This window comes from Gossypium hirsutum, chromosome D07 (assembly GCF_007990345.1).
Source record: "Gossypium hirsutum isolate 1008001.06 chromosome D07, Gossypium_hirsutum_v2.1, whole genome shotgun sequence".
In the NCBI taxonomy this organism is placed as follows: domain Eukaryota; kingdom Viridiplantae; phylum Streptophyta; class Magnoliopsida; order Malvales; family Malvaceae; genus Gossypium; species Gossypium hirsutum.
The window spans coordinates 58,967,225-59,039,313 of record NC_053443.1 but is presented as its reverse complement, the minus strand read 5'-3'; the positions used below and the strand labels follow the sequence as shown (position 1 = coordinate 59,039,313).

Genomic DNA, 72,089 nt, shown 5'->3' with positions numbered 1-72,089 from the left:
AACAACATATTAAGCTCATATTTCGGGTCGGGCCGGGCCCGGGCCTAGTAAGCGGGCTAAAAAATTTTTTGGGCCCGGCCTGGCCCATGCACACCTCTAATGTACACCGAACATCAAACCAATTCATTTTTTGAGAGGCACATGGGTTACAGGAGAATCGATGACCTACTCCTTTTGACGGAAACCGGCGAAGGTACGTCTAACCCCCTGCTTGAAGATGACAATAAAGGAATAAAAGAGGAAGAAGATGTAGTCGAGGAAAAAGATACAGGTGAAGAAGAAGGGGCAGCGAATGCAATTGACGAGGATGAGTCAGACCCTAAGCCAATCTAGCAGTGCGGTCCGCATGGTTCAGAAGTGGCATTATTTTTCAAACCGGAGCCGGTTTCAACGAATTAAGAACAACATTGATATTCGAGAGAGGGACAATCAATAAAGATTATGCGGGTACTATAAAAACCACTGCATACGAAGACAACATGTTCTCTACACAGGGATACATTGGAGCCTCAGCGTCGATAGGATTATTTTCTTCCAAATAATATTATAGATACAGTGCTTCCTTCATTCAGGCGATCCAAATTTGTTGTGTATTGTCAACTTAAGCATAACTTACGTTACACAAAAATGAAAACAAATGTAATGTTCAAATGAAAAGCCTCAGTTTATTTATTATTTACATCGCAATATTAAGAACAACAAAAATACATCAATCGAGTCGTCAGGGAGAATGTGTGCAGTAAGATGGTAGATAATAGTCGCATAGAAGATTTCTGCGTACAATAGAATGTGCAACTAGATGTACATCTGGAGGTGCAACCAGAGGTACGTCCAGAGGTGCAGGTTTGCTAATGCCCATTGGCCTTCATCTTCGGGTTTGCCAGCGCTATCCTCGTCCTTCGTGGTCAATTGTTGCATCGTCCTAGCCTCCTATCATGTATCCGACACTCTAGCGAGCGATGGTTGTGGCAATGACCCACCTCGATAAAACAGTGATGCGGGCAATGTTTGGGTCACTATTGGCAAGTAACCATAATGTGCCCCAAATCCTAGGTATGTCGGTATTGCCCTGGGCATTGTCATTGGTGGTGGTACATGCCTCGGTATTTAGGTGGACATCAATGTCAGAATGGGGGTAAAGTATACGGAGGACATTAGTGCAGGGAAATATGCACCCGCAATAACAAAAGAACCGACCACTTGCAGTGATGGTCAGTAGTGTGGTAGTGCTTGTGAAAAAAAACATGGGGTTAGTAAAATAAACCAAAATAAATAGAGTGAATTGTCTCGTATATTGCGTAGACATAAGTGACGCTTCTTCTACCGGGGCCAATGACAATGTCATCGTGCGACTGTGTCCCATCCTATGTTGTTGCTGAGGCGGTCATCGTAGCCTCTTGCGTCGAATTTGTATTCTCCTCTCCTCCGGCAATAGCAGATATGGCTTGCCGGTGAGTTTAAACCACGGCTGGTACTCGACAGCTGCCACCGTGTCTGCTAAGAAAAATTGTTCACAGACGGGTAAATATTGCATTATACGATCCTAATCCTCGATGTGCTCCTCATGTCACTGCGCCCAGTCTTTGTCATTCTTCCCCCACATGTTCACCTTGTGCAGCTCCTTCACGTCTCATGGTGGCGGTAGAATTTGTTGTCTCCACTCGAACTGCCACATCACCCGGTCTGATTCATGCATTTCCATCATCGCGTACTCTACCAACGATACCTTCACATCTCCGGTTGGCCAACACTTCTGGCGGGATGCAAGATATGATATTGGTGTCGGCATATGGCATCCATTCAAATTAAAAATGAAAATTGTAAATATCGTTATGTACGATTTTTTTTTACGAATCATTACGCAATTAATATAGGTTTGAAAGATTAAGTAACTAACATTGGCTTCTGAGCATTGATCTAACAACCGCCTAAAATCTTTCAGCTCCTTAGGCAGTACTAACATTGGCTTCTGAGCATTGATCTAACAACCGCCTAAAATCTTTCAGCTCCTCAGGTAGTCCCACATAACTTGGCTCATGGTTCCACCTATACAAGCTATATGTTAGTTGAAACGTATAATAAATAAATAAAATTTATTGTACAAACTACGTATTTATTAATAAATTATGTTTACCTCGTCACCAACAAGAATATGTATGGGCCATTCACTCTAGGACGTAGAAACGGTAATCGTCACTAGGCCCACGACTGCAATAGGAGCAGGCAACCACCGATCGACATCATATGCGGTACCGTGGCCCGACACATCTCCTGGTATAACGTGGACAAGACGGTAGATCCTCAACTTAGTTTTCTGCATTCATTGAAGTCCACTAGCTGAAGCAGTCACCTTACATGTACCAAATTTCGTGATTTTTCGGGCATTAAAATTCCCCTGATTAACCTCATGATGAATGCTTAGACGTATTGTTCTATGACCTCCTCCGTTGGGTCTTTAGGGAGCTCGTCGAAATTATCATCCAACTAGTTAATCGATATCCGACCACCTTTAAACTTGTCTGGGACCTTCCCCAATAGTGCTCTGTAGAGGTCCACTTTACCCGGAACGACCGTTGATCTCGTGATGACTGGCCCATCCACTGGCAGACCGAGTTGTAGTGCTACATCTTTAAATGTGATTGTACACTCGCCGCATGGAAGGTGAAAAGTGTGTTTCGGGCCTCCATCCTTCCACCAATGCATTAATTAGTGTAAGATTGAGTTTGTAACCCTCGGTCATGTGAGACGCATGCAAGAATCCAACCTCTTGCAAATTGCCATGAATTTCAAGGATCGTAGGTCTTCCCATATTATGAATGAAGCCCTCAAGAACACAATCATCCGTCTATTTACACAACAACAAAAAATTCAAATTAAAAAAATAATTAAATTTAACATAATTGAAAATAACGAAATTTAAAATTTCGTCCATTACTGCTTGGGTGGCGAAAATATGCTTGTCGTCAAAGTGGATTAGAGATGCGGTCATTCATGAAGAATTGATTTGAATGAATAAAAACAAGATAATAAAAAATAATAATATTTTTAAATGAAAATGTAGAAAATTTTAAAACGAGAGAGTTCAAAGAGTTTGAGAGAAGGATGTGAATGAAAAAAATTAAATTTGGGGGTATTTATAGTGTAAAAAAAATTATCGTTGGAGGGGTTTAATTTTTTTTACCGTTGGCGTGACAACATTTAAAAAGATGTTGCTTTGTTATCGTAATTGATTTAGTGAATAAGGATTGTTCATTCTAAAACTCACTCAGAATTTAAATCTTCAAAAAAGAATGGTAGACTTTTATTTAAATAGTTCCCATTAAACACAATATATGCGTGTGTGATGTGAATACATGAGTACATAAATACTACGTCTTTAATTTTACAATAAAAAAAACACCCAATCAAATCACTAACAACATACATCCAACAACTATCAACAGTTTCATTCATGAATCCAGCTACATATAAGATATTTAAGGTCAATCAATACATCACCCCATCATTTACCACAATCAAGGATTGTTGAAGAAATGCTTACAAACATCTTTTCAATCCTTAGATTCACCTTATCATCCAATGTTTAACTTCTAACCCTTCACTAATGATTTGTACTAACAAAATTATGTTTTATTTATACTACAATTAGAAGTAAAAAAATTTGTCCTAAAAACATGCAAAATACGAAATCATGGTTTTAAAAGTAGAATCATACAAAAACTAAAGCTTTTTTCATGGAATAACGGGAAACAAAATGTAGTTTTTGATGATGATCTCTTAGTTCTGTAAATTAATTCCTTTCAACAGGTACCCTTCATTCGAATTTATGTTGTCCAACACCATCTCTACACTTCACATTATAGATAGACAGCTATTAATTTAAAGTAATCAAAATGTGAAGTAGGGGTGTGCAAATTTCATGTAAAACCGAATTAATTTGGTTAACTAACCGAATTCGGTTAATCGGTCGGCTAACTGAATTAATTCGATCGGGGGTCGGTTAATAATTTTTTGGAAACCAGGTTAACAGTTAATTCGATTCAAAATCGGTCAGTTAATCGAATTAACCGAATTTAATAAATAATATTATAATATATAAGTATTCAGTCGGTTCGGTTAATTTTTTGGAAATATAAATTAATCGGTCGGTTAAGTTGGTTAATTTTTTATTTTTTTATACTTGTTTTAACCAAAAATAAAAAAATATATAAATTTCAGTTAATTCGATTAACCGATTGGATTAACCGAAAAAGTTCGATTCGATTAATTTTTTCTAAAAAATTTTAATTCAATTAACTATTAAAAGGATCAATTAATTCAATTAAGTCAAGATGGAGAAAAAAGTATTCAAACATGTAGGCATAGGTTAGCTGACGTACAAGTTTGAGTGACACGCATTTCCAAGTTGAAGATGATTTTGCTCAGCTTTCAAAGAGCTGACCACTATTTGAAATGATTGGAGTGTAGAGATGATGAAATCATCCATCCTTACAATTTCAACATGTCCTAATCATGATTCGGGCTTAGCTCAATTATGAACTTCACCTCTTCAAGAAGGGCGGGCCCGGCCGCCACTTCTCTACCAACTGCCCTTGTACACTGATTTTTCATTAGTCAACCCACTGCCTACACTATTAATTTCTGCTTAATCCAAAAACTTCATTGCATTGCTCGATAGGATGCCAACTTTAAATAACAAGGATTACAAATACCAAATCTCTTGTAAATTAAACAAAGGTAGCATACATCTCTAGATCACCGACCAGCTAAGAAGGATCCATGAAAATAAAATTGTCCCTAACAAAGTAGTACTCTAGTTTTAATAAAGCAGAAATGAAAACGGCTGAGCCAAAATAATGCACCTACAAAAGCAACACATACTCCGGCTTATCTTTCCTATGCCCCACCAATGTCCGATACAAATACATCTTGTCTACCAGAAGCCTATCATCAAGGCTAAATTCCAGCTGTTCACTTTCGTTTATGATCTCCAGATTCAGGCTTGGCATCTTCTTTGCGAGGATCTTGCAGGCTCCGAGGGTAACTTCGCAGGAGGACATCCAAAGGGATCGCATTGTTTCATACTTTCCCATGTCCTCTAAAAGTGCTACGTCACCAAAGGGGCAGTCCCTAATCTCTAGCTTGCGGAGTTTTTTGCAACCGTTCAACACGTAGAGCATTCCTTTGTTACTGTCGCCGGCAAAAGCAATGGACAGCATTTCGAGCTTCTTAGCATACATTCCTATGTAAAGAAAAACCTGATCAGTCAGAAGGCCAGAGAGTGATAACCGCTTCAGACTCTTGTTAGACCGGACAATTGCCCCAAAACCTTCATCCAATGGCTGATTGGTTACAGGGTCAGCTTTTACGGGGTCAAGGATGCACAACCTGAAACGGATAAAATTTGTGCAATTCTTGGCTACAGTGATGAGGGCAGCATTCGTCATCTGATGACAGAAATACAGCAATGAGTTGAGCTTAGGACATCCTGATGATATAAGGACCAAACCTTCCTCTGTCACTGCAGCATTTCCGGCATCAAATGGATCCGATGGGAAAACCCTCAATTCCTGCAATTCTTTACAAGTTGAAGCTACAACTCCGAGTCCTTTGTCTCCAATACAATCCAGTATCTGCAACATTTAAAGTTTAAACTGATTATTGCCATTCAGTTAATCGGGACGCCTACAACTGGATATCAAATAACTAAAAGATCATACCCAGAGACGCTGAAGTTTCCTGCAGTGCTGAACCAGCTTCGTGAGATCATTACCTTGAAGACCCGGAGCATAGCTCAAGTTCAAGAATGTCAGGTTTTCGCAAATAGGATAAATAGCTGACATGCAACAAGGAGCAACCTCCAAAAACCCAGATAAACTCCTGATTGAATTGCACAATTGAATGACAGTTTTCAGTTTGCTGAAGACCTCAGAAGATGGATCATCCACATAAGACCCAATACCCAAGTCCACCAGTTGGGGTGCTCGCATCAACAGTTTTTGGAGCGTATCAAGCGGCACCATGCGGTTTAACCTCAAACTCTTGAGGTTAGGCGACCTTGCCACAAGTCTTTCGAGAGATGCTAAGTTTATTTCTCCTTTGAGGCATGCGAAATTGAGGGAGACAAGAGATGTGCAGCTTTCAGGAAAGCAACTAAGCCAATGGCCTCTATGATCCTCAACTTCATTTTCTTGTAAATCCAGCTCCCTAAGAAATCTAGAATCAAATAATACCAAACACAGAAAACAAATTAAAAGCCGCACCATCCTAAACACTTCACTATCGTATTATGGAAACACATAGCAACAGAATCCCACGTACACAAGTTAATGAACCATCAAAATTCAGAACTAGGGTTTATATTAGATATATTATTGCAGCTAATAAGTTGCATAGTACAAGGAAAGCATTGGCACTTAGGCTGTAGCCAGACAATCCAAGCAAACAATTAAGTAAACAGGCTGCTGCATCATACCACATCCAACACCACAAAACCAATACATGTGACTCGTCAATGTAACATAAAACGTGGTTCTCATATAAATCCACTTTCATGAGCACTTGCATATTGCTACTAAGAATCTCATGAATATCAAATTACGGCACAACCCAAGTAGGGAATAAAGATTGTTACCTGCAATTGGCAGCAATAGCAGCAACACCATCAGTGGTGAAACCTTCACAGCTGACGAGAACCAAAGACTTAAAATTGGGAAAAGATTTAGAGAGTAGCTCAAGGCTGTCATCAGACACAACCATCCTCTTAAGTCTAAGCTCTTCTAATCCGATTCTACTCTTAGCCAAGGCTTTGATCCATGGGTCAACAAAACCTCCCCAATCATGTGGCACCAAATTGAAGTCAGCGAAATGCGGCTTCCCTTTCAAAGTCAGCGATTTCAAACCTGGAAATCGGGCTATTAACCTCTGTGGTGTGATAGAATAACAGTTGCCAATGAAAACCCTTTGCCTGCTGTATCTTTCGATCTTGTACCATGATTTGCAAACTAAGGACACTGAGTTCCGGTCTTTGTGGGATGTAATGAAATCGAACACGTGCTCTACGACTTCATCTGGGAAATAATTCATGTTTATTGTTTTTTCTCAAGGTAACTCCCCCAGAGAAAAAGGAAGACAACTTGATAAGAAAAAACTAGAAGAATGAAGACCAGATCTAAAGATTTTAACTAAGACCCATAGTGGGGTGAGGAGATTCAAAAAAAAAAAAGGAAGCTTTTTTTCTTTAAAATGTTTCGAAATCTCTCTCAAGAACCCAAGTGAAAGAGAGTGAAAAGGAACTCGTATTCTCTCGAGAAAAACAGAGATATTTTTGGAGTGAAAATGAAGGAGAAAAATGGATTCTTTTCAAGGATCATCTTCAAAAACCCAAAGAAATATAACTTACGCTACAGTTTAACAGAGCAAAGAAAATAAAGGAAGAAAATCAGTGGGAATTTTCTTCATAGATCTGAAGAAGCTTTAACTTCTATAAGTGGAAAAAACTGTCATCTGAATCTAAGTTTTAATAATTACAAACAAATACAGGAAAATCATAAATAAAAAGAAAACTCTTCTTCCTTTCCTTCTCTCTTACTTACAAAACCGAACCAGTTGAAAAGTGTTAAACTTGAAAGAGAGAGAGAGAGGGAAGGAGAGTAACCAAGGTTGGGTTTTGGGGGTAGTAAAAGAGGGTTAAGGTAATGATCAGAGGGTGGGTATTGAATGGACGAGAAAATTAAGAGAATCCGGAGCGTCGAAAAGTGGAGCATGCATGTGTCTTTATCTCTGGTTTCGAGTCATACTAAAAAGTAAAGCGACCAATAAGCAATGCAATGCAATGGGAGATGTCAGGGAAAGAAAACAACCTTTGTTTTTGGGTGTAATGACAAGAATGCCACACACAGGACACAGCAGAGCAGATAAGGGTTCTATTGTTTCACTCGCGCCAGTATAGGTAGTCGCTGTCTCAGTCCACGACACCTCCATGTGAGTGGGGCATACTCCAATCAAAGCCTGCCAAATTCATATCCCCTTTTTCTTATTATATTTTATTCTAGGTATAGTGTTTTTTTTTTCATCAGCGGCACCTGAACTATAACTGTTATTCATTTTACCTCTCAACCGTTAGTTACCTCTGATCACTCCTAACTTACCACGTAAATGTTTATTTTTCTCCAAAATCGTACTAAAACTTATTGACATTGCAATGATGGTTGATAGTAGCCTCGTAGGTTATCAAATTTATCATCCATGTGCGTCGACGAGAATGCCTCTAAGCTTAGTACGTCGGGGAATGGTACATCCGAGAGATGGTGGTTGGGTTTTGAACATTGAATCATGAGCCGGGACAATACAAAATCAAACTCAAAATTGGGTCTCGACCCTGTTATTATTCGACTATTTTGACCTTGACACAATTGATGAGCAAGACCTTTTCATTTGGAAGTAATATCATGTCATAATAACTCTAGCTAGAGTCACGAAAATACTTTTTAAAGATTGAAGGGCAATCTGCATGTATACCACGTCAGTAAAGTTAGCGTTTATAAACATTAACTTTTTCATCTGTTTTTTAATGAACTAAACTTGTTAACTAGTGACAATTTAGTAACATGTGATTTTAGGTAATCTTACATTACATTAATCAACCCTAAAAAACTTACATTACATCTAAATGAGGAAATATAACGTGCTCAATAATGCGCTATATAATCTCAGATTCCGATAATCTTATTATTAAAAAGCAATATTTCATTCTTTAAACCACAACGCACCTTAAATGTTTGAATATTAACTCATCCATTTTATAACGATAAGTCTTAGTTTGACATATAAAATTTGATTAATTTAAATAGCTGGGAAAGTATAAGTTAATTTCATGAATGTTTTTTTAATATAGTAAAAGTAGATATTATTCAAATATGATAAATAATAAAGAGTATTGCAATAGAAGCAGTTGACTTGGAGGTTTTAAGAGATTGAAGGGGTGGAATTTTTACGAAGGTTGGATGATACATTAGTCATCTGGTGAGATATTGATGGTGGCACATGTGGGTTGAGTTTAGGTATGAAGTAGTGTGAGAAATTTTAATTTACTTTTACCCAACTAAGTTTTTACTTTTTACTTTTTCTGTGAATGTGGATAAACTGAAATCTTTAATGATTAGGAAATTCAGTGCTCTAAATGCATTTGCGTTTCAATCCCTTCCTTCGTTTTGCTAATCATTGTAATTAGTAATTAACTTAGTGCTCTAAATGCACCTTTCTAGATAAAGTTAAGGAATATTAGATTTTGTAGGGTAAACTACTAAAATACTCACCTTTGTTTACTTCTGGTTACATTTTAGTCACTGATCCGTTAATTGCCATTAACGGTGTAATGGTAAGCTGATGTGGCACGTTAAATCATCATTTCAAACTTTTAGGTTAATTTATACAATCGGTTCTCATTTTTTTCGTTTTGAACAATTTAATTTTTTTTCTTTATTTTTCATTCTCTTTTGCTTCTCTCTTTGTTTTTCTCCTTTCTCCGGTCCTTTTAACATAGTTTTTCTCCATTCCTTTTAACCTAAAATTTTGGTTTGAAATAATGATTTAACATGCCACGTCAGCTTACCATTACATTGTTAATGTCAATTAATGGCTCAGTAACTAAAATGTTACAACACGATAACGTAAGTGCCTAAAATGTAATATTTCAAACATAAATAACTAAAATGTAACATGAGGCAAACAAAAGTGACTATTTTGATCGTTTACCCTGCTAATTATGAAAATATTATCTTAAATCTATTTTTAATAATATATTTAAGTGAAGTGGTAATAAATTTATGTTTTAATATTATTGAACACATGTTTAATTTTCTTGAATTTTTAATTTTTAATTAAAGGGTATATAAAAGTATGAAAGAATAAAAATGGCGTCATGGTAATATTAATTATAATTTAAAAGAAAAAATATTTTTGTAATTTCATAACTGAATTGATGACCTAATTAAGAGTGACACCAACTCAGTAAAATTTTCAGAATCTATTTATTTACTATTTTTCATATATATAATGCGTATATTAATGTTAAATCTATAATTACAAATGATAGATCAACTTTTGAATTGATAAAAATATTTTTTATTCTCACTATATTACTAAATTGATGTTAAAGAAATAATATTTTAATGCATGAATAAAAAATAATACCAATTCGAAAGATAATTTAATTAGGTAAATTCATAGTAATGTTGAAATGGACTTTATATTAATATTATTTTATATCGAGTATTTTGGATTATTTGAAATTAAAATTTAATACTATAAATAAATGTATTAGCATTAAATATTTATGCATTTTCATTCAAGTAGTATTTAAAGAAAATTATTGAGAAAAGAAAATTAAAACATTATTATTTTGTGAAAAGACCTCTCTGATCCTTCTCGATTTTAATTTTGAGAAGATTGGTCATTTTAAAAAAATTGAATCAATTTAATCGTGGTCAATTTTGAAAGTGAGCATTTAAGAAAAATTAATCACCACATTAATGTTTTCATCAATTTTACATATTTTTTATTGATATAATAACACATTTAGTCCTTAAAATTTACACATTCTACTTTTATATATATATATACATATATATTGAAGCTCAAGTTTTTTTGTATATTCTTTTTTGAAAATATTAGATTTATTGTAAAATTTTATATATTTTCAGATAATTTTTTTTAAGAATTAGTATCAATCAACAAAATAGGTAAATATTGAGGACTTAATTTATTATTATATCCATCAAAATTATATACAATTGACGAAAAACATTAATTTTCGTGATTAGTTTTCTTGATTTGCTCACTTTCAAAATTAACAATGATTAAACTGCTCTGATTTCTTTAATGAGATCAATTTACTTAATATCAAAATTGAGATAAAATCCGATAAATATCTCTTGTTTATCTTGTAATTTATGTTGTTGTTTTTATAAAGTCGAATTGATAAAATTTGATAAACATTGAATCTTTATATTCATTTTTGAATTATAATTTAAAATGTTAAATAAGAAATAACTTATTATAAAATATTTTAATTATTTTATATTACATGAAATAAAAATACATGATTAAATAAATTAAAACAATTAATCATGTATTTTTAAATAATAATTACTTATATTGATTGTATAAAATAAATATATACTTCAATTCAATTAGTTTTTTTGGAGTATGATAATTTGATTATGAATTTTTTATACCAATTTTGGACTTTAGAGTTGTTGGACAAAATAAATTTTATTTTATGATTTTTAAATATTATAATTTAATTTCAAAGTCTTTTTCATAATTTTTTTCAAGTAAATAAAAATAACCAATAACTTTATTAAATTTTTTTTATTTTTATATAAATGCCTGGATACTATTATTATTATTATTTAAACTCAGTAGGAAAATCATTAAAATTTTATTATTTTTGTAGGTAAGCATAGGTTCGAGTGCATCGTAATGTGTTTATCCTCCTATTTAAGAGTATTCTAGTATTTACTTATCTAGTCTCATCTAGGTTGACATTTAAAACCACGGGCTGGTAGGAGTCCCGGCTCCTTCTAAAATAGAAAATTTTCTATTTAGGCTCTTTTAGAAATTATAAAATTTTAAATTACTAATGGTAAAATTACACTTTACCTCTCAAAATGATAAAAATTTGATTTAATCTTTTAAAAGATATAGGCTATTAAAACGGTAAAATTACATTTATACTATTGTAAAAGTATCGTATTCACCCCGTTTAAAACTAATATTTAGGTGAAATATTTGTAAATATATCCAATATATTTAAGTTTTATTAATGGTTATGAATATATTCAACATCCGTTGTAACGAGAATGGTCAAATAACAAAACGAGTGACATATCATTAGTGCAACAGTGGTGAATTTAACAAGCTTTGCTCCATCAACATCCTTAGAGCCAAACCAGAGGGACACGATAAGGAATAACAGAAATGGTTTCAGTGAGTGTAGCCTGAAAAAGGCTAAGTTTTTATGGGACATTTTCTGTGATACTAGTTTGAGAAAATGTGAAATAAAAACAGGAAGGTGGGTTGCCCTCATCTCCTAACATTAAGGTAGGATTCCAATTTTTGGCTGACAAATGAATTAAATTTTGTCATTTTGTATGATATAATAGTTGAATTATACTATGATGTTGTGTATAGCAGGAGAGTGTCCCAATCCTATTCATTGCTTCCCACATTAGTCCATTTCTTGGCTGATTGCCTACCCACTTGCCAACTTTATATTTCAATTTTTACTACCTTTATTAGTAGTTTCCTTGAGGAATTCACTCGCCACTGTAAAAAATATAAAAAAAATCATGATTGAGACATTAAAATTTGTTCTCATTTGAGTAAATATAAAGCATCCATTGCTCATCATCAGCAAAAAAAAAACAAAGTTGCAGTTCAAACACAAAAATTCCATCAACATAGCAGATACATGGTGTGTATATACGGAAGATGATGATTAGCCTTGTAGAAAAAGGCATCTTACATCATTTTGTAAAGTGATAGGCTAGAAGTAACCTTAGGATTCCTTTTACACATAACATACATATTATTCTAACATGATTTCAACTTCCCTTCCTTTTTTAGCCATTTTTATTTTTGGTGACCTCTAACAAAACCCAAGCACTAATAAGGGCTCATAATCTGTCTTATATCACCAATGGGTGTTCAGTAGGAAAATGTTATTTCATTTGTTCAACCAGCCTGAAGCTAAAAGAAAAAGGGTGTTTGTTTTGTTGGTTTTTAGTGGCATGACATAACATCGCCTTAATAGTGTTGAAAATGTGGAAATTTGAGTCAACATATTGTGTGCCGCCCCCACTTGATGGTGCCACGCGGAAGATGTTCAGTGGAATTGTACCACCTGCTTCTTCAAGTTTTACCTACTACTACTACTTAGCTATAAAGAAAGAAAATAATTCAAAGATTTGGATTCAAAAACCATGTGATGGTGGTAGTAATAGAATTTAGAAGATGATTCTTTTGCCTACTACTTAAGAAACTTAAATTATTCAATGGCCTAACATGGGTCCAACTTAAACCAGAGCTGTACAAGCTATTTATTGTTTTGAAGCTGTGTAATGCCCTTTTCTTTGAACAAAGGGATTATGCCAATATTTTATGATTGTTGGTTACAATTTCATTAGTTTCAGGGAATCGTTTTATAATATGTTATTCCCTTTCAAACTGTTGTTTTCAAGGGGGGGGGTGTAGTTTAATACCAGTTCCATAGGAATGGGGTGGGGTTGATGATGAGTGACCTGTGCTATCAACCATTCCAAAAATAATAAGGTGGGTTTGGTTTGGTGTGACTGATGATATATATTTCAAGAGTCCAGAAAATTGACTCGAGCAATGCTATTGATTTGTTGTGGCAGTAGATAGACTTAATTATGACTTTATGGTTCAAAAAATTCAAGGGTTTTTAACATGGGAAAAGAGATTACTGGGATTTGGCTTTTGGACCAAATGAAAAGGGGTTGTGTGACATCGGAGCAGCTGCGGCTACCCTCAACAATTTAACAAACAAAAAAAGACAATCCAATGAGAGGATTGTAATTTTGTAATTGGAAGAGGGAGTGGTTAGGGCTTTAAAAAGTATCAAGGGTAATGAAAAAATACTATAATTATTGCCCCACTTGCATATAATTACAAGGAGAAGCAACACAAAATGAAAGTGAAAGGCCAAGAAAATAAAGAAGGGATAATGTTTTTAGAAAGTGGTGATGATCATTTCCCATCTTCATATGCAGGGCCGCTCATCATTTGTAAGAATTGCAGACCATGTGAAGTACACACAATGGTTTCAAAGCCCCCCCAAAACAAAAGATTATATCCTACCAATTCAATGACCTGAAAACAATTCCCCAATTATTATCACCTAATAACAGACTTGATTGATTGGCATTGAGGAATTATTGGACGAAATTAGGAGCATGATTTCATGCTACAGGGGAGGTGTTGTTTAGGAAGGGAAAGGTGAAAGGGCATGCGGGCATGATAACGCATGAAGATGGGAGTGTTGTTTGTGGTCCAAATTGTTTTAACCCCAAACTTATCATTGTTAGAAGAGGTGGGTTGAAAGAGAGTTGAAATATAAGATGTCTCTTTACTTGTCTCTCTGATGATAGTGGTCCAATGAGGACAAAGACAAAATTCCCACATTTAATCTGATGGGTCTAATTTGAAATCTGCAACGACAAGAGTCGTGGTCGTCTCTGTAATGTAAAAATACTACCGAGGCAAAAAAGGAGGAGAAGGGTTAAGGACCACAAATATGGTCGGTTGATGTCAACTTCTCTTCTATTGCATAGGCAGGCTGCCGGCTAAACCTAACATATTATGCCCTTGCATGACCCTCATCTCATCTCATGTTAGCTGCTCTAGAGTGGGCTATGAAGCCCAAAGGCATGCCCAAGTGGGCTGCTCGCACACCTTTAGATTTAGTACCCTCCTGCTTCTCTTCTACTATGACAGGTAAGTTGGTGGTGATGCTATTAGTTATATCAAGACATGTGACCCGTGAATTGAAAAGCCAAGATCTCCCCCACATGGGTCTTTGAATATGGCAAAACTGTTTGATAAAACAATCTGAAAACAGCATTTTATCTGCCACATGCAGAGTTTGACATGACAAATACTACTAGTTTTACAGTCATGGTTCACACCAAAATCCAACACTTGTCTCTCCTTTCTGCTGCTCCTATTATACATCTGCCGACTAATCTGAACGTCTGTTTTGACGTCATATGTTATGTTGGACTCGCTTAATATTATTCACAAGGCCATGCGTATGAAATAGTAAACCTCAGCTGAGAACAGATTTTTCATGTTTTCCTGAGAGAACTGATGAGGGAGCATCGTAATTTTCAATCCAAAATAATGGATGTAATAACTTGTGTATCTTGCAGTTGCATTCAGTTTCTAGCAAAAATCTAATATCCAAATGCCATAAGTGATGATGGAATGATTGGATTTGTCACACAACAGCAGTTCAGAGAGTTCATTTGTCATAAGATCAGACAGGGCTAATAATCAACCTTGAGTTGTATGATAGACAGAGTTTCCTTAGTCACCCAGTGGTAAAGCTAAAAATACATGGCAATATTCACAATTCAATTCGTACAGAGTTATTATATGACTATAAACCATGTAGTTTCTGCACTACTATATCTATGAATAATTTGCTTTCTTTTTCCACTAACAATAATGACAAAAAGAAAACAACTTCAACAAGGTCAGTAGGTTCATACTACTAAGGTATCAATCAAAGCCTGATGCCTTGGTGCCTAATCTAGATCAATCAACTTAGCACAAATATGCTAGCCAAATAAGAGTTCGTGCAATTTCTGCCTAAATAATCTTCAGATGGGAGCAATATATTGAAATTAAGAGAAACTTCAACGAGCTGGGATTAATCAATATATGATATAAAGACAAGGGAAAGCACAATCAGAGTAACATACAAAATACACAAGCAAAATGCCGAGCAAGTCGTCAATTCCAAAACAGACGAGCAACAAAGTGTCTAGCATACTAGTTAAACGCATGGGAATCTCAAAAAATATGAACCATTATTGCAACTACCATAAGACATATATCATCTTAGTAATAGCACTTAGTGAAACAACATACCAAGCTAAGACTTACAATTATAAGTGAATCTCTTTAGAATGAAAAACATAAAGCCACATTAGTTTCCCGTTAATTTGTTCACTCTCTTTCTAAAATTTTAAAGGTGTCTTCTTAAGTTCAAAATACATAAGGGGACTAATTCATGCATGCATTCACAGTCAACTGCTACTGCAGAGAGGCTATGATTCCCCTAACAGGTTTCATATGAGTGTTCCTACATAACATCGTGCAAACAAAGCTCTAATTTTGATCAGATTTTACTGAGCCTTAACAGAGAACACCCATTTGTTCAATCCCAAATCTCTTTTTAGCTAATCTTTTAAGGCATTTAAAGAACAATTGAAACAATTAAATGAACCAAAAAGGCAAAAGATAAGCTATGAAATTTCGAACGTAGAAATTCTAGCAGAGTTAAAATTTTGAGTTACAACACAGAGTAGCATATAAACTCATAGTATTAACTAACACTAATCACTGAATTCCACTAACCTCCAAATTAAACCACAAAAAATAATTTCACTGAAATACAATCTTCACCCAAAATTAAGAGTCACTATCATCACCATCATCGGCTTCACCCTTGTTTCTAACATCTTTGGCAATATGAAGCCCAGGATGCACCGACCTCCGCCGTGTCCTCGATGGTAAAATATTATCCAAGTCAACCTCCGCCAACGGATCATCTGATAAATCACTCTCACCCTCCGATTCGTTCTCACCATCACTGGAGTCATCTTCGTCGTCGTCTTCGTCGTCACTGTCATTTTCCTCTATCAAAATCCCTTTTCCTTTCCGGTCGACTGTCGTACTTCCATTTTCCTCCTGCTCTGCATCATCGTCTTCATAGTCATCGTCCTCGTCTTCTTCTTCGGAGTGGATTCCAGAATCTTCATCCTGGGGTCGGGATTCAGGGACGGAGGAATCGTTGTCTGCAGAAGGGTCGAGAGCGTGCTTTTGTTCATTTGTTTGGATGGTTTCATCGGGAGTTTGGAGCTTAGGGGATTTATGGGGGAGGGTTTGTTGGTCATGATCGTGGGAGGTAAGGTCAGGCTTGCGTTTGGAGGTCAATGCAGGTTCGTGAGGATTCTTGGTTTCGGCCATTGAATTCAATTCAAAGCTGGGATTTTCTTTTGGTTTAGGGTTTACGGGATGAGCAGCCCTCTTTTGAGGGTATATTGTAAAGCTCGTAATTTTAGTGGTTTTTTTTTTCTCTCGCTGGCCTATTTTCCTTTTAATAAAATTCTTCCTTAGTGGCTTAGGTAAATTATAGATATAGTCATCTATGTATGGTTTAATTTACGTTTTGATCATCAAATTTTAAAAAAGTTACAATATAATCATTACTATTATTAATTTATTGCATTTTGGTCACTAGGGTTAACTATGTAACCATAAGTTTGACTTGACATGCCATATCATTATTTCATACCCAAATTTTAGATTAAATTGAGCAATTTAATTTTTTTTTCTTCTATTGGTTTCTAATGTCATATGTGTTGCACATGATAAATTTAAAAATAATTACTATAGCATGTTACTCAAATTGTTGAACATAATTAAAATGTATTAACTTATTAAACAATTTAAATATTCTTTATTATATTCAATGTATAATATAGTTTTATTTCATATAATTAATAAATATAATTAACATATAAATTAATTTAATAAAAAATCCTAATTAATTATTAAAGTATTTGTACAAACTATAAAAAAAGGATATATTATAAATTAAACACTCCATTATTCAATTTTATTTTTTATTTTCCTAATATTTAACAAATTTACCCTAATAATTAGTAGATAATATATAATTAATATAATTATAATACATTAGATAAATGTATCATTTATAATATTTAACTTTTTATTTTTTTTATTATATGAATTCGTCTAATATAATCAAAATTCTTATTTATAAAAATTCGCAAAATTTTAAAAACATTTGCACAAGTATAACATAAATTTTGCTATGTATTCTTCCTTAAACATTAAAGTGGCCATTTTTTTTTTCAAAAATTCTTCAGTTAAGTCGAGGTATATTTAGGAGAGAATGTTGACTTTTTTTTCGATTTCTTTGTATTAAATGGGTTGGTTAGGTTAACAGATATATAAATTTTTTGTTCAAACTTCATATCCTTCAACTCGACAATTGTACCTAATGACATGCAAGGCACACACTCTTATGATGATTTAACATTACTCTAAACTCAACACTTACGTGGATCGAGATAGTTATTAAAAAACGTATTTTATAATATAACTTTTAAAAAATTTATTATAAAAATGATAAAATAATCCTAATACTCAATGAATAAAAACCTTATTAATTTATTGTATTTTGTTTTTATATCTTTATTATTTTATTTAATTAAAAATAATAAAGAATTTATTAGTTATAAAAATATTTTAATTATTATGAAATTACATGGGAAGGGATTCACTTACTCCAGTGTAAAACTTAAGTAGTTTTACACCATTCTGTAACTTTTCATACAATTAATAGTTTAACAATTCGACGATTGAATTTATTAATACATTGGTACTTGTCATGCATGTAAAAATTTAAATCGATTTGATATTTCTATTATATTGATATAAAATATTATTTATATTAATATATATTTAACGGTTAAATTTTTTTTTAAATAAATGAATATTTAAAAGTTTTTAATTTATGCTCAGTTTGACATGCATGATTTACATGAAAATAGTATGAAATAAGATGGGTCGGATAGTTAAAATATTAATTGTATAAAAAATAGCGGAAAAGTATAGAATCACTTTAAGTTTTACATTAATGTAAGTGGATCTTTCCGCAAATAAAAGCATATCTTAAACATTTCATTAAAAAAAACATATCTTAAATATAATATATTTTCCTGAATGATTACATTTTTTTTGGATTTACAAATAAATTTGTGGATGTTGATCAGCAATGTTTGAAAGACATTCTAAAATTGGTTGGGATTGTTGAGATTCACTCTCTTTATAAACCATACATTGTGGTGCTGCCTAACCTATAATTGCCTGAATACTCTGGTTTCTCTTTATTTCAACATCATCACAAACCTTCAATTAAGATGGTATGTATTTTTTTTATAGTATTCTTTTTTTTAATATCATACATAGGTTAGTCGATGGATAATTTAGGATTAAATTGTCAGATTTTGTAAATGTTGAGAGTCAAATTTATTGAATTTTTTAGGAATAGAACTAAAATGACAAATTTTGTCAACATTGAGGGCTAAATTTGTTGATTTTTTTTAATAGTTACGATCAACTTGGTAGAATGTGTAAACATTAGAGGGTTCATTGGTACTAAACCAATAAAAAAATCAGCTCAGAGAGACTAAAATATTTAATTTCGAAAAGTTTAGTAACTAAATCAAAAAAATTATTAGGTAGGTGATCAAAATAAAACAAAAATCATAGCTAGGTGACCATGTTTATAGTATACCCATAAAAAATAATTTTTAGCAAGTCCACATCGTCATTTAATAGATAAAATTTAATGGAAGGGTTAATTTGCGAGTGAAAAAGATGATGGAAATAAAAAAAATATAATTATTCGTAAATCCAAAAAGAAATATTCATGTTAGTTTTCTTTTAAAACAAAAAAAAAAACCAACTTCCATTAGTTTAATGCACCAACCCAATAAACCACAAGACAAATAAAGCATCCTTGGGCTTTCTACACATTGCTCGAGATTTGAAATGGCAATCAACAGATAAGGAAAGGTTACCATCTAAAAAAAAAAACACAAAACTCTTTCCTTTCTTTCCGCCTAAATTGATGAAAACCGATCGGAAAATTCTCTCCGATCCAAGCTCCAAAATACTGGTACATGAACAAACCGTTGATATCAAAAGAGAGAGAAGAGCTTTCGAAACAGTTGGAGGTAAATGATTTAAAAATCTCCAAATTTCAAAGCAATCAGGTGCATATTAATTCTGCTGAAACCATTGTTGTAGGTTCCTTATGGCCGCCCGTTCCACCATCAATAACGCTTCCTCAATCCAGTACCGCAGGACCGAGAATCGACAACCTTCTCTAACCAATGTGTGAGCGACGGTGTTGGCTTGTCTTCCAGCAAAACAAAAGGCGACTCTTGCAAATATATTATATTTAAGATACATTTATTTTCTGAATGAAATATTTAAGATATGCTTATATTAATTTATAATGTAATTTAATAATAATTAAAATAATTTTATAACTAATATAAGATAATATCTACTCTTTTTGACATCATGCTTAGAATTAGGCATAATCTCCAACTCATAAATAGGACGATAATGTGCTTCGGCACACTCAAACTCAAGTCCTCCTGTATTGACAATAATGCCCATACTAATCGAGTTAATACTCAATATATTTTCTTAAATGATAATAAAAAGTAAAATTTTGTTTTTAGAAAATAAAAAAACCATAATTTTGAATAAAATTGTTTCGGGACAACCCAAATCAGTTTTTTTTCCCTTTTTGAAACCCAAATTAAATGTTAAATAAACTTTTAAGGCATGAAATAGTTTTAAAAGCCCAATTTCTTTTTTAAATTGAAGGCCCAAATTAACATTGAAATTTTTCGTGGGCCCAAATCTATTTTGAGCCCAATATCTTTTAAATCGACTTGTCTTTCATTGTGAGCCCAATTAATAGTTTGTTTTTTATTTTTTACAAAAAGAGTCCAAGTCTTATTTTGTCAGTCCAGTTGTTGTTAGGCCCAAGCCAATAGCATTTTTACCAATGTGAACACAGTCATAAACCGCTTCCACTAAAACCGATATCGGTTACAACAAGAAGCAATAACAGAATGGCAAACTTTATGATACTATCAATTTAGTAATATAATTAATAATATTCTCGTCAATTCAAAAATTTCGCTTACGTGCGTTGCACTTGGGTCATTTACAATCTAATTTATCTTCAAATAATTATAAAATATAGTAATTAATTTGCTATTTGTCTAAAATAAATATAAGTAAATTAAAAATTATAAAAACATATCCAACATAAAAAGACTATCATTTCAAAGATTAAAAGGTATTATCTGTTCAAATAATTAATTGAATAATTCTGACATTTAGTAATGATACATAAAAATATAACAATTTAATTGATATTTATGATATATATATAAGATTTATTCATAATTTATTGACCAACTAAAATACTAATAAAAATTATTTAATTATGGAAAGATATAATTTCATAATAAATAACAAAGAATAGTCAATTTATATACACAAACCATTAAATTAATCATAAATATAATTATGATAAGTCATAATTCTCATAATGTATACATTACACCAAAACAGGTTTTTAGCGGCGCTTTTTTAGGCCTTTAGTGGCGTTTTTTAGCGCCACAAAAGGTGAAGCGCCGCAAAAAATGCCGCTAACGACAGCGTCGCTAACGTTTGCAGCATTTACAAAAATAAATGCCGCTAAATGTCATGTTCTTTAGCGGCGCTTTAAGAAAAACGCCGCGAAAGAACATGATCTTTAGCGGCGCTTTCTTCACAAACGACGCTATAGAATATGACTTTTAGCGGCGCTTTTGTGAAAAACGCCACTAATTTGGGATTTATGTAAAATAAAATTTTCCATTTTTTCAGCCCTCCTGTAGCAACAACCAGATCTAAACCAGACAAAAGCAATAAATTTATATAATATTTCAAATTAAACGAATAAAATAATATTAATATCAATAAATAAAAGTGAATTCATATTATTTTTACAAAAATGTTAAAAGTTAAAATGATAAAAGTATTTATGCAATACACTATGACAGCAGAAGTTGCGACCGCTGAAACATATTCATCATACTTTGAAGCTGCTGTTGGAGTTCGTCGTACTTTCTGCTTTGCTCTGCTTCTCTCGATGCCGCATCTGCTTTAAGTTGTAGCTGGAGTTCTTCATATTTCTTTTGAGCCTCTGTTTCTCTCACTGCAACCTCTGCTTCTCTCGCTGCAGCCTCTGCTTCCCTCGCTGTCGCCTCTGCTCTAAGTTGTAGTTGGAGTTCTTCATATTTCCTTTGAACCTCAACTGTGGTCGCTTGCATCTGAGCCATCTGGTCTTTTAACCTCTGAACTTCAGCTTGAGCCTGACTCCCCGAAGCCGTGTATTGCTACGAGCTGGATCCAAAATATTGGGTTGAGCTAACAAAAGATCCTCGAAATCGAACCCGACCATACCTTTCAGGACCCAAAACTTCAGTAATAATTCGGTTATCAATGTCTTCAGGATGAACAGAACTATCACTAGAAGCAATCGCTTCGTACTCCGCCTTTTTATCCTTTAGTTTTTCCTAATAAATAAATCACATAGTTAGGAACGCAATATATATTAAAAAAACAAATGCAACATAACAATAGTCGCATTACAAGCAATGAATTAAACCATTAGAAAATAAACACTATAAATAACTAAAACAAGTCAAAGCGTATTAAGTAAACGTATCATAATTTCACCAGCTTCAGGATTCATAGCAGATCCATCTTTCTTCCTATGTGTAATTTCAAAAAGTTGAATGCGTCCAACTTTTTGACCGGACGACAGTTCCTACAATATAGTAGTAAAAATATTATTTAATGGAAAGTTATACATATTTTACAATATTAAAAAATTAAAAATATATCCGCCTCAGCTACACATGTAAAACTTCTCGACCCGGCTGTGTGAGTGAATTTTTGTTTCTGCCTGCTGCTTTTTCCAACTCGTTCACGATCCTTTATGAAATTTTTAGTACATAAATAGTAAATACTATAAACCAAAATAATTACAATAGTTTGGAAGTACATCATACCTCGCCTTTTTTCGAATGCCAAAATCTAACCGCATCCTCCCATTGGTACCTCAGCATACCCGGCGGGACATTTTGCAATTTCTCATCGAGGGTTGTTTTTGTCTTATAATAATATTTCTTCAAAGTACTTTTATGGTCTCTCCATCTTTTTCCCAATGCCTTCTTTACATAAGCATCTGAGACCTCTAAAGCAAACCTCGCCTACAAAAAACACAAGTTAATAAAGTAAATATAAATGAAACTATTTCCCAAGCATTACAGATGACATTAACATTTTGTTACCTTAATATTATCGAGAGCTTGGTTTTTGTTGTTATCGGGCATTTGATGCCATGACTCGTAGTTGATAGGCAACATATTCGCATTTCGTGCTAAAATGCCTATGTATCCTGCTAAAAGTCGAGCTTCTGATCCAACAGGCTGACCAAAACTGTTTCTACATACCTTGACACGCTCGACTGGATCTAACTCGTATAAATCTCTAAGTAGCGTACATCCTCGACCTCTGCGCGTCCCACCATTTTCAGCTGCAAATGGTATATTATAATATAAGAATTTGAAAAATAAATCAATTATAAGTCAACACGCATGTAAATTAAATGTAAAATTACTTTGAACTTCTGTAGGATCCTCAGGTGTAATCGGAACATTCAAAGATCCAATTATTGTCAGTTGTTCAGTACTATTCGTTTCTGTCGAGTTTGGATCATTTTGAACAATGCTTCCCCTTGGAATTTTTCTTCTAGGCATTTTATCTGCAATACACATAAAATAGTTGAAAACTTAATAACTAATTACAACAATAACAGCACATATAAAATAGTTGAAATATACAATAAGACCAAGATTTAAATTATGATATTACATATAATTAAACAATCGTAAAATCTTACTACATCATTATTTGCAAATATCTTCATCCATATCCTGACGAACTCATTAAAATTGTGTACTAGTACTAGGGATATTATCGTATAAGTTTTGTTCTGGAAAGGGCAAAGTTTCTGATCTGTCGTCGATGTTATCTCTACTTCCACTACCCATTTCGATAACCGTCGCTTACCCTTGAAAAATTCATCCAAGACCGGTCCATTTCTTATTTCTTGAAGTCTGATTTTCACCAGAAATTACAAGGGTAAGTTGCTCAGTGGTAAGTATAAATGAGTTATGTAAGTATATCATATGATATATATTTATGTATTAAGTAAATTATGTAAGTTATGTATGTGTATAAGTTATGTAAGTTATGTATTAAGTAAGCTATGTAAGTTGTGTATTATGTAAGTTATGTAAGTTATCAAAGTAATGTATGTTATGTAAGTTGTAAGTTATTATGTATTATGTAAGTTATGTAAGTTATGTAAGTTAAATGTATTATGTAGGTTATGTAAGTTGTGTAAGATATTTAAGTTATGTAAGTTTTGTATTATGTAAGTTATGTAAGTTAAATATATTATGTAGGTTATGTAAGTTGTGTAAGATATTTAAGTTATGTAAGTTATGTATGCTATGTATTATGTAAGTTGTTATGTTATTACGTAAGTTATGCAAGTTTATATATAAGCTTGTAGATAACTTATGTAAGTTAATATGTAAGTAATGTGTTATGTAAGTTTATATAAAAAAAATTATAAGTTATGTATTATGTAAGTTTACATATAAGTTTATGTGATAGTTATGTAAGTTTATATAAATATGAATAAGTTATGTAAGTTCTTGTACGTACAAAATTTAGTTATGTAAGATATGTATGATGTAAGTATATCATTTTTATGTATCTTATTTATAATTATTTTTAAAATTATAATATATTTTAACAAGTTATATGGAAGTAATTTAATATATACTTAAATTTTAGTAAGTAATGTATTTAAGTAACATATTTAAGTAATAAATTTAAACAAATTTTAGTAAGTAATGTATTTAAGTAACATATTTAAGTAATAAATTTAACCAAATTTTAGTAAGTAATGTATTTAAGTAATTTATTTAAGTAATATATTCAAGTAATATATTAAAGTAAATTTTAGTAAAAAATATGTTTTAGTAAGTAATGTAAGTCATGTAAAATATACTTAAAAATATATATTTAAGTAATGTAAGATATAAATTTTAAAAAATTATATATTATCAATATATATATTAGTAATAAGTTAAATTAAATTGTAAAAATATATTAAAAATATAATAAATATTGAAAATATATATTAACTTTAAAATATATATTAATAAGATATTTATATTAAACATGCAATCAAGTAATAATTCATTGACAAGTCATTATATAATCTATTTGTTAAATATTCAATCAATTAACTTACAAAAATTGATAATTCATTGACATTCAATCAATTAATCGATCAATTTATTGAATAATCATAGATTATTAAACATTAACATTCAATCGCATAAATGAGAACTAACGTCGATAATTTATTAATTGACATAAAATTGAAAATCGATAATTTGTTCACTTTAAACCGAATCCACTATTCGCCCATAATTTATTCAATTACTCAAATATATAAAGTGATTTAAGAATTTTAATCATTTGCGTAATTGTTTTTGCTTGGGTAAAAAATACTACAAGAATTACAATCATAATTTATACCTTGCAGTTATGGAAAAATTTTGCAAAGTAACATGCAAATTGAGCTAGCAACATATAAATCAAAAATGGTAATTAAAATCGATACCCACCGCTTAAAAAAAATCTTAATTAAAATTCCCTTTTAAAACTCAAAAATAATAATTAAAGTATAAAGCTAAAATATAACAGAATCCAAAATTTAAATATGTGGAGGTGTTTTTTTAAGAAAACAAAGGTGGGAAACATAGGAATAAATACCTCAATTTCCCCGACTTCGAAGCAAACTACTGCAAAAATAAAATAAAATAAAAAGGAAAACATAAGTAAATTAGTACCAAATAAATAGGAAAAAATAACAGTAAGGCTATGACTCCATTACTGCTTGCAATAACAGTAAATTAGTACCAAATAAATTAGTACCAAATACTTCAACCCTTGTGATAATTGCTTCTCCATTACTGCTAGTCTTTCTTTTCTTTTTCCTATAGATATCAAAATCTAACCCTTATTTTTGACTCCTTATTTTTAAATGCAAAATAACAGTAAGGCTATGACTCCTTATTTGTGATAATTATGATTTTTGGTTTTGCAACAGAAATGCCAACCAGAAAACATGATGTTAGGCACCTATGTGTCATTGCAACTGCAGCAGCAAAAAAGAAAGCAATGAACATTGAACAATAAATTCTACTATAAAATCTTGACCAAAACATGATGTTAGGCACCTATAGCAATTGAATTCAAATTTCAGTTTAGTTATAACAAGTTACAATAAAATCAAACCAAATCAGAAATGATAAAAGGAAGCTTATATATATTCATTATAATCAAACACAAGAATGAGTTTGGTATGTCAAGTTTTATTTATAATTTTGATTAAAAAACTTAAGATAATGTTTGGTATGTCAAGTTTTATTTATTTTTCTTGTAAACTAATTTTCTTTCGGGGAGTTACTTTCCCTTGACAGCTGATTTCTCATGAACATATGAAAAAAAAATAAAAAAAATTATTGCATTTTTTCTCCAACTTGATTTTTTCTATTACTTCAACAGATTTTTCCCAATGAAAAGTTTTTAAAACAAATAAATTAGATATAACAAATGCCAATAACTTTTCCACGCCATATATATATAGCAGACTAAAGGCAAACACCAGTCTACCAGTTCCAAATCCAAAGGAGTAAAGCAGTGTTTCACATAAAAGAAACACATGGTATGGTACCCACTATCAAACTAATCAAAAGCATCGACTAATTTACTCAAAAAGGACCAAATTTTGAGCATGAACGAGTCGAATAAAAGTAACCCATATTAGAACTAAGGACACAAAGCTTGAAATAAAATGATGAAATTAGTACCGAGAGCTTTATACCTTGGAAAGGGTATTGGCCAAAACTGAAGATGGAATCCCAAACTAGTAATTGTAGCGTCTTCTCCTCAGTTTCAGCCTTGGAGCTTCGGGGAAAGTTGGAAGCTTGAAAGTGTGGGTAGCTGAAAGAAAGGAGTCAAAACAACAGTAATGGAGAAGCAACAGAGATACATTAACGCATGAAGAAAAAGAACGAAGTACTCGAACTTACCGATGGTTGCGGCACCGGAGACGGACGGAGAATGTGATGCAGCACAGGAGATGGCAGAGTAGCAGGTGGTCGGGTTTGGGGAGCTGTTAGGGATTAGGGGAAATTTTAGGGATTTGGGGGAGAATGAGTTGGGGGATAAGTAATGGAGGATCGGGTATAAAAAATTAACCATTTGCGGCGTTTATATATAAGCGCCACTAACTATAAGTCAAAACGAAGCCATTTCATCAACAAATAGCTCACACCTGTGGCGTTTTTGAATAAATGCCACTAATAATACAGAAAAACGGCCTCGTATCAATAAATGTTAAAACATTTTTGCGGCGTTTGAACTGAAGCGCCACTAACTATAAATCAAAACGCAGTCGCTTCATCAACACTTACCTCAAACCCATGGCATTTTCGAAAAAAACGCCACTAATAACATTTACAAAATGGCAGCATTTTTATAAAAGTTAGAACAATTTTGCGGCGTTTTGAGTAAAGCGCGACTAACTATAAGCTCAAACGAAGTCGTTTCCCCAACAGTTAACTCAAGCTTGTGGCGTTTTCATAAAAACGCCACTAATACCATAGACAAAACGACAACATTTCAATAAACATAATTACAATTTTGTGGCGTTTGATGGAAAGCACCACTAATAGCAACGTAAAACGGCACCGTTTTATTAACTCCTAATACAACCTTGCGGCGTTTTTTTAAAGCGCCACTAATGGAGAAGAACAAAACGGCTCCATTCCACTTCCCAGTTACCGCCGCTAATGCTGCTGCAAGTCCCACAGGAAATGACACCATTTTACTTAATGTTAAAATACTTTTTCCGGCGTTTTTATATAAACGTCGCTAAAACCTTTCATAACAAAAAAATATTTAAAATTTCAACAAAATTTAAAAATATTTATAATTTATTTTAAATTATATCTACGCTAATAATAGAATACAAATATATTACCACGTGAGTTGTCAAATTAGTGTCATCCAAGATTGAAGTTAAATTGATCCAAAATTAAAACCAAAGTTATAAAATGGAAAAATTAATAATAAAAAAAGGAGAGAATAATACATTTAAAAAAAATAAATTCGCGTTTTAAAAAATAAATCCATCAATCTATTTTTATGTTGAATAAATATAAATATTTATGTATGCAATATATAAATAAAAAATGATGTTAATTATATAAATAATTGTCTTATTATTTTACAAGATTTCGATCAAATTAAAGTTCATGTACGTATACAATTTAACATTAAATCATTCTTAATGTACCATTTTGGGATTTAACCCATTTTCATATATATATATATATTAAAATGATAATTTATATTTATCTTATTTAGATTTATATTCTAAAAAATCCAAAATTAAACCTTAAACCCGTGACCTGTAACCCTAAACCTATTTTGGTGTAGTTAACCCAGAAACTACAAACAACAACAACCAATCCCCAAAATCCAACCCCCACTATACCATAAACCTGCTTAAATCATAAATTCTAAACCATAAACCACAAAACCAAACCATAAACCCCAAACTCTAAACCTCAAATCCCAAACCCTAAAAGTCAAAACCAAAAATCCCAAACCGTAATATTCCTAAACCATATTTTTGGGAAATTGTGTGGCCAATGTTACTGTATACAAAACATATATTTTATATTCATATATTAAATTGCATGAATCTTTAGTAAAATCTAAATGTTCTTCAATTTTTAAACAATATCCTTAAACCCAAAACCCAAACTCTAACACATAAACTATTAACCCAAAATAATAAACATTAAACTGTAATCCCTAAAACTCTAAACCATAGACATTAATTCATATATTCTATAACGTAAACCCTAAAATAAAATAAAAATTTTGCAGCGCCACTAAAGTTCCCAACAGGCCTAACCTGATCTCGAATCTTTAAACCCTAAATCACTAACTCTTAACTTCTAACCCTTAACCCTAAACCACTAACCCCTAACCACTAACCCCTAAATCTTATTTAATATACAAATTAAAAATATTAATTAATCAAAACCTTAAATCCTAACCCAAATCCCTAACCCTAACCCTTAAACCTTATTTCATAAAAATTAAAATACATTAATTAATCTAAACCCTAAATCCTAACCTGACACCAAATCCATAAACCTTAAATCCCTAACTCTTAATCTCTAACCCTTAAATTACAACCCTTAAACCAGAATCCCTAATCCATAATCCCTAATTCCATAATCTATAAACGTTAAAATTGTAACTCTTAAACCAGCCTTAAATCCTAAATTAACCATATACCCTAAACCATATATATTAAACCCTAAATTATAATGATAATTAATTAAATATTTTATGTTTAATACTATCATATCTTTTACAATTATATATGAAATTATTTAATATATAAATTAAAAATCAATCAGTCATGTACCTAAAAATTTTTAAAATTATTTTAAATAATACTATTTTAATTTTTCCATTTTTAACAAATATTCAATTAAAAACAAATTGAATTTTAATTAATATAAATAAACAAATTAAATAGTAAATAACAGATAAAAGGTTTTTGCGGCGCTTTTTTAAAAACGCCGCTAAAGCCCTAAAAGTTTAGAAAACGACGCCGTTGGGCTTAGGTTTTTTTGCAGCGCTTTAACAAAAACGCCGCTAAAGCCCTAAGCATTAGCAGCGCATTCTTAAAACGCCGCTAAAGCCCACGAATTGTCAGAAAATGGTGTCGTTGGGCTTAGTTTTTGTTGTGACGCTTCTTCAAAAACGCCACTAAAGCACTGTACATTAGTGGCGCTCACTTAAAAACGCCACTAAATCCCCGAAAGCTCAAAAAACAGTGTCGTTGGGCTTTGGTTTTTTGTGGCACTTTCTCAAAAACGCCGCTAAAGCCCTGAGCATTAGCGGCGCTTACTTAAAAACGCCACTAAATCCTCGAAAGCTCAGAAAACGGCATCGTTGGGCTTAGTTATTTTTTCGGTGCTTTCCCAAAAACGCCGCTAAAGCCCTGAGCATTAGCAGCGTTTACTTAAAAACGCCACTAAATCCCCGAAAGCTCAGAAAACGACGTCCTGGGCTTTGGTTTTTTTGTGGCGCTTTCTCGAAAACGTCGCGAAAGCCTTGAGCATTAGCGGCGCTTTCTTAAAAACGTCGCTAAATCCCCGAAAGCTCGAAAGACGACGTCGTTGGGCTTAGGTATTTTGCGGCGCTTTATGGAAATCACCGCTAATGCTTATTTTCAGCGGTGTTTTCCATGATGCGCCGCTAATAATTGATCTTTAGCGGCACTTGTTATCCAACCGCCGCTAAAAACGCCGCTAAAAGCCTGTTTTGGTGTAGTGATATAATTTTTTTTACAAAGAAAACTATATATAAAATAATTAAATATTAATTATATAATCAAGTACTATCCCTAGACTCAAGATTAATCAATTCGTTAATAATTCACCTAATCATCACAATTTGACAATAATTTGATGAGCTTGTCGACCTTCCATGCCTATTCTAAGTTTTTATGCAAAATCCTTCTACGGTTTTTAATATTAGAATTGATAAGATACTTATTCGTGTATTTTCCACTTTTGCTAACCAACATTTGCATCCTCAATATCTTTAAGAGTTTTCACTTTCTTTCATTTTAATTATGGACTCTTATCTTCTTCAATTATTCTTTGGGTCAGTTGTCTACTCCATTAGTTTAAGGGTTATTATATCTACTTTCATTCTCTAGGGTTTGATAATAATCGCACTGGTTAAATTGACCTCAAAGAATTTGGGCTTATATTAATTAAAGAATCTCATGGTTTATCAATGACCAATATTGGTATACTAAGCTCTACTTCATTTCCATTGACTGTTATATTTACCATTATTTCTTGACAGTTGCCTCCACATGAATGCTCAATGTCTGCTCCTTTATCAATGCATATGTTTTTATACTCGATAATCTTTTCTTCATTTTTTATGTTACTCATTTAAAATCTCCAAAGCTAGTTCATTGAGTACGCCCCATCTTCTCTTTTATTCTCTCCACTTCTAACATGGCTTTGTTGCTCTGCCTTTCCCAACTTCTTTATCTAATCAACAGAGCCACTTAATTCAACGTCCAATGCCATTGGATATATGGATTATTTAAGATTATTCTATAGACAAAAATAGTGAATCAATGCCAACACATCTCCACATTCAAGAACTTTAACTAGGAATTGGTCACCTCTACAATTGAGTATAAAAACCTCTCTAATATGACTTAATTAATTATTTAAAATCCTCATAGTCATCTTATTGTAATTGTAACTTCCATGAGTGTTTCTTCCAACTATACTACCTCTCATTATAGAGTAATAATGTTTTGAAAAGCTATTATATTCCAAGTATGAAAGGGGACTCTTAACATCAATATTCCAATAAATATGAATTTCATATAGTTTAAATGTGACTATGGTTCCACCTTTTTACACCAACTCAATATCTAATCCCATCCTCACTAAAGAAACCTTCCCTTCATCCATCTATTTGAAACTCAAGAAGGAATTTCTTGCCTAATATTGTCCTTAAATTAACACCTTTCAACTTCTCCCTTTCAAACTTACCTCTTAGGTAGCTAACTTTAAAAAGAATTTTTTGTAGTGACAATAAATCATTTTTTGCAATCATGTATAGCTTCATCAATAAAATCATCAACCAATTTCTTTTATTCTAATAATAAATTGTCTTCAATACACTTATCAAATTCATAGCTTTATCAATCATTTTCTAAAATCTATGCATAACTTCATCAACAAATTTCTTCGATTCCAAGAATAAATTGTCTTCAATACACTTATCACATTCCATAGATGTTGATTTTCTAGTCATGTCTCTGTTTGCTTAGCTCTTAAGAGTTAAGACCCTAGTTTGTATATATGAAAATATTTATTTAATTGAAAGTAAGAAGAGAAATCCTAGAAAGTTTATCCTGAACTATTCCAATAATGTAGTTGCATGCTTCTTGGAATTGTCTAGGCATTTGCATACACTTCCTCTGGTTCCTTTCTTACCATATAATATATAATATAACATTCCATGCTAATACTTCATGACATAAAAAAAGATTTCCTCTCAGCCTTTGTGATAGCCCAATCTAATACTTATGGTCAATAATCCACATTACATAAAACTACAGATAAGTAGAAAATCTTCTATAACATTATTCAATATATCTTCATTTGTTAAAGAAGAAGAAGAAGAAGAAGAAGAAGAAGAAGAAGAAGAAGAAGAAGAAGAAGAAGAAGAAAAAGAAGAAGAAGAAGAAGAAAAAGGCTCCTAGATTCTCATTCCTTACCACAAAAAAGATATTCAAGAGAGTTTGAGATACTGGAAGTGTAAGTTATTCTATAACAACAAGATTTTTTAGTGGTATCGGAAAAGGTGATTATGAAACCCCATTTCCGTAAACCGAGTTCGTAAATATTAAATATGAATATTTACGGAGTTAGCATAAAAGAATATTGATGTTTGGTCCATAAATTTTGTCAATTAAATAGTTAATTAAGGCTTAAAGATTAAATTGTAAAGTTTAATCGCTATAGAGTTTTAATTGGGTAAAGGCTTAGGAATTTAAATTACAATTAACCAAAGGTTCAAAATGACAAATAAACTATTTTTCATTAAGAGATAGTACTTGATGATGGCTTTCTCCGCTATTGGAAATTTAAAAGATTATTATGTTAATTAAAGAATAATCAAAGTATATAAGACAAATGCTAGCGGAGTATTTCATCTTCATTTTTTTAACCGTCCAAAGATAGAAAACCTAAGGAAAAAGCCATTTTTAAAGCTCAAACATTTGACCATCTAATAGGTAAGCAAATTCAAGTCATTTTCTTATAATTTTTATAGATTTGAGGTCATGGGAGCTTGATTTAGCTAGCCAATGTACCAATTTGTAAAATTGTTACAGTTTTTGAAAGTTTCCATTGTTGGTATTTTGAAGAATTAAGCTTGAAATTGATAGATTTTAAGCTTAGATTATGAAAAAGACTAGATTGTAAAGTTTAATTGTTAGTTTCGTACGTAAGGACCAAATTGAATAAAATAAAAAAAATTATTATGAAATTTCGATAGGAATAGGAATTAGAGGGTCCCTAATGAGTATATGTGAAATCTGATTTAAATTGAGGTTCAAATTTAGAAGTTATGGCTATTTCGAATTCAGGGACTAAAGTTAAGAAAATATAAAATTTTAGGGGTATCTAAAATTGAGTTTATATAGGTTCATTCATGTCATGACATAATATGAAAATGTTTATTGTTGATTGATTGTATAAAATAATTGTATAGATCAAGAATCAGATCAAAGTGAAGTTAACTAAGGAAAAGCTAAAATTGTTGATTAGTCCTTAAAGAATCAACTTGTTTTGTGTTTTGAATAGGTAAGTTCCTATGGCATTTATTATTTTAGGTTTTCACATATTTTATTTTATATATGTATGTTTGATTATAGACTGATTATATGTCAATTGGTATGAAAGGCTAGAATTGGACTGAATTGAAATATGACGTTTACATGTGCAAAAGAGACTTGTGTGAACTTAGTAAAGGGTTAGAATACGATTGGCATGCCAATAGGGTCTTGTGCATATTTGTACAAGATTTATTACAAATGTTAACAAGATCCAACACTTGTTACGGATTTTCGGTATTTATGATACCCAGATTTAGCTCGGACGAGTAACCTGATGTGTTGTGATAATGGTTTAGCCTGGACGGGTAACCATATATATATAAATGTACTTAGCTCGGACGAACAACTGGTGCGGTGTAGTTACTTGTGTATTCGAGTTTGTTTATTAGGTAAGGTTCATCGGGCAAAACAGATTAAATGAAATTTGGAATTTGAAATGTGATGAATGAACTTGATATCCAACTTGAAAAGTCATTGAGTGGATCAAATTGTAAATGATACAATTTTTATAATCGAAAATAGTATCGATGATTGATTTGAATTATATATACTTGTTAATACCTTATCATTGTTGGTTAAATGTGTTTTAGAGATAAGTTACATAAAAGTAACATTAATTGGTAAGTGTTTGTAGTATTAAATGATTTTGATTATAAGTAAATACTCACATTGTTGATGTTTTGATTGACATGTCTACTAAAGTTATGCCAAGTTAAGGTAGCTTAAAATGTTTAGGTAAAAATTAGGGTAAGCTTTGAATTTTACATATGGACTTACTAAGCATCCTATATGCTTACCTTTGTTGTGTCCTTTCCCTTGTAGGTCGATACCTTGTGGAACTCATCAAACTGGATCGTCTCGAAGCTCACACTATCACCGAATCGGTAGTCATGTGATCATTTTGAGTCTAGGGTGATGGTATGTATATAAGTGTCTTGATGTGTACATTAGCATGTAAAAGTGTCTACTATGACATAACCATTTTATATTATGTGTTAGATTTGTAATTTGGTACGTATTTGTTATATTTTATGCTAGAGTAAGTGATGATCCATAATCATATGTTAGGCAGGTGAAATTTAATATTTAAATAAGAATTTTAGTTCATATTTTAATTTCATAAAATTAAGGTATAAACACTATTTGAATGATTAATTTAATAGACTATAAAAGATTTGAAGTAAAATTTTAATATTATTGATGTAATTGTCGTTTCTAATAATGATTTCTAGATGATCAGAAACCCTCAGTGTCCTAAATTTGGATGCTTCAACATTGAGGTGAGGGTAATGTGAGACATATTTTCATGATAATTTGAAATTATACACTTATTATTTGATTCACTAACTATATAATAAATATAAAAAAAATAAACCACAAGCCATTAAAATTCACAATTCATTTGGTATCTTGGCAATGTAAAATTTAGATTTTTTTTTATCACGTTGAAGATAAATTCGAATAAGCAACGAACAAGTAAAATAATGAAGAAAATTGAAAAGATTGAACACAAATATTTACGTGAAAAAATTCATCCGAAAAGGATAAAAAACTATGGGTAAAATTAATTTCAATATAACAGTAAAAACGAAGAGTACAAAGATGAGGATAAAACTAAACCCTGATGCCCGAAATAAAAACCCTCAAAATATAAATACAAAATTCTCTGAAAACTTGTAAAAGCTATAATACCTAAATGTGTTATAAGTTATTTTTCTAGGGTGAAAAAAGGCATATTTATAGGTTAAATTCGTAGGTTAAATAATATTAAAATAACCTATACTAATCAGAATTCGACTAGGACAAATAATCAGAATTTGATTGGAAGAAAAAAATCGAGAAAGTTGCATAACACGTTGCCTCGTCAAGACGTCAATAGTCGCATCGTCGAGATTACGCCTCTTTCTCATAAAAAGCTTCAGTTTGAAAAGGAAAAAAAAACGAAAATCATCATAATTTACCCTGATTTTATGAGGTCTCATATATTTTAACACAAAATCCATATAATAGAGATAAATGAAATTATAAACTTTATTGAAACAAATAAATACATTTCTAAAACGTTGGGACTCTAAAGAAAATAAGAACTAGTGGGTAGTATTTTAGAAGTGGCTCAGCACCAATATGACATGTTTAGGTCATATTTGTGTGAATGCAAGTCATCACTCTAGCCTTCTAGATCGCCGGTTACAAACCATATGTGAAATGGAATATTAAAGCATATGCTTTTCATTGAACTTCTCTTTTTGTTGTTTGCATCATCTCGTTGCATTCTCAACCGAAGCTTAAAAAGACACTCAAATTCAGGAAATAAAGTTCTTTTAATTTTAACCATTTTATTTTAACACAAAATAATATAACTTTTACCTCTCTTTACTCTTCATAAATTTGAAATCTAATCCATATACTTTTATTTCTAAAAATTTAACCATTTTACTTTTCAGATTTCAAAATTCAGGTCTAATTGTTAAAACTGTTAAATTTGTGTTCATTACAAGGTCATCTTTTTTAAATTTCATGGCTACCAAGTGAGTATATTCTTTTCTTAATTTTAAAATATCACACAAACAAATTTAACAAAACCTTTTAACAGTATTAACAATTAGGCCTAAATTTTGAAATCCACAAAAAATTAGAGGGACTAAATTTCTAAAAAATAAAAGTATAGGGACTAAATTCCAAATCCTCAAAAAGTATAGAGACTTATAGCATATTTTAATCAAACTTTTATTATATAATGAATTCTTTTATACAATAGTCTAATATTTATATATATACAATTGGTATAATGAAAAATTCAACTTTTAATGTTTATATTTTTTTGTCAATTTGACTTTTACTCTTTTTTTTTAAACTAAATTTGGTCTTCAATCTTTCAAAAAAAATTGAATTTGACCATCAACCTTTTAAAATGAGTCGAATTGATTTTCTTAATGAAAATACCGACTAAAATATTAAATATTTAAACGTAGTAGTCCACATGACAATCTAAGTCTGCTTCATGGTTTTTTTTTGAATTTTTATTTTTAAAATTTTTTTTAACGTGGTATATAATAATGACATTTCTGCATGAAGTGTATGTGGGCAACCACACGGGTTGACACGCTAATATCGTTAAAAAAATAATGTTTTAGTTAACATTTTTGTTTAGTGAAAAAGCAGTTTGACTATTTTTAAAATGTTAATGGCTAAGTTTGGTTTAAAAAAAAAGATAAGGGTCAAATTGATAAAATATGTAAATGTTAAAGTCTAAATTTATCATTATGCCTTTATAATTATAAAGTTAATATTATTTATAAATAAATAAATTTAAAAATAATACAAAAAATCAAAACGTTATTTATTTTTAATTATTAATAAAGTTAATTTTATTATTTTTTAAGTTTATAAAATAAAATAAATAAAAAATTTCATTGTATATGTACACATTTTAATCTTTTTATCCAATGTTAATAAAAATAATTTTTTCTCCTCACAATAACTCAGTTCACTGGTACTGCCACGATTAAATTCAAACACATATTAAACCACTAATTTTGATCTCATCGCTATAATACCCAGTTTCATTGTCACAGCAACTAATCTCAGTGTTACCATTATTTTTAATCTCACTATTTGAATGGAGCCTTAAATTGCGTGATTCAATGAAGTCGGAACCTCATTCAATGCACTTATAGTAATTTTTTTTTCTATTGAGGTTGTCTAATGAAAATTTTAGACATCCATTACAAGATTTTCAGAATGAGATCAGTGGTTGAACCAGTTAAACCACATGTTCTTAATTCGACTAGCGTAACTCATTTGTTCAATTTAATTAAATAAACCATTATAAAATTATAAAAAATAAATAGAAAAAAAAACCAATTTTCTAACCAAATTCAACTAACCCATATTGATTTGTGGTCAATCTATCTAACCCTTCTAATTAAACTAGTACCCCAATTAATTTTTAATCTAATTGATTCGTTTCAAACAACATTAATCCAATATATATACATACATTTGATTTACATCATTACTTCTTTATCGCCAATTCTCTCTCTATCTTTACATTCTTTTTATGTTTTAAATTTAAAATAATAAGCAAATTTTATTATATAATAAACTAATATATTATTATAAAATAAATATATTAAATAATGTATCAATATTTTAAAAATTAATTAAATTTTAATTAAGTTATAAGTTAAATCATATAAAAATTTAAATTAATATCTTTAATGGTGTTATACTTCCACATTCCAAGAGAATACTGAAAAGGTACCTATGGATGGTTTCCCATCCCTCATCTTATGAATTGTCATCACTTGCTTAGTTTCCCAACAAGTTACCTCATGGAGGACCATTTACTGGTAATGGAAACATCCCTTACATCAGGTCACTCGCTTTTTAGTACGAGCACTCCTTTTAAAGAGCACCGCGGTTCATTTAAGTATAACAATCTCATACTGTCTCAAAAAGAATAATAGAATGAGCCCCTCTACGTACGTCCCCTATGCACTCCACGATGACATTCCCTTAGTAACGACTTGCCATATCATTGCTACTAAACAAGGGGACTTTCCCTATAAATACCCTCCACGATGAAGGAAAATGGATCTTCTTCTCAATTAACAACCTTATACACTCACATACTCAACCTTATTAGCTTACTTAGTGTTTTCCTTACCTCTTTTCTTTGACTCTTTGTTTGTTTAGGTGATTCAACCTCCTTTGTACCACCGTCTTCTCTTTCTTATCTTCTCTTGTTGACACTTGCATAAATAAATTGTCATTTTATATTTTAATCTTATTGTCATCAATGCATTCACATCAAAACACACATTCTACCATAAGTTTTAATTTCATCTTCATGATACTCAATTCCACCGTTACAATAATTCTTTTGATAATATCATTGTTGCATTATTTGCTTTCATCCAAAAGCACAAAATTGGTTTCAAATATGAAATTAAATCTGTAGATAATGAATCTTTAAAGCTTCTCTACGATATTACCATAAATTAATCTTGCCTTAGTAATTTGATTGCTGGTATTTTATTCAATTGGTTGTAGTTGGAAAGGTTAAAAATTGCTCTTGAGTCAGTAAAAAGCAGCACCAACCAAACCCAAATCCAACCCATGGGAATATCGTAAAGCCAAAGTGAAATATATTGGTCAATAATAATGACATTGCCAACCATTTACTGCAACAATTATTTTTTTTTCTTTCTTCATCTTCTCTATTAATTAATTCAATTCAACATCATGTTTTGCATGGCGGCAACGTGGCAATTCAAGCCCAGCTGTTGCCTGTTGTTGACAAAAACCAAAAAAGGAAAAAAAGAAAACCACACTTACATCACATTGGTGGACCAATATTGATTCAAATTACTGATTCCTAATGCCAAAACACCAACCCAATCATCTCCAACTGTATGTTATATGATGTATATAAGTATCATCCTTGAAAAAAAATCATATTTCCATCTAAAACTGCCATGAAAATGGAGGAGAAGCTTAATTAAATTATTTAAGAATGGTGGTTTGAGAATCAGAAGAAAACCACTCAAGCTGTGTGTGTGTGTGAGAGAGAGAGGGAGTGGTTTGATTATTTAACATCCAATAAGCCCAAACGCCATTGATTTCTGTTACAAAAAAAAGGATGCAGAACTTTTGCAACACTTGGAAGGTGGTGACCTTCCACTCGTCAAGCATTTCTTGGGTGTGCCCTAACCATTCCTATCCTCCTGCTATACCCAACACCTTCACATTTCTCAACATTAACTCGCCTTCACACACTCAACTCTGGTTACTTTCCCTTTTGGGTTGTTTTAGTGTGAGAGATATAGATACCCAGGAATCCAGCATGCACATTTGTCCTCCAAACCCTAAACCCAGCTTTGTTTGTTTTTGATAAAAAGATTGATATGAAACTCAAAGTGTGAAACCCAGGTTTAACCCCATACCCCCCAGTGTGGTTTAGGATTAGGAGGAGGGGTAGTAGAGATAGGTTTTCTTTTTTTATATTTCGGAATGGGAACAAAAGATCTAAAAGCAAAGCATGAATGTGAGATGAACAAATGTCAATGTATTCACCAAAACCTTGCTAAAAATAGCAAAAACTAAAGCACTGCCTTACCTTTCTCTTTAACCTAAAACTCTCCATTTCGTGATTGCCGAGCGTCCATCACCGGGTAGTTTCGATCTGCACCCACACCCAGAGAGTGAACCACTACTCTCTCTCACTGAAATCTAAAGCCTTTTTTTTTTCTTTCTTTTCTTTTTTTGGTTTTCAGCCAATTGAGCTAATGATGGCAGCAGCTACAGCAGCAGGAGCAGCAACAGCAGCTACTCCTAGTGTTCATGAGAAACCCGAGGCCTTTGCTTTGGTGGCAGGTGTTGAGGGTGTCACTGTGGAAGGGACAACACCCATCAACACCCATCGGGTCCTTCCGGGTTGACCCGTGACCTTGTCGCGGCTGTTCCAAGCTTTGGTTTCAACAGGAAGAAAAGGATGGCTAGACAGAGGAGATCATCTTCCACCATCAAACTTCTCTCTTTTACTAACAACTCATCCTCCTCCTCCTCCTCATCCTCGCACGTGCCTTCCCCCCCTCTCCCCACACGTGTGAGTTCTCTCTTTCTTTCTCTTCCTTCCTAATCCTTTCTTCCTTCCTGTTGTTTTGTTTTTTTTTTTGGTTCTTTTTATAGTTAACAAAGGGTATTTCCTTACAGGGTCGGAGAGTGACTCTTCTCGGCTACTGTCATGTTCTTCTCTTTTTTTTATGCTTCTATCTCTTTTTATTTGCTTAAATTTTGAAGGCTTATATTAATCTGTCAGTTGTTCCTGCTTCATCTACTACCAACCAACGGATATAAATATATAACAATATAATATAATATAATATAATATAATATAATTTTTGTGTGTATGCAAATGTTTGTGATATTGAACATCAGATGGTCCATATGTTGATTAAATTCTCAAGAAATTTCTCTCAAAGATATTTTGATCTTCCCAACTTAATCGGTGTTTGTAAGATTCCAAGTTACTTTTTCAATTATCTTGTGATTAAAATTTTCGGATTTTTATTCTCTCTTCTATGAAGAATTAATGGGGGAAGATCTCAAATAATAAATGGTAATCCCATAGGAAAGTTAGTGTCATAAATACACATAATTATGTATATCGGTGACGAGCATATTTCCCTAAAATTATTTTAATTAGTAGGGAAGGAAGCCGTAGTCTTTCCCCAAATTTGGCAAATGAGTAAAGATCCATTGGAAGTGTGCCCGGGGGAATTCATTTCTAGACTCTATTTTCCTCGTTTTCCGACACAGGTTCTTTTTGTTGTTTCATTTTCATGTTGGTTGTAGGAATGTTGACACGCTGTCTTGTTTCATATCATTGTCTCATAGATATAGCAAGTGGTCCTACATATTTAGTGATCATTGTAAGAAGAAGTAAAACTAAATACTGATTATGGTTGATTAGGTTATTGATCCAAAGAGATTGAGATTCCTTTTCCAGAAGGAACTCAAGAACAGCGACGTAAGCTCCCTCCGAAGAATGATACTCCCTAAGGTTTCGATTGTTACTTCTTCCTAGATTTCATTTTATGCAATTCCGCTCTATCATCGGAATATTCTCAATATATATATATACATATAATCTCATTATTTCAGAGAGCAGCGGAGGCTCACTTACCGGTCCTCGAGTCCAAAGAAGGGATCCTCATCAGCATGGACGACTTAGATGGACTGCATGTATGGAGCTTCAAGTACAGGTATACGATCACCAATAATTCATCTTATCCGAATATATTGCTTCACATGGATGGAATGTCGGTTTGGATATGTATCCGTACAAGCGTGCGCGCGTATGCGTATGCGTATCCGACAGAAGAATGATGACCGTTTTTATCGTTGAATAGCGTTATAAAAACCCTTTTGCTTCCTTTTTTGTAAACAGGTTTTGGCCGAATAACAACAGCCGTATGTACGTGCTCGAAAATACCGGTAAACACGCTTGTAATTCGATGTCCCCTGTTTATGATCGGAACCTTGTTTCATCGATGTTGTATTAAATTCTCAGGGGAATTCGTTAGCACGCACGGATTACAGCTCGGGGATTTCATCATGGTGTATCAAGATAGCCTAAACCAGAATTATGTATGAGCTAGGCTACCAATTACTTGGTTTTTATAGAAATCTTGAGTTGAAACAAAGCATTTCAGTAATTTGGTTGAAAATAAACATGTTACAGGTAATCCAGGCGAAGAAGGCTTCGGACGAAGATGTATATAGTGACATAGCTAGGAACGGAGTGAATGACCTATTTCTCCATGATTATGAGGCAACTAAGTCCAGCAACTATTACTATCCAATGATGGAGGATAATGGGATGTCATTTATATATGACACCACCTTGAGCTTCTCAAATGACTGCCCACTTGATTTTCTGGGTGGATCAATGACCAACTATTCAAGGATGGGGTCTCTGGAAAGCTTTGGGTCTGTTGAAAACTTGTCACTTGATGAGTTTTATCAACTTTAATATCACCATGGATACTGTTTGTTTTATATTTTGTTAAACAACAAAACAAAAAAGGCTTTCATCATGAAATGTCAAAGGATGGGGCCAACTTTATCCCTTATTTTGGTGTTTTTTCAAGTGTTTCTACTTTTTTTGAGCAGCCGTTACAGTGATGTCCAATGTAATAGAAAATCAAATCAAATAAACATAAAGTGAAGCTAGATGTTGTTCTCCTATCTCCTCTGTCTTTTAAACTCACACTTACTATTTCTTATATATTCCCACTCAAATCTGCATTTTCTTGGGCTTAGCTTTAACAATTTGAATTGATTTTAACAATTTATCATCTTTGCATTCTTATTATGATTAATGCAATGTTGGCTTAATGTCTTTACATTTATTACAGGACAGGAATGGAATGATAAAGGGAAGGAAATCGTTTTTTTCTTCTTCTTAATTTGGATATTTAAATTTATTAAATTATTAGAAATGATAGAAATTTTAATATGTGACCAAGTTGTCATTTTTAATAAAACTAACAGAGCTAAAATTTCTAAAGAAAATGGGCTAAAATACAGAAAAATATTGTTTTTTTTTGAAAAATTACTGGATTAGGTCGATTTTTTCAAAATTTACTGAATTAGGTCCAAAAAACAAAAACGCATCTAGCTGGAAGCATTTTCCATAATGGCTACCCCACACCCCAATGGTGAAAATCCAGCTGGAAGCGTTTTCCATAATGACTACCCCACACCCCAGTGGTAAAAATCCCAACGGCTCCCCCACCCCCAACGTCCATTTAACCCCCCCCCCCAAATATCTCTTTTCTCCCCATATAAACCACTAATTCCTTTTCTTTTTCAATTCAATCTCAACTCAACTTTCTCTCACATTCTCAATTCTCTCTCAAAGCTCTTTTAAATTTCTCTCAATTCCCTTTTAATTCTCACTCATTTTTTATTCCTCTCTCAACTCTTTTTTTTATTAAAATTGTATTAAGGTTTTTTAAAATTCGGGAAATGGGTTCTGGATTCGGTTATGTATGAGGAAGGATTAGCACCCTCATAACGCCCAAAATTAATACCTAGTTGATTACTTGATGTTTTAATGTCAAAAGTTAAAAATTCAAAGAGAAATTAAAATACGATCCTTCTTTGCACAATATTCTTTTTAATTAAAACCACTTAACTAAATTAGAACTTATGTAAAAGGCCTTCTTATCTTGAGGTAACCAAAATGAAAATGCCATGTCCCGTAAGTTAGGGCACGACATCTCGAATCCTCGAAAACAAGATTGCTCATTATTTAATTATTACCTAAGTCTTATATATTTTGAATTTTAAAAGGATTTTCGTTTATCTTGGTTCAAGGAGAAAATCATACCCCTTAAGTTAGGACATTATTTCTCGAATCCCTAAACAAAGAACATTGCCTCGATTTTGAAAAAAATTCCCTTTTTATGTATCGGGTAAAACGAATATAACATTTAATGCGATGTACATTTGATTTATTTGGGTGTGGTATTAAAAAGGATAAATATATTTAAACACGATTCGTGGCACGGTTGTAGCAAAATAAAATAAAATGGAGTGTGTAAAAATGAAACAATGATATTAAAATAAATAAAATGTCATGCTAGTAAATGACAATGATATAACTATAATAGTAATAAAACGTCAATTCATAATAACAGTGGCAATAATCATGTCATAATTACTACTCTAATACTAATATAAATAATAAAAGAAAGATAAATAATAATAATAATAAGGGCAAAAATGTACAAATAAAAGGAAATATAAATAATATAAATTTTAAATATAAAAGGGGTAAAGAAATAATAAATAAATAAAACAACAGTTCATAAAAGGTTGAATTTAAATAAATAAAGGACTGAATCAGAATTTAAATGAAATTAAAAGCATAAATTGTGATAAAATAAATAAACAAGTAAATAAATTACTAAAATATGCAACGCGAAGAGGACCAAAATAAAAAAAATAAAATAAAGTGGTATAATTTTAAAAAAGGAAAAAGGCTGGAAGTAGGACCATATCGAAAAGCATCTAAAAGGCAGAAGGACTAAAGCTGCAAATATCCCCCCTAAAAAAACACGCGGATCCTAGGGGTGATTCCAGTAGGGCAATCGGGTCTTGCTTCAAAACTATGCCATTTTGGGGCTTCTAAATTCAGGCCATAACGACGTCGTACCGAGGCCTTATATAAGCTCAAATTTTTCGAAAAAAATTCACTTCCCCTTTGTTTTTTTTAAAAAAAAATCTGCTTTCTCCTTTTTTTCTCTCTCTAACGCGCCTTGGGTCCGGCCATAAGGCCGTCAGAAGCCCGCTGTGGCCATCGGTCATCGACGACAGCGACCGTCGCCTCCGGTGGCCGAAGTTACAAAAAAAACTAGTCTTTTCAGCCCCTTTTCGACCCAGATCTGAAGGCAAAGCCTTCAGTTCAAAAAAATAAAAAAAGGAAACTTTCAGCTCTTTCACCTAGCCGACGCGCCTTTCACACCCTGTTCTGTCGAAGCCTAGGCCAAACCCTAAAAGGTTCTGGGGTTTTCGACGTCGGAGATGACCTCTGACGACGGAGGGAGGTGAAGCGACTCAAGTAAAACAAATTTTATTTTTTTATTTATTATAATTTTCAAAATAAAAAATAAAGATAAAAGAATCACCTTCATTTTTTTCTTTTAACGTTTGTTGTTCTTTGTATTTTCTTCTTCGTAATCAATACATCTCAAATCTCTAGCTTTTATAGCCGATTACACATTTATCTTTTGTTTCTTTTGTTGTTTCTGCTATTTTTATCATTTGTCTTGTTTTCTTTTTTTCTTTGTAGTTGTTTGTGGTCAACGACGATGGGAGTGACACCGTTGCCATTTCGGTGCAACGATGGTGGGGGAGGCAGCCCTTGGGCGACGCATTCGCTGACGTGGCCAGGAGCAGCGGCGCATAGGGGGTCTAGGGTTTTTTAATTTTTTGAAAAAGTTTAGGTTGTGGGCTTTGGGTTATTGGGTATTAGGGTTTTAGGTTAGGTGATATATTTTGGGCTTAGTTTGGGTTTATAAGATTTGTTTATTTTAATTTATCTGTTTTTTTTTTGTTTTTTTCTCTAGGCCGGGTAAAATTGGCCCATTACAAATACATGAAAGCAAAATCGCGCAAGCAGTTCCTACCAACAGATTATGCCATAGAGTTGTATGAGAAGCTACATTCAATAAGGCAAAGAGGATTAATGATGGAGGAGTATACTTCTAAATTCAACAATCTTTCTATTTGAGTTGGGTTGAATGAAAGCAATGAGCAGATGACGTCTCGTTACCTAGTATTAGGGATGAGATGGGAGTGGTTCGATTAATCAACCTTGAAGATGCACGACAACATGCTTTAATGGCTGAAAAACATGTTTGGTGTTATGGTGTAACAAAACTAATTACTGGGAAGATTGATGATGCGGCAGAAAAAGGAACTGGAGCTATTCAAGGCGTTAAAATTGAACAAACAGCCTTAAAAAATACTCGTGAAGCTTCTTTTATGAATCGCGATGGTGGAGCAAATATGGCAAACCTTTAGAGGGGTGAATGGGAAGTATTTAACGAGATTTTGAGCTATCCAAAGCAGGCATTAGCACTCACATTCGTTGTTTTAATTGTGGCGAAAAAGTCCATAGTTTCTTGTCCTGAATAAAGAGTGAACTTAACTATCATTTGTACCACCACCTAACATATAACCATTTTCTACCCTTGACAACCAAACTACCCTAAATCTAAACTCCAAACCCAATTTCCGGCAGTTTATGGAGTTATAGGAGAGCCCTTAGGGACCAAATTGCACAACAACTTAGATACGACCAACAACACCAACACTATTAGGAACAACTCTACCAGAACCCAGAGATTATTAACAAGTTAAGAGCAACCCCCCCCCCCCATATCAGCAACAACATAGACAAATTTGCTTCATCACTTATGTACAAAGAAAAGAACAAATTGAGTATCCAAAACACTAATCGCAAGCAACTTTCCCTGAACTACACCTCAAGCTTGGCATGAGGAAATGGAAGCCCTGGTGAGAGACCTTCAGCCTTGAGGCCAAATGTAGAAGACATGGATTGGGTCTCTTACTCCAAAACCCCCCTGGCCCTTAAGATAACGGTTATTGAATTTCCAAAATAATAATAATAATAATAATAATAAAGCTTCCCATAGAAGTTTATGAAGGCGACAAAGACCCATTTGAGCACCTGCTGCAAAATACAAATTACGTGGTTGTGTCGGGGGGTAATTGATGCTCTTATATGCAAAGCCTTATACATGACTATGAGAAAAAGAGGAAAAGACTAGTATTTATCACTCCCTAAGGCCTTCATCTGCAACTTTCGGCAACTAGTGTTGGAACACCGGAGCATTGTCAGTGCTAGGGAAAATAAAAATCTAGTCTCACACCATGGATCCATGTACAAGTTAAGTAATTTGAGATAGAAAAAGGGTTTGAAATATAGCTTCTCCTATTCTGAGTAGGCATTGTTGATCCGAATGGATGATTCCGTTCGTAGCAGTAGGGTCACAACGCAACTTTTCTGGCTATGACCTCTGCTTAATCCACCCAATATGAATGACGGAAATTTCAAAATTCTCTCTTTTTAGTGCTACCAAAAAGATATTTCTCAAACTAACTCCATCACCTTCCTCCTCAACATATTTCTCAAACCATACTTCAACACTTACCCAGCCATCATCCAATCTTTAAAGACTCTCAACACAACCATGTACTCTCCTCCATACCTAAACCTTGCATCAAGGTATGCCATTTCTGTTTGTGATTTGGTTTTATTTGATGTATGATAGTAAAAATAGGAAACATATTGATATCATATATCTATATATGATTCTTATTTTGTTTACGGCTAGTGAAGAAAAGAAAATCATAAGCATGGTTAGGGCCCTGACCGTATATTTTAGTGATTAAAAAAATTTAATTAGCCTCTTCTGTTAATCTCATTAACATGGTTGACGGAAGCCACTAGAAATTACCCTCAAAAAATACTTTTTAATAAAAAAATATATTTTAAAAAATAATTAAAATATGCATATAAAATGAATCTGGTCAAATGGAGTGCAAAACTAAAAAAACTTCAAAATTAAAAAAAAAATTAGAAGTTATTAAAAAATCTAAAACGTATATAAAAAATTCAAATGTGTAAAAACTCAAAAAAAAATTATTACTTATTAAAAGTTTTGAAAATATATAAAAGACATGTTCCTAAAAATAAAGAGATAAAAAATAATCAAATCATAATATAAAAATTAAATCCACAGAAATCATAATACAGGGACCTTATGCAAAAAGTTCCATCTTACAATTTGTCCATATGGTAGCTCTTAGAAACCAAACGCCACATCATTTTTATCATGGGGCTGCACTTATTAGCAACAATAGCCAAACATGATCTCTTATCTTCAACCCGTAGCTTCACCCTTTTAATTGCAGGCTTGATCTGCCCTTTTGCTCTCAAATATTGCTTCAATTTCTGGGTTGTTGCTCGACTTTTCATTAATTTGATCGATGCGGGTAGGCTCCCTTTTTTTAGTTGAACCCGATAGTCCTTGAAGCTGATCATCAACTACCAACAACTCTTTAATATTAAGTGAATACATTATTTTTTTATTTTTATATATATTTAGAATTTTTTTAATAAATAATTTTTTTTGAGTTTTTGCATATTTGAATTTTTGGTATACATTTTATAATTTTTTTAGAAAAATATTTTTTATAATTTTTAGTTTTGCACTCATTCAAAATGAATTTGGACAATTATTTATCTAGATTCATTCTATATGTACATTTTAATTCTTTTGAAAAAAAATATTTCTTTTATTTTTGTTAACCTGACATATTATCAGGTGGTAGTTTCTTGGTGACTTCCATTAGTCATGTCAACGAGGTAAATGATCAAACTGATCAACTGACGATTTTCGTTAACAGAAAGAGCCAAATGATATTTTTGAGTTATTAATGACTCAATTGGATGCATTTTTTCATAAAAAAAACTCAACTAATTATTTTTTAGTGATAGCTCTTTCTACCTTATACTATATTATAATAATACATGTCAATATCTAACTTCACTTGAAAGAAATTTTGTTCCACTTACAAAATAATTATCATATATATATGTCTTCTTATATATCCTTTCTTACATTGGTTTTCTGTTAAAAGGCTATTATATTATTTGGTACTTGAATTTAGTTTTAATGTTTAATTTGGACTTAGACTAAATGATTTAATGGATGTTGAGATGTGTACTCTAATAAAAAAAAAGTACTTGATTGAGACAAAAAAGCCTAAGTACCAAATTCAAAATTGAAGCCAAATTTATGCACTTAACTAGGACAAAAAAAAATCAACTACCAAAATGAACATTGAAGCCAAATTAATATACCAAATTGAGACAAAAAAAACTTAAGTGTCAGATTGAACATTGAAACTAAACTTATGTACCAAATAATATATTAATTCTAAATAAAATTGTAATGGCTTAATACCTCATTTGGTACTCGAGCTAGGCATATTTTTCTAATGTGTTGCATGTGTTTCTTTTATCTAATGTGGTAAAAATATTTGAAAAAAGTTATACATTTTGATACCCAAAGGTAACGGTGCTAACTTTTTAGTATTTTGATTTAGATTTTAAGGTTGATTTGGTGAAAGCTAATTGCTAATACTATCAGTTAATTATGAATTTTCATCAAATCAACTCTAAAACTCAAAAAAATCACATCCATCAAATTATATCTAACAAATTCGCAATTAACATTAAACTTATTCCATTAGTTAATTATGCAAATATTATTTGTTTATTATGAATTTTCATCAAATAAATCTTAAAACTTGAATTAATCATTACAAAATTAATATTTTTATCTTTAAGTATCAAAATGTATAACTTTAATCAAATACAAGTACCACATTAGAAAAAAAACGATGGATGGAATTGTAAAGGTTGATTGATAATTTTGTATTAAATTGGGGTGGGGTTAAGATGTGGTAGTAAGAGATAGACATGTTCATGGGTTTAGGCAAAATATTAAGCTCGAAAAATGGGTCTAGGCAAAAAAATTAAGCCCATTTAAAAAAGGGTTAGGTTCAAGCTTGACATTCAAGGCCCAATCATGGCCCAACCCGACCCGTTTTTAATTTTATAATACTTTATATTATGTTATTTTTATATAATATGCAATTTATAACACATTAAAAAAATAAACCTATACTAAATATATAATATTACTCTAATGTAAACATTAAAATAATGTTAATATAAAAATTTTCAATAAATAAAAAAGGTATAAAATTATTAAATATTAAAATAAAATAAATATTTAAAAAAATAATATGAGTGGGCCTAAAATTGGCTTGGGTTAGTTTTTCACAAATATGAATAAGTTTGAGTAAAATTTTAAACCCATATTTTAAATTTAATCGGGTTTAAAAAATATAAAATATATTAACATGATATATTAACATCATGTTTAAGTCGGGCCCAAACAAGAAAAATGGGTATAAAGAGATGATACTAATGGGCAGATAATAAAAGCAGAAACAGCTTTGCCTTATCATCATCACTTTTTGAAATTTGAAACAGGGTAAAATGTAAGCGCAAACCAAGGTAAGCTCAGCTATGTACGTATGTAAATCTATATTACGTAACGGTGGGGGAGTATCAAAAAAATTTATTTCCCCACATTAACATTAAAGGGAATGGCGTTTGAAATTGAAAAAAGAATCTCAATCTTTCCCTTTTAAACATGAATGGAATGGAATGGAAGAAAGAATCAATCACAGCTTTCAAACTTCCTTTTGTTATCTCTAACGATTCATCCATAAACCCCTCCTCGGTTCAATGGACAACACTTCAGCTTCTTCTTCTTCTTTGGCTGCAACTGCAATCCCCCAACAATCCCAATGGCTTCAAACCACTCTATCATGTCAGTCCTTCTCATGCATATCCTCTCTCTATATGTACATATATGTTTGTATATGTTGCTTGCTTTCCTTGTTTAACCTACTTTATCAACTGTTTTTGCAGATTTGGAGGAGAAAATGAAAGCCATGATGACCCTTCTTCAGGAATCTGATAATTCAAAATCCTCATGTCAAATGGCTCATATTTCTCACAACTGGAAACAACAACTCGTTCAAATGTTGGGAGAGTTAAACAGGGCTTACTGTTCTTTAGCACATAAGTATGATCAGTTGAGGTCTAAATCAAAAAGGGTCCTGGAAGCCTCTAATGATCCTATACGAGAGGCCTTCGATACTTGCCACGAGCCTGTCATGGATGATTCTGATTATGAACATCACATATCTGACTTTGAATACCTTAACAAGTTAGCAGATGATCTAGTATTAACACGACAATGCAATATGTCTTTCATGAAAAAACCCGAAGAACAAACGAACCGAGAATTTTCGGATGACGAGGATGTTGTTTTGAAGGTAAATGATGAGTTTCAAAGATTTAAGCCTAAAGCTGCAGAGTTTGAAAAGGAGAGTACATGGTTTCAATTTACAAAGCTTATGGAGGAGAATCTACGGCAGCAAGCAGAGCTATTAAGAAGGAATAATGAGAAGAGAGAAACCATCAACCGGTTACGGTTAAAACTCGAGCAGGTAAAGAGTGAGAACAAGATCCTACAACTGCAGAATTCTCAGAAGTGCCTCTATTGCTCAAAAGTTGGTGTGAAGCGCAATCATTCTCAGAATTCAAGATCAACAGGACTATTTCTAGGCAAGTTCTTCAATGGAGGTTGTTCATAGTTTTTTTTTTTAATTTCCCATTTGTTGATCTGTAATTAAGTTGTCTGCAATTTCTTCCATCAATTCAATAAGCAGTTTATATCAATGCTTAAAGCAATGCTGACTTTCCATTTCTTTCGAATGAAGAACAGTGGGGGAGATTTGTCAATGTAAATATATACATCGTAGTAGATTTCATGCACCGAAAGTGCTCACTATAGCATTACACCCACCATGAATGGTTTTGAGCAAAGCTTTTTCAATGAAACTATATACACCACAATAAAGCACTCAAAATGTGAATAGGATTCCCATGTAACAGTCAGTCAAGACAAAAGCTGAAATGATCTATGAAACAACAAACTTCAAGCCTTGGGAACCCCTTTTTGCCAATGCAATGCCAAGTGCATATACTGGCTCCAGAGTGCAGACTCTTTTGTTGTCAGAACATCAACCCAAATTTAAGTGCAGTTTGAACATAAGCAAAATGATCATTTTACAATTATTTGGAACATAAGTCTCCTCAAATTTTTTGACTGAAAAATTCCAATTTTAGAAACATGGGAAATATAACCGGTGCTTCCAAGTAGGAATTTGTAGATTAAGTAAGAGATTCTAGTTGGCCTCAAGGTTAGAACTGTAGTTGAAAGAAGGCCAATCAAATTTGCAAAATATAAATCCTTGAATAATTGGCACTTTGATGTGCAACAATATATTGTTTTAGATAAATATGAACTCTTAGATGATTCAAAGAAGAAACTAGAAATGTATGATAGTAAATTTGTATGTTTAATTTCAAAACCAAAACATTGCCTCTCCATCCAGACCTAGAGAAGAAGAAAACCAAGCAACTAGGCTGTGCAAAGGTCCACCTGCACGTTCCACAGCAAAAGCAGTGAGGCCACAAGACAGATTAATACTTTCTCTGAAGACTTTGAAGGATGCAAGTCCAACACAATGCAAGAATTAAGAAAAGCACCTCTGTGGATGGAAACTTGGTTGATGCAGTATAGAAAGAAGGGGGCATCCTCTCTCAGAAATGCAATTCTTTTTAATTGCTCCCAAAGTTTATAACTTTACTGGCCTGATCCTTGGGAATCATCCTTGGGAGGGGGTTGGTGTTGGTGTTGGTGTTGGTGTTGGTGCTGGTGCTGGTACTGCTCTTGTTGGTGCACCCTAGCCTGCCCCATCTGCTGATAAATCTGGCTCAAAGCTTGAGGATTTAGCCCCCCAATATGACCTTCTTGGGACAACCCAAGTTCCAAACCAGGAAGTTGCTGCTCGTTAGCTGCGCCCAAGATGGAGGTGAGACTCACCTGACCCATGTTAGTAGGTGGCAAGTCAAAACCAGGAAACCCAAGCTTTTGCAGATAATTTGAACTTTCAGTGCCTAAATTTGTTGTAGATGGACAAGATAATGACTGAAACCCGTAACCACTGACTGGGGACCATAAACCTGTTCCCACATGGTGGGGTCTCCCCAAATTTCCTTCAATTCCCCAACTGGTCCTAGCGCTCCCTGACCCAATAGTACTACTGGACCCCCCTAAATCTTCAAGCCTTTGGTGCAACCCTGCTGATAGAGACGCCCCTTGCTGTGAAACTGAACCTCCAGCAGCTGCCAAAGCTGATGCTGGTATCGTCCCGCTCCCCGTGGCGGCAATTATTGATGGTTCTGCTTGTTGTAACAGCCATTGTATTGTTTCCCCATTGGACCCAATTCCCTGGTCAACTGAAAGATTCTAGCTGCACATAAAGCAGGCATCCTTATCCTCCTGCCTCTTCCTTCAACTTTGGTATGCCTGTCTTTGTTAGAACTTCTCTTTGGTGCCAACTGTTGTTTCTTCCCTTCCTTGTCTGCAATAACAATCTGGGAATCCTGGACTTCACCTACCTTGTTCTCCCCATGTTTTGAGGCTGCTGTTGTTGTTGGGGCAGGCTCAAGAAATTGGCTACTTTCTTTGGAGACTGCTTGGAATCCATTAACAGGTAAAAGGGTGGTGGACTCCTCTTTGATTGAAGAAGGCGACCTGAAAAATGTCCTAGACTTTCCCGAGTTTTCACTGTTTTAGGCAAGAAAATGGAAGACAAAACTATTATTTTATTGAAATCCCAAAGCACACCCCAAATGTCAAAATTTTCAGTCTATATTAGACAAAGATGCAATTTTTTCCCCGTCTCTCCTATATAGTATATTATGATAATAGCATATGCAATGAACTGTGCTTTGTTTTTTTTATCCTTTTTTTTCACTGTGGTGGAGGGTTTTGACTAAAATTTCTGACATGATAGCAACTTTAAGTGCTAATTTAACCTCAAAACTCATCCCTATATGGACATATTCCATAAATTGATGGATTCCCTTACCTTTACATGCTACCCTATATTATTGCAGCAGCAATATATTGGTGCCATCTCTTGTAAGAGACTCAATTTTCGACTTGGATGAATGATTGTTTGACAACTGTTAACATGGGTCTGGAGAAAGAGATTGTTTGCTTGTAATCCACTCTAAAAACAAATACTTTTACCGCAAAACTAATCATGGGGAATCACTGCTTAAAAAGTTAAAAGATTGTAGGAAGTTCGTTTTTTTTCTTCTTCTTTAGTTTCAGTTACATAATCTGCCAAAACAAGTTTGTTGCAGTTACAATTGAAGGATTTGATGATGCGTCCAGTCAGCTCAATTTGGAAATACTCCACTATAGAAGTGGGATCCTCAGTTCCTGATAGTTCATGGACCATCTTCAAAACAAAAACCCCTTTATAACATTCAGTGTTAGATGTTGGCCCTTGAAGACAGCTTGTCCACAAATATGTTGAAGGACAATGATTCCCATTGACTGTCATAATGTAGGGTTCATAAACTGTGTTTTGTCCTATAGTTTGGGATTAAGAAAAATGAAACTAAATATATGAAAACATTCTTTGATGAATATTTTCTTTTAGAAAAACAAGTGGGGATGCTTTGATGAATTCTCTGTTTAAGCTAAGGGAAATGATCACAAAGGTACATTTGTCAAAGGAATTAAAAACCCTTTAGATTGAGTGGATGCCAATGACAGCTTGAGGAAAAAGATAGGGACACCTTTGATTTTCTCCTACGAAAAAGAAGTCCATTTTCAAGTGATTTCTTTTGTCTCAAACCCAATTTTATTTATATGGTGATGTAGTGATCACATATAAAAATACTATTAAATCATATCTAACCCAACATCCCATTTGCCTATGAATGTACCACTTATTGGCTAAGTGTTTGAAAATGTGCTAGAGTTTTGACATTCTCATTGCATGAATAATTTAATGCAATTCTTTGTTCACCATAGTGGATTTCATTGCATATGTACACATCACTTAAGTAATTATCTCTTTTTTCTTTAATCATTCTCCCAAACTTGATTATTAAGTCATGAATCATTGAAGACATGAGGGAAAATGTTTCTTTTAAAAAAGAAAAAGAAAAAAAAAACTTATGGATTTGGTTTGATGTAGAGAAGATCAATTCCTTTGTGTTGAGATGATAATTATGGGTAGAAGTGGGAATGTGATTGCATTGCTTGTCACATGTGCTTCCCATCAAGGAGACAAAGGGAATATAACTTGTTTGCTTTTGTTTACATGTGGAGAAGAAAACCAATTCCATTGGAAAAACCATAAACAACTTTGCATGCTTTTGTTAATGGGGTTTGATTTCTTCAAGTCATTAATTTTTCTCATTAGGGTTAAGCTTTGGATATTTGATTTGTTTGTTTAAAACTACTCCCATCCTTTTCAAAACTTTTGCTTTTGCCTTATTTGAATGCCAAAGCCAAAGGGTAGTGCACCAAAATTTTGGTAATTTCCCCTATCAATCTAAGGGACTAATTATTTAGGGTAAATTATATCATTAGTTACTAAATTATGAACAAATTTTTGTTTTGGTCACTTAACTAAAAAAAGTTACAATTTGGTCACTGAACTATTCGAAAGTTTTCATTTAAATCACTAAGTTGCTAAGTTTTTCTTTTTCAAAAGTTTTGCCAGTGAGCTCTTACTGACAATTTGACAATCGATTCAGTGGATCAGTATCCCTCGACAAGTAGAATAACATACCTTAGATTGAAGTCGATCTAACAGTCAATGTTGGAGATAAAAAAAAAGCTGTTTGAACTTTGGTTCATAGATTTGTGATGTATAAAGCTATTTCATGAAAAAAAATTAACTTTAAAGAGAAAGGGAAAGAAAGTTTTTGATTAGTGCAAGTAGGGGGTGCATAATTCGGGTAAAACCAAAAAAATTCGGTTAACCGACCGAATTCGGTTAATCGGTCGGTTAACCGAATTTTTTCGGTCGGGGGTCGGTTAATTTTTTTATGATTTTTTTGGTTAACGGTTAATTCGGTTCGAAACCGGTCGGTTAACCGAAAAAATTAATAAATAAAATTATCCAACCCAACTCAATTACCAACCCAATCCAATTACTCAACCCAATAAAACTAAAACTAAAGTCTACCCAATTACCCAACCCAATAAAACTAAAACTAAAACTAAAGTCTACCCAATTACCAACTCAATAAAAATAAAACTAAAGTCTAACTCTTAAGTATCTACCCAATTACACATGTTTTTTTTTTTTAGGTTTAATGCAAATGGAGATTTTTTGGAGAGAAGAAAAGGATATAAATGGAGAATATTAAATACTTACATTTCAACTATGTGTTAATTTCAAGAATTATGTAATGTTTTTAATTATGTAGTGATTCAAAGACTTATGTAATATTTTTAATTATGTAGTGATTCAATTCGGGTAATTCGGGTAATTCGGTTAATTTTTAACCAAAAATAAAAACCATACAATTTTCGGTTAATTCGGTTAACCGACTTAATTAACCGAAAAATTTTCGGTTCGGTTAATTTTTAAAAAAAAAATCGGTTCGGTTAACGGTTAAAAATTTTCGAAGGTCGGATAATTCGGTTATAGCTATTTCGGGTCGGTTAACCGAATGCACACCCCTAAGTGCAGGAAGTGCAAGTAGAGAAAATCATATAACATCTATTTTAACAGTCCAATGACTTAAATAAAAATTTTTGAATAGCTAATGACCAAAATAAAAATTTAACCATAATTTAATGATTAATGATATAGTTTAGGCAATTATTTATGACAATGAAAGATATGGATGTAGCTTTAGCTTTGGGAAATCATGATGTTAAAGCCAATGCATCCATCTTATCTTAATATTTAACTGAATGGTATAGTCATGATCCATGATGTAGGCCTAGTTTAGAAATGCTTCTTAAAATATTTTTGGGGAGAAGCTAAAATGTTCAGTTTATGATAAAAGTGCTTTTCGCCCAATTGTTGGCTTGAGAGAAGCAATTTTTCTCTTAAAAATCAGCTTGTTTAGAAATGCTTTTATCTCAAAAATACTTTTGAGAAGCATCCCTGAACTAAGTTTAACGGTTTCCAACTTTAAAACAAAAAAAAAAAAAACTTTAAACCTTGTTTAATAATTGAAATGTCCTTTTTGCACATATGGCATTATTGCTTTGATTACACAAGACTTTGTAGGACATCTCTTTTGGCATTCAATCCAAACCTGTGCTGTATAATAGGCAATAAATGTGTTATTGGATCCAAAATTCACAGCCCTTTTGGTACTCCATTGAATTTTGCTCTTCTACACTTGTGATGCATATGTCTAATACATACAAGGACGAAATTAAAATAATGTTGAAATGTTAATGAAAGATTTGTAAAATATAATTTTATCAATATTAAAAACTTTTTCAAACGCTTTACATGCTATATGTAGACATATATGGTTAGAAACATTACTGTTTTTATTAGTTAGAAATATTTGTGACATAATTGAATAACTAAATGTAAATAGGTGAGGTTTTGAGTTCTTTTAGATGGACTATATGTAGTAAAAGGTTGTTTTTTTTTTAATACAACAATCTAATAAATGTATAAATTAATTATCATAGATATATTTTTAATTATTATTTAATTTAAAATCATTCTAATACAAATGTATATTTTAAAATAAATATATAAAAAGGTTATAATGATTTATTATATAAAATATATAATTCTAAATTTTATAATAATAAAGTTATATGAATTAATCATAAATAAGTATATATAATTAACGAAGCATTAATTATTTATCAATAAATTCATTATTTAAGATAAATACAAATTTAATATTTTTTATTATTTAATATGATATATATTTATTTTATATATAACTAAATATAATGTCTTTTGTGGTCATTTTATACTTCACCTTACTTTTAAAATTGTATTTTAATCCAAACACACAACTCACCATTTGGGTAAAAATATAGGCCCGAAAGATGGACTTGGTTGAAAAGAAGGCTCGTTTAAAAAACAGGTTGGGCATCGGGTAAGGTTTTTTGCCTAGGCTAGGTCGGATTAGCAAAAAGACAAAAAAATCTAATGTTTTCTTGTTGTTTTACTACTATTTTTTTGTTGTTTTCTCACTGTTTTTCTACCATTTCACAATTATGTTACAACTATTTTGTTGTTATTATTTAGATATTATATAACTCTTGTTTTATTGTTAATTTTGTTATTATTTTAAAGGCATTTACTTGTTAAGTTACATCTATCTTACTGTTATTTAAGTATAAATATATTTTTAATTTTTAATTTGTTAAGAAATATTTATTTTAATATTTTTATTATTTTCTATGCATTATATTTTTCAAATTTTTTATATAAAAAATAATTAATCAAATTTAAATTTTAATATTTTTATACGAGTTAAATTTGGGCAAAATTTACACCTATTTTTTAGGCGGACCAAATTTAGATCTAGCAACCTAGACAATACTTAACTCCACAACATGTCTATACACCTAGCATATAAGGAGGGACTATTATTACATTAAGGTCCACACAACTACTTGGGCCAAAAAGCTGATAGATGGAGGTAAAGAAAACTCCAGAGCCAACAAATTCTGACACAAGAACCCAAAGAATGTTGGAAATGTCTTAACACAAAACGCGACTATTTTACCTATTTAACCCCAAAAAGTAATATTTACAAAAATACTATAGTTTAAAAATATTCACTTAAATGATTTAAAATAACAATAAATTTGAGCTATAAAAATTAGATAGCCGGTATTATTATTTTTTTATTAAAAAATAAATTTTAGGATTTTGAACATTAAATAGCCACACCTATGTATTTTTTTTCAAAATTTTTTTGGGTGCTGCAGGGCCGACGCCCTATTTATTTGCTTGTCCATTTATTTCATTTTATTGTTCTTAAGAACATGATCGGAGTTCATTATTTTCCATACTCCGTCAAGAAATTTCATATTCCCGGTGACCATTCCCAAATTCGGGCATGGAGAAAAATTTGAAAACAAAATGGTATTGATTATTTACATCAGACTGGAAGAATCAAAGAACCAAATATAAAAGAAAAGAAAATGAACCCAAAATGAAAACTCAAAAACAGAAGAACCCATTTTCGTCTCTACTCGGATTATCGACATTGTGGTATTCCCTTTGAAAATCCCAACGGAATGAAGGAGTCTCGAAGAAGCTATGACCTTGTTTGGCGGTTCATTGGACCAGTGTAGACCGACTCAAGGATAGTCTAAAACTCTATTTGGTTTTGTTTTGGAGAAATCCAAACGATTGAGGTTGAAGAGGAAAGAAAGAGTCGTAATTGGCTCTCAATTTCTTGTCGGTCGAATGGCAGAAGAGAGCATCGACAATGGTGGCTTTGGTTCGTCGGGAAAAGGGGGGAGAACAGGGATTTGGTGATTGAAAAATTTTACCAAAGAAAAATAAAAATCTTCTTTGCACATGGAAATAATTTTTTATTTTAAATAATAATTTAATAAATATGTAAAAATAAACAAATAAATAATTACATCAATTTTAAATAAACGATAAATGATTACATCGATAATAAAAATATTATACTTATTATTATATTTTATATTTAATTTTCTTTTATAAATATCAAATAACTCAAAATTTTAATTATATACAATATTTAGTTCGATATCCTTAAGAATCATTTTCAATTCTCAGAGCTACAATAATTAATTTTACTATTACCACAGTTTTAGTCATCAAAATTTTTGTATCATTTAATTTTTGGACAATTTAAATATAAGAATAAAAATTAGTAACGGTTGACTTGAAAATCTAAAATAGTGGGAATCCAAAACAACTCAAAGTGGCATGACTTGGTGGATTCACATTCACCTGATGTCATTTCAAAGTCTTTGGTTCATTGGAACCCCACATACATGATCACTTTAATTATAGCATCTGCGGTTTGAGTATACAATCCCAATATGGTATGTATAAATCTGTTGGAGACTTCCCCATTATTCACACAATCAACATTCAAAAAAATAAACAACGCATTCACATGTTTATAGTTAGTCATAAGAGATAGGAAGGAGTGGAACTCAACTTTTTCTTAGATAGAGTCGTTATTGTTGGGAGAATTTTACCTAAATATTATTTCGATCCGAGTGAGAATAATCTTAGATAGTAAAATGGACAAAAACACTTATGATTATTATTGGGGGGGGAGTCGGCTCTCTTTTGATAGAAACTTTTCAAGTGTTGTTCGTCGTTGAACCATGATGAAAGTATTGTGTCTAGGGTGTCTATGCTCGATTTTAGTCCTGAATTTTGTCTCTCTACTCCAAAAAGAGACAAAGAGATTCATGGAGTTTAGCAAAAGCGCCTAATTCACTAAGAAAATATTTGTAACATTTTTTGTTTTCAGTGGGATTAGCTTGGACACCTTAAGTACAATATCACTATTGTCAATTGCTAAAAAATCAATTTATCTCTACTTAATCCCGTCAAATTTCGTGAGCTCTCCTCGAAGTAGGGAGATAACATTCAAGTTAAAACCAAGCATAGACACCTTAAGGACAATATCACTATTTTCAACTCTACTTAATCCTGTCAAATTTCGTGAGCTCTCCTCAAAGTAGGGAGATAAAAATCAAATTAAAACCAAACATAGACACCTTAAGCACAATATCACCATTGGCAACCTACTTAATCCTAAAAAGAGGTGAGGTTATTAAAAGGAATGTATTATAAATAGATTGTTTGATTTTGTTTAAGACATGGTAGGTTCCCAATCCCAAATTAAAATTAGATATTGAGCAAGTTGTGGAATTGATTAAATTATTCCCAGGTAAGTGTGACAGTCGCATTATGTTATTTAGCCACCATCCAGTGGCTGATATAATGCCATTAAAGAAAACGAAGCCATCAATTGAAACCCTGTAACTTCAACGGCTGCTTTCAAGTCAAATGCATTACAATATGTATCTTTTCAATTAGTTGGGCTAAGTAAATTTTGAATCTTATTATTATATTTCATTTTGCTCTATCTACCGTTATACTTTAACCATATTTTTATTTTAATATTTAATAATAATAATTAATTCTATTTTATCTCGATTAATATCAATATTATTATTAATACAATACGTATGGATTAAAGAAAGATGCGGAGGAAGTTTGATTTTGGGCTCCTTTTGTTCAATGGTATAATTGCACTTTTAATGCCTCGTTAATGTAAATAGTTTAATTTTATCCTTTTTAGCTTTTTCTAAATTAGATAATTATAAATTTGGCCACTCCCAAAAGTTAAAAATTCACTTAAGCCATTTTTTTTATATAACTTTAGCTTGAACCCCTAAAATTTTGTAGTTTTATCTCATCTGAATTTCATATAATGATTGACTTCGCCTTGTGTAAAATACATTAAACATAACTATTACAAATAAAAATACACCAATTACTTGATCTAATTATGATATAACCTTAGGGTTGTAACCAAATAGAACATTCGATGAAAAAGTCATAAGCAGTTTCGTTTTTTTTTTCATTTATGTTCATACATCAAGCTAAATAAATGAATATAAACAAGATGTTGAGATCTACTTATTAAATGAATTAAATATGAACATAAAATTACTTAACACAATTCCTCACAATTCTCTATACTCCTAACAAAATAAAGCATCCAAGATATAAACTTTAGAGATCCATTATTTGAAGCTAATAAATACTTTTTCACCTAGCTTGAGATAAGTCGTCTATCAAATCTATTTTAAGTCTTAACGAGTAAAATTTTGTTGTTTTTAAAATTCGACCCACCAAATATTTTATTATGTGTAATGTTATGTCAGCTTGTTATTTCAATATACTACTTACTAAAAATTTAGTTAATGGATTAACGTCTATAATTTGAGTCAAGACTTAAATTTCAAATTCAAAAAGTATAAGGACTTAGAATGATTCGATTAGAGAATATGGATCAAACCTACAACTGTATGCATAGTGCATAACTAGTAATTGAATTTAACCAAACAGATTTGACTGAACGATTTGGATCAAGACTAAAATTTAAAAAAGTGTAGGGATTAAAATTGATCAAATTAAAGTATAAGGATTAAATCCACAACTTTCGCAAAGCGCAGAGACTAATAGCAGAATTTAAACAAAAGATTCATCTAACAAATATGAAATGGTGAAGTCAGTAAGCCGCTTAATGTACAATGAAAGCAGGGATGGAGACAAGGGGGTGGCATGGCCGTGGCCCTCCCTAAAATGGAAAATTTCACCTTTATTCCTTTTATAATTTTAAAAAACTTAAATTAATATATGATAAAATTACACTTTGGCCCCTTCAAAAATGAGAAAATTTTGATTTAATCCTTTAAAAAGTATAAAGATATAGACTATTAAAATAATGAAAATTTACTTTTATTATCATAAAAATATATAACTTTATTCTATCCCCTTAACAAATTTTTCCCCTACCCTAAACCCTAAATCCTAAATCTCATTGTCGAGTATGGAAGTAAAAATATATCGATGAACATCAACAAACTTAACAACCTAGAAAAACTGTAAAACACGTGGAGTTCGTCAAGATGCATTGTATATAGAAATCAATCGCAACATGTGGATGGTGATGTTACTATTAATAGTGTTAGCGGGGAAAGCCGGCAAAATACTCGAAACAAAAAGGAAATAATAAATAATTGTTGGCTGCCAGAGCATTCACGCCTCTGCACTGCTTTTTCCAACAAACATTAATTAATAGCTATATATTTCTGATATAAACCCATCATCTAGGAATGGTATAGGTTATAGTATAGGCTACCTCCAAAAATATGAAATATCTCCAAGGCTGAAGGCTCAAGCTTGATTCATTTCACCACTAGCAAAGGTGGAGGTAAATGACCTATGAACACTTTTTTTTTTCTTTTGGTGTTTTCTTTCTTGGTTTTATTTGATTTTGTTGTTCTTTGATGATGATTGGCAGTTTGGTTTTGTTTGAGAATGGAGAATCAAGCAAAAAAGGTGCTTCTCACTTCCAATGGAGATGACATGTCAATGAACATTGCTTTGCATTTAGCCAAACGTGGTTGCAGGTTCAAATCAGTCTCCTTTATGGTTTTGCATATGTTTGGTTTCTTGGGATTTGGGTTTATTTCCACGTTCAATCCGATCCATTATGTTTATGCATGCACTTCATATTAAACAAAAAAGTACTACTTAAAGAATGATGTTTTTGGTTTTGTGAGCAGGTTGGTTATGATGGGAAATGAATGGTGCCTGAGGAGTGTGAGAGAGAAGATAATGGGTTCAATAAGTGATAATATAGTCCCAATAGAAGTGGTTGGATTGGATATGGAGGAGGAAAGAGAAGGCATTTTTGATGAGGCTGTAGATAAAGCTTGGAAAGTGTTCGGATCCATTGATGCATTTGTGAATTGTTATGCTTACGAAGGTAGATATATCTGTCATAGATATTGTTTAATCAAGTAATTCTTAAATGAAAGTTGGCCATTTTCTCTTTCCTGTTTGGTGCCAGAGAAAATGTCCACATGGCCGTAATTTGAGATTCCTGGCAATAGAACAGTCCTTTTTGAAGCCTTTAAAAACTCTTGTAAAATCATCAACCTGCTTCTCAACTCCCTTATGCTTATAAAAAAACATATTAGGGCTGAAAATTTCAAGGTGAATGAAACAACAATTCCGTTCACATGCCTAATAGTTTATCAAGAATTTTAGTGTAGACCATAAACTAACCCTGTCTAACTGCATGAAACAGGAAAGATGCAAGACCATTTGCAATTAGGTGAAGAAGAGTTTAGAAAAATTATAAAAATAAACTTCATGGCTGTATGGTTTCTACTAAAAGCTGTTGGTAAGAGAATGCGAGACCATAAATCAGGGGGTTCCATTGTGCTCATGACCACATTCCTCGGAGCCGAAAGAGGACTTTATCAAGGAGCTGCTGCTTATGGTTCATCCTTGGCTGCAGTCCAGCAGTTGGTCAGAGTAAGTAAATTCATTAACATTGCTTGTGGCTTTATGATATTCCCTTCGTTGCTGAGTATTTCCGTCGGTTTTATTTAAGTTATCGGCTATGGAGATTGGGAAATACAAGGTTAGGGTTAATGCAATAGCTCGTGGTTTACACATAGATGATGAATTTCCAGAGTCAGTTGGGAAGGAAATAGCAGAGAAGTTGGTGGAAAGAGCAGCACCCTTGCAGAGATGGCTGGATGTTAAAAGGGATGTAGCTTCAACTGTTATCTATTTAATCAGTGATGGTTCAAGATATATGACTGGAACAACTATATTTGTTGATGGGGCACAATCAATGACAAGGCCTCGAATGAAATCATATATGTAGTTGTTTTGCATCTCTTTCTATACTCTCATGCACATGATATCTTTATTCCTATAAAATTATATCAAATCTCGAAATTTATTTAGAAAATTGAAGTTAATTACATCAAACATTCTTAAATTAGAATTTTCATTTTAAAATAGTCATTAAACTTTAAAACATTTTAATTATATGCTATGTTTTATCAATAAAATTCTCTCTTTATTAGAATCACATTTTATGTCATTTAATTAATATACATATATGATATGCTGAAAACATAGAGCCCACAGTATGGGCTCCTTATCATTTTGTGGCATGTTATGCCCATTAGAAAGCCGGGAAAGGCTCACACGACAAAAATAAATAAATAAATAAATAAATAAATAATCGAAGTAGAGCTGATGAGAGAACCCCTCATGGAAGGCCTACACAAAGTGGACGAAAAAACAAATAAAAGGGGAATTTTTTTTCAGCTATTTTTTATTCTTGTTGGAGGTTCGTAATTACTTTCCTTAATAATATAATTTTTAATGTACGAATGATATACAATAAATTTATATTATAATTGTCGAAACCTTTTTTTAAATCGACTTTTATTTTAAAACGAAAATGGAGTCGCCACCAATCCTTTTATTTAGGTGTGATCGGATCACCTCAAAACTCATTTTAATAAAATGTTAGGTTTAAAACGATACTTTTTGGTCTACAAAATCCAGGAAATGGGTTCGGGAGTCTGTTACACACGAGGAACGATTAGCACCCTCATGACGCCCAAAATTGGTATCTAGTAGATTACTTGGTGTCTTAGTGTCGAGAATATTGAAAATTTGAAGGGAGTTTAAAACACGATCTCACCTTGCCTAATGATATTTTTAATTAAAATCACTTAAGTAAATTTAAACACATGTAAAAGACCTTCTTATCTCGAGGTAAACAAAAAGGTCACGTCCCGTAAGTTTGGACACGACGTATCGAATCTTCACAAATAAGCTTACTCATTATTTGATAATTAATTAGATCTCATGTGTTTTAGTTTTAAAAGGGATGTTCGGTTATCTAGGGTAAAGGAGAAAGCCGAACCCCGTAAGTTAGGGCATGACTTCTCAAATCTCCAAATACGGAACATTGCCTTAATTTTAAAATTTTACTTTTTTATGGTATCGAGTAAGAACAAATGTAATACTCAAAGCAATGTGCATCTAACTTACTTGGGCATAGCATAAAAACGGATAATTATATTTAAACATAATGTATGATATAGTGATAATGAAATAATATAAAATAGGTATATGGGTAGAATATTAGAATGATATATAATAAATAAATAAAGGAATACTATAATAATACTAATTTAATTATAATAATATTATTATTAATAATCAGATCATAATAATAATAAAATAAATAAGGTAACTTAAAATAAAAATAAAAATAAAAAATGCATGATTAAAAATATAAATAGACATGACATGAAAGTGCCAAAAATAATAAGAGAAATAATAGAATAACAAGAACAAAAAATAAAAATAAAAGAAAAACGACAATAATAATAAATGCACAAATAAAATGCACAAATAAAAGAATACAAACAATCTAATTTTAAAGTATAAAAATAAATAAATACGGTTTGTAAGAAGGATTGAAGTTAAATAAGCAAAGGATAAAATTGAAATTTAAATAAAATTAAGGAGTATAAATTGTAAATACTAATAGAAAAAAACTAATAAAACAGAAGAAATGACCAAAATGAAATGCGCGAAAAGATCTGAGGTCAAAACTTCCGAAAACCCACTAAAAACCAAAAACCAAAAACAAAAAAACCCTCTCGGTTCTCTGCGTTTCCAAGGGTGCCCATCATCCCCGTTTTCGACGTAGCCTCCGGCGAACCAAAGGCGATTCAGAGGCGGGGTCCTCGCCCACTCACTGTGGTGAGACATGAAACGGCATGGTAACTTTTTTAACCCTTTTCCTTTTTTCCTTTTTATGTTTTTTAAAAATAAAAAATAAAAATAACATATCTAAAAAAATCACCTTTTTAAAAATTTCTTTTAGTTTTGCTTTCTGATTTCTACCTTTAAAAAAATCAGTCCGAATACAATCTGCTTCCATGGCTTTTGTAGCCATTATACACTATTTATTATATATTTTTTTGAATTTTCTTGTTGTTTTTGTTGTCCTTGTTTCTTTCTCTTTGTAGGTGGCGGTGCGTAGTCAATGACGATAGAAGAAGCAGGCCCTTGCCATTTTAGCGAAATGGCAGCAGAAAGGGCAGACCTCGGGATGAGGGGCCTCGGGTGGCGTGATCGAGGAGAGGAGCGTTGCTAGAAACCCTAGGGTTTCTGACTTTTCTGAAACTAGTTTAGGTTTTTGGGCCATTGGGCCTTTTTTGTATTTGGGCTTTGCAATTGGACTTGAACTTTTATTTATTTGGTTTTATTTATTTTATTATTTTTTGGTTTATGGTGGGCCGGACAAAATTGGCCTGTTACAATAATAATATATAAGATGAGGGATTTATTTAATAATCCAATTGTTGAATTTATTGATATAGTTGTATTTTTCATGCATATAAATTTTCAAATTGAATTGATATCATATTGATCTAAAAAAATGTATATATATTAATATTTATTGAATAGTTAAAAGTCTTTTACATAAAACAAACAGTTAGAAAATTTTAATTTATATTAAATTTGACATGTATGGTTTATATAAATGAAATATGAAATATGATATTAGATCATGAATATTAATCATACAAAAAAATGCAGAAAGGTGTTTTGCATCGGTAATATAAGTGGACCCCTCAAGTCATAGACCTACTTATTACAGCTTCCACAGAATGCCCTCAAGTAGAGGTGTCCATGGGCTGGTCCAAGCCCAATCAAAATTTTAGACTCATTTGTTATGTTTCGCCCGCTCATATTAAATTTTTTTATATTATTATATATATAATACATAAAAAAAACTAAAAATATTAAAATAAATGTTTCTCAACAACTTCAAAATAAGTTTAAAAAATGTATACTTAAATAACATGCAACTTAACAAGCAAATGTCTCTAAAATAATGATAAAATTAAGCGTAAACTACCAAAATAGTCACTTTTGTTTGTCTCAGGTTACATTTTAGTCACTTATGTTTGAAATGTTACATTTTAGTCATTTACGTTTTCGTGTTGTAACATTTTAATCACTGTGCTATTAATTTCCATTAATGGTATAACAGTAAGCTGACATGACACGTTAAATCATCATTTCAAAAATAAATTTTAGGTTAAATTCTAAAATTGATCCCTATATTTTTCATTTTGAGCAATTTAAATTTTTTTTTTGTTCTTTTAACTTTCATTTTTTCCCAATCTCTTCTGTTTCTCCCTTTGTTTTCCTCCCTTTTAATTTCTTTTAACGTAGTTTTTCTATGTTTTCCATTTGTTAAAACTAGTCCACAAGCTCGCTTCACTCGAAAAAAAATAAATTGTTCAAAGAAATAAAAGTATAGGGACTAGTTTTAACAAATAGAAAACATAGAAAAACTATGTTAAAAGAAATGGAGAAGGGAGAAAAACAGAGGAAGAAGCAGAAGAGAATGTAAAATAAAGAAAAAAAAGGAAGTTAAAAGAACATAAAAGAAAAAATGAAATGGTTCAAAATGAAAAAAATATGGGGACCAATTGTATAAATTAACCTAATTTTTTTGTTTTAAATGATGATTTAACGTGCCACGTTAGCTTACTGATATACCGTTAACGACAATTAACAGCTCAGTGACTAGAATGTTACAACATGATAACGTAAGTGACTAAAACGTAATATTTCAAACATAAGTGACTAAAATGTAGCATGAGGTAAACAAATGTGACTATTTTAATAGTTTACCTTAAAATTAATAATAAAACAAGGGTTATATAATATTCAAACAATAACAACAAAATAATAGTAATATAATAGTGAAATGGTACCATAAAACCTCTATAAAATAATACCCTTGGGACCCAAAAAATTATTATTTTATCGAGGCTATTAGTTTATTGATAAATGAATATTTTATTAATTTATCAATAAATTAATATTTATTAATTTAGAGAACATTTTATACTTTATGCATGAGTTTTTTTTAATCAAAATCCAATATGCATGTAGGTGCAATGAATCAAAGTTAATTGGTTCATGTAACAAAAAAGAAAGTGAATTCATGTAACCAAAAAGAAAAAAGAGTTAATGGTTTCAAAATCCAATATGTATATATTCATTAGATAGATTTAAAATTTTATTATAAATAAACATATGTACATATCAAAATATTGTAATTCATATAATTTTTTCCTCCATGACTTCCCATTTGAAAGGTGTAAAAAAGTCTACATTGACAGGTGAGATGAGAAAAACATTATGTGAGTACAAAAATGAGCATCCCTTTTAAGTCAAAAAGATTTGCAACAGTGGGTTCAACAAACATTTGATCTCTCTGTTAGCCAATCAACAATATCAAATACTCTTAAAAAGGTCATCTGAATATTTGTCAAAAGAGAAAGAATAGCAATGCTAAAAGGCACAGATCAACCAAATATCCCAAATTAGAGAAAGTATTGTATGAGTGGTTTCTCCAATATCAAGAGAAAGTAAACATGACTGGAGAAATGATTCAAATTAAAGCAAAAGAGTTTCTGCAGAAAATGTATAGTAATGCAAATTCTGAATATAACTTCTCAATTGGTTGGCTAGAACAGTTCAAGGCAAGACATGAGATTAAGTCTTATAGAAGATTTGGTGAAAGTGGTTCAGTTGTTATGGAGAATATTGAAGATGCTTTACCTCAAATAAGAGCTAAATTGGAAAATTTTTATTGGAAGGATATCTATAATATGGATGAAACATATTTATTTTATCGTTTGCAAGCGGATCATTCACTGGCTACAATGCAATTAGAATGACAAAAAAGGGATAAGGAAAGACTTATTGTTGTGGTTTGTTGCAATGGGGATGGCTCAAATAAAGTGCCTCTTTGGGTTATTGGTAAGTTTGCTAATCCTAGATGCTTCAAACTGTGAATATTGACAATCTTAACTGTTATTATCGAGCCAACAAAAAAGCATGGATGATTGGATTACTTTTTCAATATTTTGTTCACTGGTTTGATGCTAGAATGACTAGTAGAAAGGTGTTGCTTGTTGACACCATTTTTGGATTAAAAACGGGATCGACTTGGGTTTTGAAAAAAGAAACGGGAATGGGAGTCGCCACCAATCCTTTTTTATGAGGTGTGATTGGATTACCTCGAAAAATGGTTGTTTTTAATAAACGGTTTGATTTTATTAAAACAACAAGTTTGGTCCACGAAATTCAGAAAAAACAAAATGGGTTCGGGAGTCGGTTACGCACGAGGAAGGATTAGCACCCTCGATACGCCCAAAATTGGTACCTAGTTGATTACTTAATGTCTTAATGTCAAAATTGAGAACCTTGAAGAATTTTAAAAATACGATCCTTATATTAAAACGTTGAAAATTTTCAGGAAAAAAAGGGGCATATTTCACGTTATCCGAGAAGGAGAATCATATCCAGTGAGTTAGGACACAATGTCTCGAATTTTCGATACGCGAATGAATGCCGAAATTTTATTTATTTGAAAGATATTTTATTATCCCAGGTTTAGGAAGGGGGTCGTGCCCAGTAAGTTAGGACACGATCTTTTCTTAATTCCGGAGATCATTTTAAAAAACTTGAGTTTGAAAAGATTCGTATATTTAGATTTATTGTGAAAATCGAAACCCAGTAAGTTAGGGTACGATATTCTCGAATCTAAACACGAAATTTTGTTTACTCAAAAAGTTATAATTCATACATCGAATGAAATATTTTTTCACAAAACAGTAAAAATAAGATAAGATGTTAATATGCGTAACTAAATAAATATGAATGCGATGATGTAAAAACAATGCAAGTAATAGCAACGAAAATAAGAAAAATAAAAGATACAGACTAATAACATACGAAATAGCAATGTATACAAGCAAATAAAATTAGAGCATTCGTTCAAAATAATAATGAAAATGTAAATAAATAAATGAATAAAATTATAAAAAATGTAAAGATATATATGTAAGTATACATCAAAATTTGAAAATAATAATAGCAAATAAAAAAATAAAAAAAATAAATAGCGATATTTATATATATGTTTGAAATATATTAAAATATAGATGTAAATAGGTATGTACGAATTAGAAAGTATATAAAAATATAAGTATGCACATATAAATATATTTATAAAAATTAGAAAATATAGATATAAGTGTATGTATATACAAATTATAAAATATACGAAAATATGATTTTGTATGTATATATTAAATAAGTCAAAAGAATACATATACATATACGTATTGTAACACCCCTTACCCGAGACCATGGCCGGAGTCGAGCATGAGGCGTTACTTGACTTAACTTAAAAGTTCGGGGCATAAAAATTTACTTTCAAATTTAATTTCATCATTCATAATAAAGCTGTCCACCTGTACAGCAGTCACTAAAATAATTATAATTCAAGCTACGAAACTCGAAATTTATATCCGTAAATTTTCCCTGAAACTAGACTCATATATCTATTCACCATAAATTTTTCAGAATTTTTTCTTTATCCAATTAGTACAGTTTATTAGTTGAAGTCTCCCCTGTTTCACTAATCGACTATCCTGACCACTCATCACTAAAATTTAATTATCTCTTATTAAAGGCTTCATATGGTGATTAAACTTATTTCTACTGAAAATATACTCATTAAGGAATCTATACATATAAATTATAACTCATAATTCCTTCTGTACAATTTTTAATGAATTTCTAAAGTCAGAACAGGGGACTTCAAAAACATTCTTGCCCTGTTTCACTAAAATTCAAATATCTAAAAGTATATAATTCTTTTGCTTACTCCACTTCTTTTATATGAAAGTAGACTCTTTCAGCTTTAATTTCATATCTCACTCAACTTCTAATTCTATTTCCACTATTTTTGGTGATTTTTAAAAGTTACATCAATGCTGCTGTCCAAGAACTGCTCCATTGCAATTTTAAAAAAAAATTCAATATAACCCCTTTATAATTGTCTAACCTTCCCTGCAAATTTCAAATCACAACCAATTCCAGTATTTCATCTACTTCATTTAAATACTAATGAAGTTCAACCAATCAACCATTTCAAACTAAAAACATGTATATATTTCGATATCTAACGCAACCATAACATTCAAATTTACTTTTTACTTCAATTCCCTATACATGCCATATAAATCCAAAAAGTTGCTTAACATAAACTACCGGAGTATATTTGGATAGTGTGATTCTTGATGTAGATCCGATCCTCCGAATGTATAAATACGTTAATCTACAAAAACATTAAACACACACATGTAAGCTTATAGAAAAGCTTAGTAAGTTCATAGGCATAAAACATAAATCTTACCAAACACTTGTACACTTATACAATATACACCATTACTAAATTTACCTGTCAACCACAATCTTTGGTGAGTTCCTCGGTATAAACTCACTACTACTTATTCTTTTACCATAATTCCTTTGGGCCCATTTGTCACTTACCATCCTTGATCAAAATTAAGGAACGGTTACGGAAAATTGAGTACTTCACTTTCACTTTGACATATGACCTCTTATCACTTGTCCTTGATCAGATAAGTGTAGCTAGGCTACCACTTATCACTTTGCCACTTGATCAGATAAGTGTAGCTGAAGCTACCACTTATCACTTTATCACTTGATCAGATAAGTGTAGCCACTTATCACTTTGTCTCTTGATCAGATAAGTGTAACCACTTATCACTTTGTTTCTTGATCAGATAAGTGTAACCACTTATCACTTTGTTTCTTGATCAGATAAGTGTAGCCACTTATCACTTTGTTTCTTGATCAGAAGTACTCAAATCCGGTGTTCCACTTAATTTGATCATTTATTCGATTTTCACATTTTTATTTTATTCTCATTTCAACAATAAATACATTTCATCATACATTGTATAATTCATGAAATTAACATTTAATCATTAAATTTCAGCCATATGAACTTACCTGGATCGATTTGCAGAATTTGTAAAAGTTCAGGGACTAATCGGCTACTTTTTCTTTTCCTCGACTTGTTTCAGGTTCTCGATCTAAAATGCAAATTTATTCATTCATCAGCATTTAATTCAATTCTAATTCATTTCACAATTTATGCCCTTTAATTTTCGAAATTACACTTTTACCCCAAACTTTACAATTTTTACAATTTGATCCCTACTCAATTAACCCCTCAATTGATCTAATTTTTCTCAATTAACACCTTTCCAACTATTTTAGACTACTACATAGCCTTTCATACTCAAAACCGCAACACCAAACCTTAATTCCCAACTTTTTCACAATTAGGTCCCTAAAATCAATTTCTATCAAAATTACTTAATAAAATCATCATATAACAAAATTAAAGCTTCAATTTCATGTTTATTCATCATAAAAATCCAACACTAATCAATGGTAACTTTCAAAATCAGCCATGGAATCAAAAACTAATGAAATAATTAGTTGGACCTAATTGTAAAAGTATCAAAATCACAAAAATTAGAAGAAATAATCAAGAATTAAATTTACATGATTCAAAAATATGAAAAACCAGCTTATTCCAGACCTCCTATGGCGTTTTTGCTGATAAATTGTGAAGAGATCTCTAGATTTTTCACTTTTGTCTTTGTTTTAAATGTTTAATTTGTTAAGTTTCCAATTTTGCCCCTGTTTCTCCTTACATTCTGCTGATTTTTCTTACCCAACCGTCCAGCCCATATAATTTGGGTCTAATAGCCTTTTAAATCCCTCCACTTTAGTCACTTAAGCTATTTAATCACAATTTAACAAATTTTACACTATTCCCAATTTAGTCCTTTTTAGTTAATTAACTATCCAAACGTTAAAATTTTCT

The 72,089-nt window shown here is 31.8% G+C and overlaps 6 protein-coding genes across 6 annotated transcripts; 3 read left to right on the top strand and 3 right to left on the bottom strand.

Annotated features, from left to right (window-relative positions):
• Positions 1-4,709: 4,709 nt before the first annotated feature.
• LOC107935837 (protein AUXIN SIGNALING F-BOX 2) lies at positions 4,710-7,841 on the bottom strand. The gene is made up of 3 exons (XM_016868453.2): positions 6,635-7,841; positions 5,721-6,216; positions 4,710-5,633 (listed from the first exon to the last, which is right to left on the bottom strand). Exons 1-3 carry the CDS (start codon positions 7,084-7,086, stop codon positions 4,863-4,865), a joined length of 1,719 nt encoding a protein of 572 aa, XP_016723942.2. The 5' UTR covers positions 7,087-7,841; the 3' UTR covers positions 4,710-4,862.
• Positions 7,842-16,031: 8,190 nt separating this feature from the next.
• On the bottom strand, positions 16,032-16,919 carry LOC107935814 (pheromone-processing carboxypeptidase KEX1). Its single transcript, XM_016868433.2, has one exon. It carries the CDS (start codon positions 16,777-16,779, stop codon positions 16,222-16,224), a length of 558 nt encoding a protein of 185 aa, XP_016723922.1. The 5' UTR covers positions 16,780-16,919; the 3' UTR covers positions 16,032-16,221.
• A 21,688-nt stretch (positions 16,920-38,607) lies between these two features.
• LOC107935829 (B3 domain-containing transcription factor FUS3-like) lies at positions 38,608-41,849 on the top strand. Its single transcript, XM_041098083.1, is given in 7 exon segments — positions 38,608-39,496; positions 39,499-39,707; positions 40,575-40,664; positions 40,766-40,866; positions 41,052-41,098; positions 41,175-41,251; positions 41,346-41,849. Coding segments are annotated over 7 exon segments (924 nt in total). The 5' UTR covers positions 38,608-39,387; the 3' UTR covers positions 41,637-41,849.
• Positions 41,850-49,237: 7,388 nt separating this feature from the next.
• Positions 49,238-50,621, top strand: LOC107935825 (uncharacterized). Its single transcript, XM_016868444.2, has 2 exons — positions 49,238-49,608; positions 49,710-50,621. The coding sequence occupies exons 1-2, from the start codon at positions 49,524-49,526 to the stop codon at positions 50,438-50,440; spliced, it is 816 nt and encodes a 271-aa protein (XP_016723933.1). The 5' UTR covers positions 49,238-49,523; the 3' UTR covers positions 50,441-50,621.
• A 461-nt stretch (positions 50,622-51,082) lies between these two features.
• Positions 51,083-52,801, bottom strand: LOC107935824 (transcription factor TCP20). The gene is given in 4 exon segments (XM_016868443.2): positions 51,083-51,291; positions 51,399-52,133; positions 52,136-52,337; positions 52,340-52,801. Coding segments are annotated over 3 exon segments (903 nt in total). The 5' UTR covers positions 52,403-52,801; the 3' UTR covers positions 51,083-51,291; positions 51,399-51,495.
• An 8,678-nt stretch (positions 52,802-61,479) lies between these two features.
• Positions 61,480-63,227, top strand: LOC107935833 (levodione reductase). Its single transcript, XM_016868451.2, has 5 exons — positions 61,480-61,670; positions 61,761-61,869; positions 62,026-62,228; positions 62,553-62,782; positions 62,862-63,227. The coding sequence occupies exons 2-5, from the start codon at positions 61,778-61,780 to the stop codon at positions 63,138-63,140; spliced, it is 804 nt and encodes a 267-aa protein (XP_016723940.1). The 5' UTR covers positions 61,480-61,670; positions 61,761-61,777; the 3' UTR covers positions 63,141-63,227.
• Positions 63,228-72,089: the final 8,862 nt, after the last annotated feature.

Coding starts and splice junctions, on each gene's coding strand:
- LOC107935825 (XM_016868444.2), top strand. CDS start 49,524: ATGGACAACACTTCAGCTTCTTCTTCTTCTTTGGCTGCAACTGCAATC. Junction 49,609..49,709: donor GCTTCAAACCACTCTATCAT/GTCAGTCCTTCT, acceptor CTGTTTTTGCAG/ATTTGGAGGAGAAAATGAAA.
- LOC107935814 (XM_016868433.2), bottom strand. CDS start 16,779: ATGGCCGAAACCAAGAATCCTCACGAACCTGCATTGACCTCCAAACGC.
- LOC107935837 (XM_016868453.2), bottom strand. CDS start 7,086: ATGAATTATTTCCCAGATGAAGTCGTAGAGCACGTGTTCGATTTCATT. Junction 6,217..6,634: donor GCTATTGCTGCCAATTGCAG/GTAACAATCTTT, acceptor ATTTGATTCTAG/ATTTCTTAGGGAGCTGGATT. Junction 5,634..5,720: donor GGAAACTTCAGCGTCTCTGG/GTATGATCTTTT, acceptor TAAATGTTGCAG/ATACTGGATTGTATTGGAGA.
- LOC107935833 (XM_016868451.2), top strand. CDS start 61,778: ATGGAGAATCAAGCAAAAAAGGTGCTTCTCACTTCCAATGGAGATGAC. Junction 62,229..62,552: donor GAATTGTTATGCTTACGAAG/GTAGATATATCT, acceptor TGCATGAAACAG/GAAAGATGCAAGACCATTTG. Junction 62,783..62,861: donor CAGTCCAGCAGTTGGTCAGA/GTAAGTAAATTC, acceptor GTTTTATTTAAG/TTATCGGCTATGGAGATTGG.